General features: G+C 45.0%; 1 pseudogene; it reads left to right on the forward strand.

Moving 5' to 3' along the window:
- Positions 1 to 17,126: 17,126 nt before the first annotated feature.
- On the forward strand, positions 17,127 to 60,183 carry LOC147747590 (ADP-ribosylation factor-like protein 4C; annotated as a pseudogene).
- The last annotated feature ends 11,906 nt before the right edge of the window (positions 60,184 to 72,089 follow it).

Consider the following 72,089-nt stretch of genomic DNA (forward strand, 5'->3'; position numbering starts at 1 on the left):
TAGTTATTTACTCCTGTGAACATTTATGTATTTTCTTTGAAGGTCTTACAAAACTCTTTAATTAAATGAATTATAAAGAACATGGGCGAACTATTTTCCAGTGGTACAAATCTTTCCAATAGGGGGCAGCACAGTGAACTGAATCTTTAACTTGCTTGAAGCCTGTTTCCCAGAAATCTACAAATTATTAACAAAAGTTTGACTTTTGGAACAGTGGCGTGAAGAGTGCCGCAAGTTTACATGCCATACACAAATGCTTGAAGAGCAAAGGGTAATGATCTACATGGTTAGCAAAACATGTGTCGTGATTCCATAATGGGGACCATCTGCCTGCAGCAAATTCCCTCAAAAGGCTACATAACACCAAGATTAACACTAAATTAGATTACTGGTGACGATATTAACAGCAGCAGGCTCCTTCCACAGCGAGCAGTTAAAAGTACTTGTGTCCTAGCTTTGACCTTGAACTATGAAGATGTGAAAGGCTATTTCCAGCAATATTATGTAAGGTTGAAACAACTCTGAACATGCCTCAGAATTATTTCCTAAAACTCTCAGTCAGCAGATGGAGCCTCCTCCGTTCTTCCGGAAAGTGCCCGACATTTTTTTTTTGCTCAATATTTAAATATAGTTCTGAAGGTTTAGAGCTCAGAGGCGTGTTGATTTTGTCTCCAAAGCAATTGCTCTGGCAAAACAATTTAGAACAATCTTTGGTCATTTTGATGTTTGAGAGTAAAGCTGGCGATCACACAAAAAACCGAAACAATGACCTGTGTGTGAAAAGGTAATACGTGGTATTTCAGAGTGTGCATAATTTGAGGCAGCACCCCACGGGGCCGTATTTTACAGGCGCTTTTTACAAACAAACTTAATCTCGTCCTGTGTTAATTACAAAAACAGGAGTGCACGTTTTGTTCATTCTTTATCAGAGGAGCGTGCAGTTACTATTCCATTTTGGAAAATAAATCGAGAATGTTTGGCAAGGTACACTGCAGCGCACTCGAAAACAAATGACATTTTTCTGACTGCCAGCGTTGTCTATATAGCCTGGAGTGTTTTCTGCTTGTCACCACATAGAAAAGTCGGGCTTCACCCGTGGCACAATTTAATTCGTATTTAAGCCGACACGCTTTCAAGTGAAATTATAATGACCATGCAAACGGTTTTTAATTTTATGCGCTGCAGTACATGAGAAAACACGTGGGACAGATGTACTCATTTTTCACTCAGAGCAGTACACCAACCAACGGGGGGGCAAAGCGAAGCTATGTCTATTAAAATTGGCCTGCTCCTGCTGTCACCCAGGGATGGCGTTCTGAAAGGCTGCATTGCTTAACGCACAGTCAGTCTCACAGAGGTCAGTGTGCACTTTTATGCATAGGATTTGTACTGGAAGTATACCTCTCCAGTATAAATTCTTATGTCTACATTGGCATAGGGGCCTATGCCATAGACGTGTCCTGACAGGGCTGGATTGGGAATCAAAAGCAGCCCTGGCAAATTTTGCCAGACTAGCTCATGCACTTTTTATAGCAGGCATAAGCTGCAAGTGAGTCTGGTCACTGCAACGAGCATGTTGGGTGTTCTCGTCTCAAGAAGTCTTTGAACAAAATGTATATATAATGACTTTTACAACACGTTTTTCATTATAGAACCTTGTCCAGTACTAGGATGGGCGAGCAGTGGGTGTATGAATTAATTCAAGAAAGGATGATAATGAATGAATAACTTTAGCTACATGGATCAAATGGTCGCAACGCACTGACCAAGGTTAGTTGCCCGGTACAGCCTGTCTGGGCCTTTGTGCTGGGCACTTCAGACCACGTGCTTTATATGGGATTTTAGAAAAGTTAAGTCATCTCCCCTTGGTGAGCCTGCTTCAAGGAGGCATTCGTTTTTGATGCAAAGCCTGGTCTGGTTGTTTTAGTAGATCAGGCTTTGCATCAAAACCTATGAGTGTTTGCGATGAGTTGCCTAAGTAATGCCTCCTTGATTTCATTTGACAGAAAGCAGTGCGAAGTGTTTTTTGGGCTGAAAAAATGCATGTGTCGTAGGAAAGCAAATAACGTGCTACTTTGCATCTCTTTACACTTGCACAGGCATTTATTAAATCTGGGCCACATTTGCATTACATTTTTTCAAAAGTAGGTCACAGCGCAAGAACCCTTTTGCAAGTTCAAGGCAAAACATCCAGGACAAAAAAAACCTCCATATTATGTTTGTCTGTATGGAGGGTACTATATGCCACAATCATAGGTGGCAAGCAACAAGCTCAACAGAAGTGTGAGAGCCCAAGGTGTGATTTAGGAACATTGACAGAAAGGCACAGAGAGTATGGACACCTATGGGTGAGGGGAAAGTGTTCTGTGTTGAGGTGAGTCTTCAGTTTCTTTCTGATATGTAGGAGTAGTTTTGATGTCCAAAGAGATGATGGGTGGATAGATAAAAACTGTGTGTCTTCTGGTGTTTTATTTCATATACTGGCACATTCATGAAGCATAATTGCCCTTGCAAAATTAGCGAATCGGCAAAATAGCCCGTTAGCGACTGCAAAACAACACCTTCCAATGCATCAACCGAAATACCAAAAATACAAGAGATTCGCAAAAAAAGCTCTCGCAAATTTAGCGATTAGCAAAATAGCGAATACATAATAGCGAAAGATACAACAGCAACCGCAAATAGCGATTAGCAAATAAAGAATCGCAATCCATTGCATTCAAAATCGCAAATAGCGAATTCCATGAAATTCGTTATTTAGTAAGAGCAGAATAAGGGTCAGGTCAGGTCAGGTCATAAAATTTGTATAGCGCACTACATACCCAGAGGGTTTCAAGGCGCTTAGGAAGGGGAGGGGGATTATTTGTCAAATATCCACGTTTTAAGCTGCTTTCTGAACGCTAGGTGATTCTGGGTGAGGCGAAGGTAAGCGGGGAGTGAGTTCCATGTTTTGGCAGCCAGGTATGAAAAGGATCTGCCTCCCATGGTGGTCTTGTTGATGCGAGGTACAGTGGCGAAGGCTTGACTGGAGGAGCGAAGTTGGCGGGAGGGGGTGTAGAAGGACAGTCGAGAGTTGAGGCAATCTGGTCCGATGTCGTAGAGTGATTTGTGTGCGTGGGTAAGCAGTCGGAAAGTGATCCTCTTATTGACGGGTAGCCAGTGGAGGTCTTTAAGGTGACCAGAAATGTGTTCGTTGCGTGGGATGTCCAGTATGAGCCTGGCTGAGGCGTTTTGGATTCGTTGTAGTTTCTTCTGGAGTTTAGCGGTGGTGCCTGCGTATAGGGTGTTTCCGTAGTCCAGTCGGCTCGTGACTAGAGCGTGGGTGACTGTTTTTCTTGTTTCAGAGGGGATCCAGCGAAATGTTTTTCTGAGCATGCGAAGAATGTTAAAGCAGGAGGAGGATACGGCGTTGACTTGTCTGTTCATGGAGAGTGAGGAGTCTAGGATGACGCCAAGGTTCCGTGCGTGGTCTGTCGGGATGGGTGCTTTTCCGAGGGCTTCCGGCCACCAGGAGTCGTCCCATGCAGAGGGGGATGTACCTAAGATGAGGACTTCTGTTTTGTCTGAATTCAGTTTCAGACGGCTTTGTTTCATCCATTCGGCGACTTCTTTCATTCCTTCGTGTAGGTTAGTTTTGGCGGTGCTGGGGTCATTGGTGAGAGAGAGGATCAGTTGAGTGTCGTCCGCGTAGGAGATGATGTTCAGGTTGTGTTGGCGGGCGATGGTCGCGAGGGGGCTCATGTATACGTTGAAGAGGGTGGGACTGAGTGAGGATCCTTGAGGTACGCCACAAATGATTTCAGAGGCCTCGGACTTGAATGGTGGGAGGCGGACTCTCTGGGTTCTTCCGGTGAGGAACGAGGTGATCCATTCCAGTGCTTTTCCTTGGATTCCGATGTTTCTGAGGCGTTGTAAAAGGGTGCTGTGGCAGACAGTGTCGAAGGCTGCAGAGAGGTCGAGGAGGATGAGGGCGACTGTGTCTCCATTGTCCAGTAGAGTTCGAATGTCGTCTGTTGCTGCGATGAGGGCGGTCTCAGTGCTGTGTTTGGCTCGGAAGCCAGATTGTGAGGGGTCGAGGGATTTGTTGGCTTCGAGGAAGGCGGCGAGCTGGTTGTTGACGGCTTTCTCGATGACTTTGGCCGGGAATGGAAGAATCGAGATGGGGCGGTAGTTTTTGAGTTCGGTGGGGTCTGCTGTTGGTTTTTTCAGAAGGGTGGTGAGTTCAGCGTGTTTCCAGTCTTCTGGGAAGGTAGCGGAGTTGAAGGAGCAGTTGATGACGTCTCGGAGGTGCGGGGCTATGACGGAGTCTGCTTTGTTGAAGATGTGGTGAGGGCATGGGTTTGTGGGGGATCCGGAGTGGATGGAATTCATCAGGCGGATGGTGTCCTCAGTGGAGATTAGGTTCCAGGCGTTAAGGGTGTTTACGGGGGGAAGATGGTCAGCAGATGGTAGGGTGGGTTGGCTTCCGGGTTGGTTGTCAAAGCTGTTGTGGATGTCAGCAATCTTGTTGTGGAAAAAAGAGGCTAGGGAGTCGCAGAGGGTTTGAGATGGGGTGATGTCGTTGGAGTTGGCCGCGGGGTTGGAAAATTCCTTGACGATGTTGAATAGTTCCTTGCTGTTGTGGGCGTTGTTGTCAAGTCGATCCTTGAATGCTGTTTTCTTGGCTTTTCGGATCAGTTGGTGGTGAGTGCGGGTGGCGCTTTTGAAGGCGTCCTTGGTGCTGGTGGATGGGTCTTTTTTCCAGGCCTTTTCAAGGGAGCGGCACAGTTTCTTGGACTTCTTGAGATCATCGTTGAACCATGAGGCCTTCTTGTTGCCAAGTTTGTGTTGACGTTTTTTCAGTGGTGCTAAGGTGTCGGCGGTGTTGGATAACCAAAGGGTGAGGTTGGAGGCGGCTTCGTTGGCGTTAGAAGAGAGGGCTGGGGAGGTTTGAAGGAGTGATGTGGAGATCTGCTCTGTGGTGATTTTGTTCCAGTTTCTTTGTAGAGTTGGTTGGGGGTGGTTGATGGGTTTCGGCTTGTTGTAGGTGAAGTGAACGCAGCTGTGGTCAGTCCAGAGGAGATCCGTAGTGTGGCTGAAGGAGACATGGTTGCTGGAGGTGAAGATGGGGTCGAGAGTGTGACCTGCGATGTGGGTGGGGGAAGTGACCAGTTGTTTAAGTCCGAGGTTGGTGAGGTTGTCCAAGAGGGTGGCGGTGTTGCGGTCGTTGATCTTTTCAAGGTGGAAGTTGAGGTCTCCCAGAAGGATGTAGTCTTTGGAGGGGAGTGCGTGTGGGGTGATGAAGTCCGTGATGTCTTCACTGAATTTTGCGCGTGGTCCTGGTGGTCTGTAGAGGAGGGTGCCTCTGAGTGTGGTCTTGGGGTCGATGTGGATCTGGAAGTGAAGGTGTTCGGAGTTGGCGAGGTTGGCATCAGAGCTGGTTGAGATGCGGATTGTTTTCTTATGGACGATAGCGATTCCACCTCCTGTATGGTCGGTGCGGTCCTTGCGTGTGATCTTATAGTCATCAGGGATAGCGATGGCGATGTCAGGGGCGGAGGAAGCGTTCATCCAAGTTTCCGTTAGGAAGGCGACGTCAGGAGAGATGGTGTCTAGTAGGTTCCAAAGGTCAATGGCGTGCCTGTGGACCGAGCGGGTGTTGAGAAGGATGCATTCTAGGTGGTTGGGGTCGGGAATCTGTGGTGTGGTCGTAGCGGAGATGTTGTCGGTGCCGCTGAATTTGCAGGAGAAGCAGGAGAACGGTCCATGGGTGCGTCCAGGAGCGGCTTGGACGCAGTTGGGGGCGCGACCAGGGTTAAGGGCTAGGAGGGTGGCGGCATCGTAGGTAATGCGGGAGGGCTGGGAAATGCGAGGGCCAGGGGGTATGGCGCTGGGCGCGGTCCAGGCGCGGACGGGCGTAGACGGGCTTACCTTTGGCGCACCTTCGGCGCGAATGGGGCGCGGTCGCTGCGCGTGGACGCTGCACGCGGGAACAGCTGTCATATATGGAAGGTGGAGGGGGAGGGGCGAGGGCTGCTCAGCTGGGAGGCGGGGCGGGCTCTAGGGATCACAACAACAACAAAATGGAGGCGGGGGGGGGGAGCACAGCGTCGCGCTAGTCAGAGCGCTTAAATAAAGTGAAAAGCGGCACTAAGAATTAATTAAATAGCGAGAGAGCAACTCGGCAGGCAGGCACACAGCAGGCAAATGTAATAGGCACAAAAACAATGGCAGAGGCAGCACAACGATACCGAGTGCGGTGAAAGCGGCACGCTTAATTAATTAAATAATTTATATAGCAGCTCGGCAGGCAGGCACACAGCAGGCAAATGTAATGAGGCACAAAAACAATGGCAGAAGCAGCACAACGATACCGAGTGTCACGAGGGGACACTGGGGAGCGACCACTCAGCCTGAGGGACAGGAGCGAGTCACGGCGCTCTAAGGTTCTGCGGCGCTGATGAGGTCTGTGGGAGGGCTGCTCAGCTAGGAGGCGGGGCGGGCTCTAGGGATCACAACAACAACAAAATGGAGGCGGGGGGGAGCACAGCGTCGCGCTAGTCAGAGCGCTTAAATAAAGTGAAAAGCGGCACTAAGAATTAATTAAATAGCGAGAGAGCAACTCGGCAGGCAGGCACACAGCAGGCAAATGTAATAGGCACAAAAACAATGGCAGAGGCAGCACAACGATACCGAGTGCGGTGAAAGCGGCACGCTTATTTAATTAAATAATTTATATAGCAGCTCGGCAGGCAGGCACACAGCAGGCAAATGTAATGAGGCACAAAAACAATGGCAGAAGCAGCACAACGATACCGAGTGTCACGAGGGGACACTGGGGAGCGACCACTCAGCCTGAGGGACAGGAGCGAGTCACGGCGCTCTAAGGTTCTGCGGCGCTGATGAGGTCTGTGTGAGGGCTGCTCAACTGGGAGGCGGGGCGGGCTCTAGGGATCACAACAACAACAAAATGGAGGCGGGGGGGGAGCACAGCGTCGCACTAGTCAGAGCGCTTAAATAAAGTGAAAAGCGGCACTAAGAATCAATTAAATAGCGAGAGAGCAACTCGGCAGGCAGGCACACAGCAGGCAAATGTAATAGGCACAAAAACAATGGCAGAGGCAGCACAACGATACCGAGTGCGGTGAAAGCGGCACGCTTAATTAATTAAATAATTTATATAGCAGCTCGGCAGGCAGGCACACAGCAGGCAAATGTAATGAGGCACAAAAACAATGGCAGAAGCAGCACAACGATACCGAGTGTCACGAGGGGACCCTGTGGAACGACCACTCAGCCTGAGGGACAGGAGCGGTAGGTAAAGTAGGTAAAGTTTAAAAGAAAAAAAGAACAGGGGCAAACAACAGAAACCTTTTAAAAATGCCTCAGGAGACCCTGTAAGCATTCACAATGGCAGCCCTCTACGTGCTGGCAAAGAGGATGAAGATCAATGCAGCAGCCCAGCGCAGGAGGAGGATACAGGAGAGGGTATTCCAATTGCGCTTAACATTGCTGGGCCAAAATGATGACGAAATATATGATAAGTACCGGCTGAACCGTGCACTGATAATGCACCTAATTGCAGATTTTGAACCCCTATTGCATCACCAAACCCGTATAACCCATGCCATCCCTGCACACGTACAAGTCCTATGTAGCCTTCACCTACTAGCGTCAGGGGGTAGTGGCCGTAGCCAGCGGTGTATCCTAAAGCACACTCTCACACTTCTTCAGAAAATTCCTTGACACCATGATGACAAGGATCCACACCCACATCACCTTCCCCACAACCCCACAGGAGTTGAATCAGACAAAAGTGGTTTTCTAACAGGTGGCCCAATTTCCCCATGTCAACGGATGCATAGACTGCACGCATGTCCCCATCTGTCCATCAGCAGCCAACAAGTACATCTTCCAGAACAGGAAGTCATACCACTCCATCAATGTGCAGGTCAAGTGCATTACAAAGCGTATAATAATGGACATTGTGGCAGAATTTCCAGGGAGCACCCATGACTCATATATATTCCGCCACAGTGGCATGCAAAGGCATCTGCTCAGGGGTGAATTTGGCAAGGGACACCTACTTGGTACATACATATACCTAGTTGCTACATCATGAAACCAAATGTAATAGCATTACTGTGGCTAACCTTTTGCTCTCTACCCTGTAGGTGACAGCGCATACGCCTTGCGCAAATATATCTTGACACCGTACCTCAACCCAGCCAGGCAACAGGAACCGAGGTACAACGCAGCACACATAAGCACACAGAATGTGGTAGAACGGACCATCGGCATACTCAGTTATTTCCGCATCCTTCATAAAACTGGTGGAGCATTGCAATACAGCCCCGAGACATGCTGCAGGATTGTGGCTGTATGTGACATGCTGCACAACATTGCCACTCCTTAGCTCTGCAGTGAGTTACTTTAAATAAATAATGCTGCAATTAATATTTAGTGCATGCATAAGTACCTACGTATTCATTTGAATCACAAGGTTCATGTAGTGGGACCTAACTGTGCCCCATGGACTCGGAGGGGTTCAGTATCCCAGCAATTTGCTAACAGGATACCTCCCTCATGTAAACACCTACTAGCGTCTCTCCGGTCATTATTTAAAGTAACTCACTGCAGAGCTAAGGAGTGGCGAACACAGGGCTGGTCCCTGTGTAGTCCCGAAGAAGTGCTTGGGGTATAAACGAAACATGTTGACAGGAGTTGATAGGTTCACCTTAACACATTACGTTTAGGGACCCTATTTTTCCACCCCATTTTTAATGTTACCACCTGGAAGCAGGAATAAAGTTTATTGAAAACTTACTGGGCAGGTATTTTTAAACATATCACTTAGTCCACTCCACTATCACACCCGCACCACACATAGTCAATTATAAGTGCTCCTACGTAATTCGCAAGTCGTAGCACGCCCCAGCCCGTAGAGGACTGGGATGGCCCCATTGATGAAGCATGTCACCATGGGGCAACCCTGGTGAGTGAGGGGACACCAAGAAAAAGAGCAATTTTCTCTTTTTCTATCTACTATACCTTCCAGGCCAACCCCATTGAGCGTTGCAAATGGAATTATAGTGACCGGCTAGGCTCTCAGGTATCTGGTAACAGAGACCTTATGTTGATTGTAGTATTTGGAGGGTGAGCCTGAGCCTATTTTCCCTCCCTCTAACTCCCTTCTCTTTTGTATTACCACAGAAGTCTCAACATCCGTCTCTGCAGGTGTCTCTGAGATGACGAGCTGGTCACTATCCTTGGAGTCTGCCTCAGCTGCATCTGTGATGTGAAACAGTACAGTATAAGTCTTGTGTGATCCTAATTCTGTTTATCATTTGACATATTTAGTTTAAAATAAATCACTGATTTAAACACACTGGCTGGCATGTGGTGTTGGTATGTTTAATTAACCATTGTTGCATTTGAATACCCACTTGTCTGACATGACTACAACTCCCATGATGCATTTTGTGTATGACGGGAAACATGGCATGGAGTTTTACCTGTACACTGTGATTTGCATGGGGGAATGTGCACGATTATACAGTACGCAGAGCATTAGCGCTTGCATGCATCTTACCTTGTGGTGTTCTTGCTGCACTGGAAGTGTCCAATTGTGTCACTCCGACGACTGCCTCAGGATCGATTGTCCCCTCAACAAAGTTCTCCAGGGTTATGTGTGCGGGTGCATTCAATGGGCCCTCTCCTGTACCAGCTGCTTCCTTCACCCATTTGGCTATACGCTCCTTGGCACGTTCCCTCAGGTCGTACCACCTTTTCTTCAAATCATCAATGCTGCAGTGAGTGACTCCCGGAGCATTCACTTTTTCCTATATGCGCAGCCACATTCTTTGCTTTACAGCCTTTGGCACCTTCTGGGACAATTTGCCGAATAGTTTTTCATGGCTACTGCTGATCCCCTCAATCAGGTGTTCAAGTTCACTCTCAAATAACTTCAGCTTCTGCTTCCTGGGCGTGGCACTCTTCCCTGCATCAGTTTAGCCCATTCAGGGGTCTGGGAACAGGAGCTGGGTACCGAGTATGAGGTTTCTCAGCTCAGCTTCAGTACTTTGCCTCCTCCTCTGAGCTCCTCAGGGCACTGAATAAAGCATGGACTGGATGACCATGCCTCTGAGACATCTTCGCCCACGCAAACCACCCTGCCTCCTCTCTGAGAAGGAATCCCGTGCTCTAGCACTCTCCTACAACGCTCCTACTGCCTCCTCCAATCCTCTAGACCTCACAGGAAACAAAATCCTAGCCATCCTCCAAGACCACAACTCTGTCCCAGCCATCCCCCGATTTAGATACAAGTCCTGAACACCCCATCAGCACAGTCACCATCAACCCCAACAGGCCAGCCACCCTCCATAACAGAAGTGCTGTAGAAAAGCAACCTCGCGCCTATAGTTCTATGTGCCCAGACTCCTGTCACTCCTCCAGACACCCCACATCTGATCTATTAATCAACTGCTGTTCAGCAGTCAGATATGCCGCTGATATTGCTGAACTCGTCCTGGACAAAAACCTAGACCTAACCATACTAACTGAATCTTGGCTAAACAAATATTCTTCCCCCTGCCTGGACTTATTAGTCCATCCCAACTACAACATCGCCAGACTGGACAGACACTCCAACAAGAAAGGAGGAGGCATTGCCTGCATCTACCGATCCTCCCTGCTTGTCACAGAACTCTCAACGATCTCCACTGACTCCTGCGAATACCTTGAACTCTCCATCTGCAGCAACTTATCACACCTTTGTAACTTGCACATTTTTTGCCACCCCCCAGGTACCAACGACTCTTTCACTGATCACCTCAACAAGATTTCCTCCAATGCCACAAATGTTTTCTTGGGTGATTTCAACCTGCACTGGAATGACACTAAAGATCCCCATGTCAACGCCATCAAAGACCTCCTAAGCGACCTAGCCCTGACTCAAGCCTGCTTTCTGCCAACCCACTCAAACGGGGCCATCCTTGACTGGATCATTTCTAAGGACTCCGCAGTCAAGCTTATCTCCATAGACCCTTGTGACTGGTCTGACCATCACTCCATCTCCTTCATTTTAGCCGGGACCCGCAAGACAAAGTCGTCTCAACCGGTGATTCCCAAATGCTAGAACAGAGATACTAAGAACCTCGACCTGATAAAACTAGAGGTCTGCTGCAAATCTGACCTACCACCCCTTCGCACATAACCATGGTCAGCAACTTCAATGAGCATTACTCGTCATCCATCTAAAAAATTCTGGATGACCTTGCCCATCTTAAACTAAAAAGAACACAAATCAAAGACAGAAACCCTTGGTTCACTGGCTCCCTCAATATGGAGAGGAGATCCTTCAACTTCCTACGCATGCTACGGAAGATCTTCTGGTGGATCCCCACAGAGACCAGGAAGACCGTCACCCAGGCCCTCGTCACCAGCCGACTGGACTACGGCAACGCCCTCTACGCCGGGACCACCGCCAAGCTCCAGAAGAGACTCCAGCGGATCCAGAACGCCTCAGCCAGACTCATCCTCGACATCCCACGATCCAGCCACATCTCCGGACATCTGAGAGACCTTCACTGGCTCCCCATCAACAAGAGAATCACCTTCCGCCTCCTCACCCACGCACACAAATCCCTACACGACCAAGGCCCGAGCTACCTCAACAGCCGAGTCAACTTCTACGCTCCCAAACGCCACCTCCGATCAGCCAACCACGCCCTCGCCGCCGTCCCCCGCATCCGAAGAGCGACTACAGGAGGAAGATCCTTCTCCTACCTGGCCGCCAAGACCTGGAACTCCCTCCCGTCCGACCTGCGCCTGACCCAAGACCACCTCTCCTTCAGGAAGAAGCTGAAGACCTGGCTGTTCGAGCAGTAGCGGCACCACCCCTCCCCAGCGCCTTGAGACCCTACGGGTATGTAGCGCGCTTTATAAGTGTCACTGATTGATTGATTGAGATCCCTACCGCAATCTGAAAGAATCTGGAGACAACACCCCTCTGCAACGCATCTTAAGCTCCTCCGCCAGGTGAGAAATGCCTACAATAAGCACATCCTCAATTGCAAAAAAGAATATTTCAGATCGGAACTGGGAAACGCCAAGAATAGACCCCAAAAGCTCTTTGAACTGGTCAAACTCCAATCTAATAAACTGGCTAAAACACCGAAAGATTTCCCCAAATCACTAATATCGTCAGATTAATTCTCCTCCTTCTTCGCTGATAACATCTCGGCATTAGGAATTGAACTCAGTACCACCACCTACTCCCAACCCCTTCCTGTCCTGCCCCATTCTGCCGCACCAATCGTCCTGTCCTCTCCCAGAAACCAAGCCCACAGGACTGACTTCGAATACTACAGAAAAGACTCTATTTTAAAAATCCTCTCTACCTTAAAACTAAATATCCACTTCAATGACCCGCTACCTTCCAACTGCCTCGCTGCTGCAGCCCTATCCATTGTTCCTTGCTGGACTACAATGATCAAAACCTCTCTCCAGCACCCCAGACCGTTTGAAAGCCGGCCAAGTCCTCCCCATTTTGAAAAAATCTTCACTGAACACAGCCTCCCCTGACAATTTCAGAACTATTTCCAATATCCTGCTGTTAGCCAAAGTTTTGGAGAAGTATGTACAACAGCAACTAAGTCAGCGCTCAGCACATCAACAACTTCCACCTACTTGATGACTTTCAATATGGATTCAGACCAGGGCACAGCACTGAAACTGCTATGCTCCACATCGTGGACAGTGTCCTCCAAGCCCTAGACCAAGGCAAAACCTGCCTTCTAATCCTCCTTGATTTCTTCCTCTGCCTTCGATACGGTTAACCATGAAAAACTACTTGAATGCCTCAAATTCAGGATGGGTATGGATGGCGTGGTACTAGAATGGTTCAGGTCCTTCCTCCAACCGCTCTCAGAGATTCCTCATCAACGGCAACCTATCTGTTCCTACCTCGGTCATGGTCGGAGTCCCCCAAGGCTCAACCCTGTCCCCCACCCTCTTTAATCTTTACCTAGAGCCACTCACCGAAGTTCTCCGTGCTGCCAACATCTCCTACCATATGTATGCGGATGATACCCAAATATACATCAATATCTCTTCGCTCAAGAGATCCTCTGCCTGAAAAAGACCCTGAAACTGACTGGCCAATGGCTAGCCAATAACCAACTCAAACTTAATGCAAAGAAAACTGAATTTCTCCTATTCTCCCCTTCAAAAGCCAACCCGGAGATTCAAAGGTGGATCAAGGCCATCACAGCCCTGAACTGCCCACCGACCATTGTGGACTCTGCCAAATCCCTGGGCAAAATCCTCAACTGCAACCTGAACATTTGAGACCACATTAACTCAATGGCTAAAGCAGCCAGATTCCACTTGAGCTACCTTTGGAAGATGAAACCTTTCATCGATGCTCCTGACTTAAAAATGGCAGTTCAAGCACTAGTCATCTCTAGACTGGAATATGGCTGTTCCACTCTCACAGGACTACCCAAGATCTCCTTAGCGCCTCTAAAAGCCTGCCTCAACACGGCCGCCAGACTACTTACAGGCACCAGGAAGTTAGACCACATCTCGCCACTCATAAAAGCGCTGAACTGGCTCCCACTAGAGGCCAGAATTCAGCTGAAACTTGCATGCATTATACACAATGACCTATGCACAAACTCCCCTGCTTATCTGGCACAGAAATTAGTGATATCTGGAGGAAGCAGGAACTCCCGGTCCGCTAGAAACCTCCTACTCCAACCCGCCTCCTTTCAGAAAAAAAGAACGTACAACAGGGCATTCACCGGAGCAGCACAAAGAATTTGGAACTCTCTCCTACCTGCCATCAGAAGAATCCCTTCTCTAGCACATTTCAAAAACAAGGCCAAAACCTTCCTCATGGGTAAATTCCTCATCTAAGGCCTGCCTGCAACCACCACATCGTGCCTGACGAATCCAAGACTACCGCTTTCCCAGATCACCAACTCCTCACGCCAAGATCATATGGGTCCTTTGTTCTTACAGACTATCACGGTGATTGTAACCCTACATGTTGATCTTATATATTTCTGCACTTCATCACTGTATACCATGTAAAGCACTCTGATACCCTCACAGGTCAAGTTCGCGCTCTATAAAACACACAATAAATAAATAAATAAATGTCTTCCTGGTTGTGATGTCATCAGCCTGCTTTCAGTGCGACACTCTTTTTGCGATTTCGCTAATAGCAATTTTTCTAATACCGATACCGAAATCGCTATCAGCGAAGTCGCATTGTGTAGTTTCCTGGGATAGCGAGTCGCAATTGTGTCCTCTGTCTTCTTTTAGCGAATTTTCCGGAATCGCAATTTTTTAGCAATTCGCTTCATGCATTCCGGTTAGCGATTTTTTATTTGCGATTCCTTATTTTTCGCAAATAAGGAATCTCTTTTTCTTATTTTGATGCATGTGCCCAATAGTTCTTTGTTACTCTTTGGACAATATTTGGTGTGTCACTCCAAGGGTGATAGTTTTTTGATACAAATGTTAGACATTTGTGTCTGGCAGCCATTTAGCCACTGGTTTTAAATATGATGTGTTCTAAAGGGGGAATGAATGGATCTGGATGTCAAACGTGCAAAAGAGGACCTGTGGCAGTGTCTGACTAAACTTGAGTCTCCAGCATCAGCTCTCTTGATCTCTTTCTAAATTGGAATGTCCAGATTAAGAGTGATGTGAAACCTATAAATCCCTAGGATGTAAGATAAAGCTTTAGTGCATCAGAGGGTGCAAAGCCATACACAGTTTTGGCTCGTATGAGATCGCTCCATGCATAACCAGGGCAGCAGGTGTAAGAAAACAGAGCTAAGGGACTATGTATGAACTGGATAAATACCTAGCAGTGTTGCTGCAAGGTGTTGAACTGGCACACAGGAGATTTGATAATCCACCAGAGTAGTGCACAGGCCAAGATGATGTGAGTCACCAAGTTCCCCATGAGCAAGTTGCAGCAAAGATCATCCTTCCTCACATATACAGGCAGGATGGAAATGATGATGGTCATGCAGAGTGGCAGACACTAAGGTGGTTGGTCATTGGTAGAACTGGTACAGAAGTGTCCAGGGCTGAGACAGAAAAAACTGCTTTTACAGAATACATTGTTGTGACCATTTTACAAAGAAATTTAAGTTTGCCAATGAGTTCGATTTTCTTTAATTTATAAAACGGCATGAAGAAGAAATATCGAGCTTGTATTAAAGTCAGTTTACTAAATTGCAGTTTTAAATATGTTGCAATTTTAGTCTCTGTTACTACAAAAGATGCACATAACTTGTTTTCATGTTTCACATCTGAACAATAGGTAACTGGACATTGAGGGCCTCATTTATGAGACTCCTTGTTACTCCGGAACGTCAATTTCTGTGACGGATATTTATCCGGCAACACTAAGCCACTTTTTTGGGCTTATTGCTGCCTGATGGGAAACAAACTTTACAACACAGTCATTACATCGCACTACCTTTACAAAGCAGTCATTACAACGCAAGATCCTTTACATCGCATGCCAATACAGCGCCGCCATTACATCGCATGTCACTACAACACATGTCATTACAACGCAATATAAGGTAAGTAATAGAGAATAGTAATTTTTACCCCTACACTATCCAATATTTACCCTACTGTTGCACTCACTGGAGTGGGAATAGTAATTTTACCCCTATCCGACACTATCCTACTGTTGCACTCACTGGAGTGGGAATAGTCATTCTTACCCCTACACTATCCAACACTTACCCTACAGTACCCCTAAAAGTAATATGCGTGGTAATGGTATGCTTTGTAATGGTATGCATTTTAATGGAATGCGTTGTAGAGGTAGTTTCTAAAAATGCGTTGTGATGGCATGCAATGTAAAATCATGCATTGTAAAGGATGTTGCAATGTAAAAACTGCATAGTAAAGGCATGTGTTGGAAATGTTTGCGTTGTAACATCATACATTCTTGCCTGATAAATATCTGTCCCTTTAACGCAGTTTCTGCGTTAAAGGGTTGCGCCATGGGTGTTGCTGGGGGCGTTCCCACCAACATCCATGGCTTTTTGACACTGCCCCAGATTTACGACAAATCGTAAATCTGAGGGAGCGCCAAAAACGTACGCCTCCTAAGGGAAGGCATAAAGGAGGCACAACGAGGAGAAATACCTTTATTTCTCCTCGTTTTTCATTTTTCTATGTGTGCTGCAGAATGCCCCTTGTGCTTATTTTTGTATAGGATGGTTTCCCTTCCTGTACAAAAATATTCATCCCCACAACGCACGGCAGCCCATTGTGCGACGGCACAGGGCAAAAGGACAGGAATGTGCACTCATTCCTGTCCTTTTCTTTGGCCATAGGACAGCACAGCAGGAAGGCCTTCTGAGCTGCCTTTCGGCAAAACCTCATAAATGAGGCCCTGGGGCCTTTGGCGTCACACTTAACTGAATTGTGACTTGCATTAGATAATGTTACTGTTAGAATTAAACATGTATGATTGGCTTTACTCTAAAATGTTAACAATGTGGGTTATCCTGTACTGGTGAATTTGCAGCTGAGTAGCCCTACTGCCATGCTGTTGAAGTTTCTAATGAGGGTAGTGTAAGGCCGCACTTAAGCCAACATGGGATATTTGCCTGTACAATTTGCACATTCTTTGCCTATATATTTTTAACCAAGAAATTTACTTAAACATCAGATACAGCAATTGGTGTTTGCCAAATAAGTGCCATGTTTAGAGGTAGAGTATATGCACTGGGAAGTGTTTTGTAGTCACCCTGCTCCATACGGTTCAAATGCCAGCTATTCAAAAAAGAAAGAAAAACACGAGGCGCTCAAGTAAAAAGGCAAATTTCTACACAAGACGACACCTCCTAGAAGGCATTAGAATATATAATTCACTGGACTCCAACCAAGATAGGGAAACCAGGCAAGTCCAAAACGTACCATGCACACCTCAGGTTCACAACCAGCTGGTCACTTTTGCATCAGCAGATCGTTGTTACCAAACAGTGGTCATCATGAGTATTTGTCATTTTGTGCCACTTCCATTAGACATCCAGGAGATTCATGGGTTAGGGCAGAAGTAGAACTGGTAGAACACTTTTGTTTATGTTTTGGCAATTGCAATGCAGGCCATGCAGGAAAAGCTGAAAAACAGCACCTATATCATATCAAGAAAGATTGTTAACAAGCATGATCAACTAGGAGAGATGCTAAGGTAATGTGAGAGTTTTGGGCACTATGAGATAGTTCAGCAAGAGCAGGCACTGTTAGCATTGTAAGGAAATAGTATGAGACACATCAGCACCCTCCTAGTCTACAATTATTTAAAGTCAGTCATGGCCCAGGAGCAGACTGACAGAGTAGGACAACCTAAAATATACAAAAAAAGCGATAGATGGAATACTAGAATTTATCTGAGCCACTAGTACTTACTTGGGCCGCATCCCAATCTATTGTTATTTTGCACACCATGTCACTTCAATTTGGACAAAGCTATGTGCAAGTCAGTCTTGACCCTGCTCCAATCGGAACAGTACAGGACCTCCCTAAACTACAACACAAGCATCCCAGTACTGGTGTTGCCCTAGTTATGGGCTAATCAGCCAGGTACAGCTTGGTTCCAGCGACTCAGTGTGCACTGGACTTACATCTGGGCATACCATCCCACTTAGTGCAACACACTGAAGTATATAAAAAAAGGGATGCATGGAATGTTTGAAATAATCTTAGCCACAGGTAATAACTCGAAGGCACATCACAATCCATCTTTATTTTGCCCACCATGTCATCTAAGTTTGGACCCAAATTTAGATGACATGCAAATGCAAATATGCAAATCATTTTTGATCCTGCTCCACTTGGGACAGGACAGTCCTAACTGCCAATGTAGATCCTCCCTGAGCGGAACACAAACAATTCATGACCAGTTTGCCCTAGTTTAGGGTTCATTAACATGTACAGCTTGGTTCCAGTGATGCAGTGTGCATAGGATCCACATCTGGGCATACATAAAGTATACAAAAAATAATGGATGTAATGCTTGTACTAATCGGAGTCACTGTAAATTACTAAGGTCATATTCTAATCCATTATAATTTTGCACACCAATATCACCTCAGTTTGGATCCAGCTATATGCAGATCAGTCTTGACCCTGCTCCAATTCAGAACAGCTCAGCTGGAACTGCCAAGCCAGATCTTCCCTGAACCAAAACACAAGCAAATCATAACTGTAGCCAGGTGGTAGTTAAAAGAGAGTAAAGTTCTTATTTATTCAAAACTGCCGCTCAAGGTGCAATGCTCTATTGAATCAGCACGTCTAGAATCAGCAATTTTATTCTGGCCTCCACTCAGGTGAGCATAATTGTTGCTAACAATGTTCAAACAAAGCCATTAAATTAAATTGGGTTGTAACATAGTATCAATTAAGTCCCAAATCATGGGTGCTGAAGAGAAGATAATATGTTTGCCATTGGTCATTGGTGACAGTGGGTATACCTCATTCTAACCTAAAGCATTGTTGAACATCCAAATGACTTGCTCAAAAGTGCCTGCACAATCTTGTTGTGGTCGAGCCTGCAAATAGATATAAGAGTAAGTATAACATAGGGCTCAGAGACCAAGATGCCCTCATCTTACTTCATCGAGAAGATTTTTTTTCCAACCAGTTTCTCCCTCCACTGGACGTGCTCAGTGGCAGGAACCTGCCGTGCGACATATTAAAGCCAGTGAAGCTGGGACTGTTTGTGGTGGCATCTGTCATCACTCTTAACCAGATACGGTGAATTATGCTGATAAAGGTAGCAGGGAAATGTTGTTCCAGCACCCTTTATGCCGGGAGACAGCCATCACTCTGCAAAATTTAAATTGTTATGCAAATGAGGGCATCCATTTCCACCTGTTGCACATATATAAGAGGGTCAAGTGAAGCCAAACCAAAATTAAAACTAACACACAATGGTTGTTGCAATTGATGGAGTAACCTTATATTCTTGGTTTTTTAAGTGGCATTTTAGAATATAAACAATGTCACTTTGAGACAGTGGTTTGTTCTATTGGAGGATGCTTTCATAGTTTGTACTGTCTGTTATGTCTACAATACGTGTTAGAATTGAAACAATAGGGCAGTCATGCCTACTTCTGTATTTAGAAATCATCATCTTTTTATACACTCTTATCAGAATGAGGAATATTCACAGGCTCCCTGTTCCAATCTGGCCCCTGGTCAATCACGATGCTGCTATCAGCAGTGTTGTGATTTGCTAGAGGAATCTGGAAAGCGGCTGCCTGTAACGGAAGTTTAATGAATTTTCTTATGTTTCTGTGTTTCTTTTTTTTTAACTTCCCTTTCCGCCTCACCACTGCTGACCCATATTAGCCGCTACTGCAGGTCTCCCATGTGTGTATGAGAGCTACTCCCTCGTGGGAGTACTCATTGCTAAAGCTGAAGAACCTCAAAGACCATCAGAGTTGGTGTGATCCGTTCCAGGGAGATTTTTCTTTGTAAAGACTATTCCCTATAGGGAGATCAACTACCTTAACAGTTTGGAATTCTCACCCCTCATTTGAATTAGCCATCTGAGGGGTCTGTGATATTTTTAAAGCTGGAAATAGGTCCAAAACATGTATGACCTCAACTTCTTTAGTGCTCATACCACTGCAAAGTTACCCTCATGAATGCACTCCATTTCTGTTTCCTGGGAAGTAATCTCTGACTGATAAAGGCTACAGGTTGGACTGGGCCCTCTTCATTCACCTGTGAGAGGAAAACCCAAATGCTATGTACTGAGATGTCCACAGGAACAAGGAAATTCTTTGAGATGTTAGGGGCCTTGAGCAGTGGTGTTGTGCACATGGTCTCCTTTAAGGTGTCAAAAGTGTTGCTAATATTTTTTAAGTCAGCTCTGTCAAGGGAGAAACAGTAGTTCACAGTCCTTGACAAATCTTCTGTAGTAAACGATGAGGCCTAAAATGGCTCTCACCTCTGTCTGGTCTTGGAGGTTAACAAGCCAGGATGTTTGAAATTTGGCTGCACCTTGCCCGCACTGACAGAGGGCCAAATAAACCACAGATCCCTGCCCTATCTTCCAATTACTCACCTTAATAGTCAGGTCTGCCTTCTGCAGGGCCTGAAGCACTTCCTGAATGTGGAACAGGTAGCCTTACCAGATAGAGCAGAAGACCGCAGTGTTACCTAGATAGGAGCCATTGAAAGCCTCCATCCTAGCCAGGACCCGGTTGACCAACCAGAGTTGGCAGAAGCATTTTTTTAACCAAGAGGTCATCACTAGAAACTGGAGTGCAATGCAAAAAGAAGGGGGTTCCCCAGGGGATACACAATAAGAGGCAGGTAGGGGGGAAAAAACCAGTACAAGAGAGAAGAGACCCTGCCGTGAATAAAGAAGCCCTATACAAGGGTCCTGAGAGTTTAATTGACTTAATGGACCAGAAAGCGAGGCCAAGAGATATAATCACAACATAGAAGTAGAGTACATTTTTCTTTTTATTTTTTTCATTTCCTTTTATATCTTTATAGGTTTATACAGTGATAGAAAAATGTAGTCTTTGTCAAACATATACGACAATTAATTCCAACAAGGTAACAATTCATAAAATACTTTTTCCATAAGTCAATGTGAAGTCCCACACAGAACCACTCATACCTCATTAATCTTCACTCATGACACAGTCATACAACATCATTCATACTAGATAGCTCCAATTAAAAAATCAAATCATGGTATACAAATGCCTGAATAGAAGGTCAGATGGAAATACACTTTGAATATAGGCGAGCTATATTTGCTGGTGAAAAAGGGGCCGATCCAAGAGATGACTAAGGATCACTGTCATCAACACCATAGACGCCTACGCGTGTTTCGGTGAAGCGGCCAGGTCAGGCCACACCGTCGTCAGGGCCAAGAGGTACCGTGGGACAGGGGAACAACACTATGAGACCAAGAATCAGGGTCTCAGAAATAGACGAGTCGTTTTGAGTGGGCTATAGTTAATAACAATATCTTCGACCTTGGATCATTTATAGGTCAGTCCAGACGGGCTTACAGCGTTCTTTCACCATTCAAAGAAATTTCTGTTTTATATTTGATGGAAATGAGAAATTCTCAAGAATTCCGAAAAAAACAGGGTCCGTTGCCCCGGTATGTAGATGGGGGATAATATCCTATTTCTATATCTTAGTTAGTGCTGATAGATTCTCTCCGATAGAATATCCGGGCAGGTACGCGATATATCAACAAGGGTCTCCGATACATAACTCCGTGTCGGGTAGCGGGACGGATTCCGTTCTCATACGGTCATCATGCCGGGTCGTGCCTTCCTTCAACGAAGCCACTAGAAACTGGAACTGGCCCTCTGGTGTGGAGAATACAGACCTTTACTTAACCACCTCGGTTAAACATGCTCTGGAACTTGACAGCTCCTAACCTGTTGATGAGCACATCAGCTCATGGGATGGGGCAAATATCAGTCCTAATGATAAAGTGGAGCCTTCTGCAATCCACACAGAACTTGAGCTCTGGTGTAGCACCAGTTGGGGTGGACTTGGGTACCAAAACCACTACACTGAACCAAGGGCTATTGAAGTGCTAAATCACCCTGAACACCATAAATATGAATAACTTATCCTTAATCTAGCTCTCAATTAGAGAAAAGTGAAGTGAGCGGTCCCAGCAAGTGTTGACAATTCCTCTGTTGCTCACTGGTCAAGCTAGGTGAGAGGAAAACTCCTTCCACTAACCAGTCCTGCTCATTGAAATATAGGAGGTCGGGGAGAGGCTCACTCCCCTCTTCCACCCCGTCATCAGTTACTAGGAGCATGGCTTTCTTGGACCTCTCAAAGTGTGGTTTGAGGCAGTTGACATGGAGGACCCTCAGGGTGTTCCTGTGGTTCTTGAGATCTACCATGTAGGTGACCTTCCTCCTGTGCTCGCTCACCTTATAGGTGCCTGTAAGGCCTGGATCCCACTGGCTTCATCGAACAAACTTTATGACCAGACTGAAAATCAACTACAGTGGCCTTCTGATTATACTAGAGTTTAATAACTTCCATGCTGACTTCAAAGAGGTGGTTTCTAAACATGTTTAATCTGATTCCTGAAAGCGAACATGCATATGACTACATTCTGGGGTGGTTTCATGAGATCTTTCTCCAATCCCTCCTTCACAAGGCTGAGCGGCCCTCTGACAGGGACTGAACCCTTCTTTCTGAGGCACTTCCCTAAAAGCAAACAACAGGAATGGCAAGAGGATATCCCACTTCTGCCTCAAAGGCTCTGACAGGTCCATCATCAAGCAGTTAAGGGTCTTGTTGAACCTCTCAGCAAACCCATTGGTCTGGGGATAAAAGGGTGTGAAGAACTTGTATGTTACTCCACACACATGGGCTTCATATGCACTGACATGAAGTGGGAGTCCTTGTCTGAAACAACCTCCATGGGGAACGCCACTCTGGTAAAGATTTCCATCGGTGTCCTGGCTAATACAGGTGCAATCACTGTCCTTGGAAGTATTGCCTCTGGGTACCTTGTGGCATGTTCCACAGAGACTAGGATGAACCTATTGTCCAGGGCTGTCTTGTAGTCCTAGGGCCCCACAATGTTGATGCCCATGCACTCAAAGGCGTTACCTACAATGAGATATGGAACCATGGGGACATTTCACTTTACCCATGTCTTTCCACTGGCCTCGTATGTAGATCAATGTAATCTGGGGCCAATAGAAGTTGGTTAAAAGTCTCACAAAGGACTGGTCTTGCCCTAGATGCTCTGCAAGGTATACATTATGATTATAAAAAACTACAAAGGGTTCTGTCAGGACCAAATAGAACTGTTTGTAGTTTTTAAAAAGTGTATACCCTGGTTCTGCGGGGCACTGGGCAAGCCCATTATATTTAAGGGATACATTATGAGCCGGTCCCCATAGTAAGGCCCCGTAGCATTAGAGGACCACCAACACTCAGACTGCCCCATGTTCAGAAACCCTAGACTCGCTATAGAGGAGATCATTCTCCCAGTAAATCAGGTGATCATCAGAGGGTGTCACCACCTGCCTGGCATCAGCCTGCAGTCGTAGGCTCTCAAGAGTGGGGCACTTCTTCTGCTCTTGGCAGAAAACTTCCAGGGATTGCCCCTATTCAACAAGGCATCTGACCATCTCAGGTAGGTCCCCAAGAGCAGCAATGTCCAGGGTGTCACACTCATGTCCAGCCTCCTCCAGGACTGTGGGAGGTTTACAGACAGGATTCCCATGCCTCCAGTTTGTCCTCTTTTTGGCACACACCTGGACCATTTTCCAGGTCCTTTTGATTTCCCTATCAGGCTGCCATGGACCATGCAGGCAGGCACACACACTGGAGTGCCACCTCCTTCCAGATGGTGTGCTCCATGTTCTTACCAAGCAAACAATTCACAAAGATGGTGAGAATCACAACAACCCTTAAGAAACCTTAGACCTCTTCACTCAAAGGGAACCAGGGATCACTGCCTGCTCTTAAAAAGTATTTTTTTCAATATTCACAAAGAGGAAGTGGTTCCTTAGGGACCCCTTACCATTTACAAAGGGTAACCACCTCCTTTAAAGTGTCAGTGAAAAATACATTTTTGCTATTGTAATTCAGTCACAAAACCTTCAGATAGGTCACTGTAATTTTGCATTTGGAAGGAAAGACCTAAATACAGCCCTTCAAATACCAAGCTTGTTACTGAATCGCAAGTTGTGCTTTGCACATATGAAAAAACGTGTTTGTAGTTGGAAATGGCCCAATTCTTTGAATCAGACTGTTTACAGCTGTGAAAATGATTTGTACATATGGTCCTAAATTCTTTAACTGAGTAAGATCTGTGTCTTGTTCTTGTTCAGCTTATATCCAGATATCTTTCTAAGTTCTAGTGCCTCCTCCTTGATTATGGCAATATTGTAATGACATTAACTAACTATAAAGCCTATTTATCTTCATTGGCAGCCACATCCACCTTGAAACTGTAAACATCCAAAGGTGACAGCGACTTATGGTTAAGAATGCAGGATAAAAATGGCTCCAAATAGATTTGAAACAGTAACGGTGAAAGAGGGCAGCCCTGCTGGGTACCCCATTGCTTCTGCACCACCTCAGGTACTTCTCCACTAATAATTATCCTGGCACAAGGTGTCTGTTACATACTGCAGACACGGTGTAAGATTTTTTCACTGAATTCCATCCTTGTCACTACTGCCCAAAGATAGCCTGAGGAGACCATCTCATCATCTAGAAGGAACATGCGGGCCACTCTACACAGATTATTAGCTGCATCAAATAAGCCTATAGCTATGTTAGTAAGAATAGTAGTATCCTTACCTGGGACAAAACCATGAGGTCGCAAATTAATAATAGGTTTCATCACCCTGCCAATCCCGATAGGCAGGACCGTGGAGCAGATTAAAGCAGCAGCGCTAATAATTGAGATCGACTGATACTTTGCTTCACAGGGGGCTTTTTATTTCTTAAGAAAAACCACTATAATGGCAGAATCCCATGATTCTTGTATTCCTTGCCATTGATCGACTCTCTGAAATATTAGTGCAAGAAGAGGTACCACGACATCAGCAAAAAGTTTATAGAGCTCAAAGGGAATCCAATCTTGGCATTCCACTTTATAGGGTGGAAGTGAGAGAACTGCTTCTTTCATTTATTGGGGTGTTATTCCACCCTCAAGCATTTCAAATTGTGAGCGGTCAAGACATAGAACCGTAATAGACAATAGATACTTCATACTTAGGACGCTTTGATTATAGTAGTCCATAATCCACGCTAGGACTCTTTGATTATAGTAGTCCACCATCCACGCTATATAAAGACTACTAAAACAAATGCAATTGTTCAAGAATGTGAAGCGGATGGGCGAGACTCCTGGCTTAAATCATCTTTAATACAGTGGAAGCGGTTCTGGTTTTGCTTCTCCTTGATTTTGAAGGCTAAGATCTGACCAATTGATTCTCCATACTCATAAACCTTCCTCTTCTTTCTCATAAAAGTGCCTGTGGCTTTTCCATGCATTGCCCGCCGAATCTCCCTTCAACACTCAACCATCTGAAAAAAATATTTCCTTTCAGATTGATTTTTGGAGAGAATCATGACAGCATGTGTCCTTTCTAGCCGTGCTAATTTTGTTATAACTTGCTCCTTTCTATCCCACCATCTTTGATAACGATTGGCCACATACTTAATTGTAATTCCCCATAATATATGTTTCACAGAATCCCATACCACTGTAATAAAAGCAGAGCCCATATTGTTCCCAATATATTCAACCAGATTTATATGCATCATCCGAATGTACTGAGGATTAAGGGTGGGCAGAATTAGCAGAGTTTTCACTCCACTGAATTTCATGAAGTTACACGAAAAATCCCTGAAATGCCACAGAGATCTGCGAATGGGCAGAAAATGACACATCTCTCTGCTTGTGCTGATTTTTAGTGTCTGGAGCTTGTTCTGCACTACAAAATCAGCACAAATGGCACCAGACGGTGTGTCAGAGGATGCTGCTTCTTTGCTGCTGCTTGAGTAGATTTTCTATTCAAGCCACCTCTTTCTCACTGAGAACGGTTATGAGCGCCCGCGACTACACATGTTGAGAAATCCTGCTGTTTGCTCTCCTGGCACCTGAAAATCACACTAGGGGATACCAATTCTCACTCGGGCTTGCCAACTTACCATTGGTGAGTCGCACACAAAATAAACTCGGCCATGCAATGAATGGCCGAGTTTGCCCGGAACTTCTCGTCCTGCTAAATGAGTCACTGAATCCTCTCTCTCTGCAGCCCACTGGTTTAACTCTTTGATTTGTTCAGCAACCTATTATTGTGGGAAATTTAATGGACAGTTAATGGTGTCTTATTACCCATTTTAATTTCTGCAAATTGATTCTGGGATTCTGACTCATGTTCCTGTTATAGTGGGAGTGGTGACAGAAATTAAAGAAAGATGCTTCAGAGGGGAGGACTCCTGAATAATAGGCATGTGTTGTGAGCTAAACTTCGACATTAACTACAAATTATAGTGGGCTCTTCCTTTTGAAGTGGGGTAGGAGAGTTGGAAGTTGGCAGGTACTGTTATCAGGTCTCTGATCATTGCAGGCCATCTCAGATGGTTTTGGGCCCATCAAACATCAAGAGTCAAGGCCATCACCTCTCCTTGTATCCTGTTTATCCTTGCTACTGGCTTGGGGTGTCCTGCCTTAGGTGGATTATGTAATTTGTTTAGAATTCACTCACCAGTCTCCGAAGAGTCTGACAGAGTCAAAGTGGGAACAAATATGTCTGGGTCCTGGTCCGGTATGAACATGGGTGTAGCTTGTGGATCCATGCTTTCTGACTAGAGTGCACACTCGTACTGATGATATCGACCCTGCTTCATCCAGCAGTCCCCTTTTTCGAAGAAGCTGTGGAAACATACAATATGTGTGGCCTCTCAGTGTACAATTCACCGAAAGAGCTCACTGCTGCAAGACCCCCAGAATCCGGCCTGAGCATTCAGGTAGGTTTCTCAACAGGGGGCACAACAGGAGTCTGAACTGATGGCAGTAAAGACCGACCCTGTACTAAGGGAGCAACCGTCCAATCACCTGCGCCTCATCCTGTACTGCAGAGGAATCTGCCATCCTCACCAGGGACCCATCGCCTTCAGTGTGAGCCTGACTGCTGGTATGGGCTCTCCCGCCCTCGCTTGGATTCCCTATTCAGAGCAACTGAGGTGTCCGCAGCATCCTCCTTAGGAATGCCTTTTACCTTCCACGTACAAGCTGGTGAACAAGCAGGGGCATACGCAGCAGCAACAAGTTTGGGGATAAGTGCAGACTTTGAGTTAACCAAATGTCTACTCGCATAAAGTTGAGGTGCCTGCTCTGCAAATCCCAACTCCTCCACTCCCTGGGGAACCACCAGAATATCCTTTGTTGCACTCATGAGTGATGTTGGCTATTATGAGTACTCTACATGCTTTCTTGATTCTTGGCCTACCAGATGACTTGTGCTGGCGCTGCCTTCCTCCCAAAGTCAAACAGCAACTTGCTGGAGCAGGATGTGGTGGTAGTTGCAGATAGCTTCACAAACAATTTTGCCATGGAGAATACAAGAGGCCCAGCTTCATCCAACGAACATGCACCCAGGTTAGCAATACTCCCAGCCACACCCCGGTCACCAACCCTGTCATCCTCTCAAAGCTGCGTTGCTGCCTGCCATGCCTCAGCGTATTCACAGCCCACACTCCTGGCAGATAAGCGCCTTCGACACAGCAACAGATCCTCTCATGGAGCCTCGCACAGAGCTCCCAAGCACTACTGACTTGAAATCCTTCACCTGGATACCACATCGTAAGGCCATTGCATCACTATTTCGACCAATCTTTAAGATACCAGCTGGAGCACCAGGTGTGCGGCATGCCACCATCATAACACTGCCAAGCCTGCACTTCTGTGGCTCTTGGGTATTGGTGGTTCTAAAAAAGACAAAAAAGAAATGAATAGCTTGAAAGTGGGGTGCAGCCATTCCAGGGGTAGAGAATGCAGAGTTTCTCTGGTGAATTACTAATGCTTTGCTACAGCAACAGTAAGCAGCTCATGAACAAGGTGCCATCTTCCCCGGTGTGTGAGTCCTTTATTATCTTAATACCACTAACTACACTCACATCACTTGTTTAGCACCCTATCATGGCACTGAAAATTCATAACATGCAGGAAATTCTTAAACTTAATTGCGGTGCTCTTCTAGCTAAATCCATTGTTTCACTGAGACTCTGGCACCAACTACCTATTTCTATTATGGGAGGTGAAATATTATTAAAATAAATGTCCTTCCGAAGTTCTTATATATGTTTCTTGCTATACCATTCCACTTTCCTAATTCTTTCTTAAAGCAGTTAGATTCCACTATAAGTAGCTTTCTTTGGGGATACCCGTGAGCCCGACATGCCATTAAAGGGTTGAAAGTGTCACAAGAAGAGGGTGGATGATCTCTACAGGAATACCAAGTGTACCATTGAGCAGTCTTTGGGGAACTTATTTGCTGTCTGGGGCCATGTGACCCCAAAATCCTCTACATTCTTGAAATCGGCTTAGGAATAGCAGTTTGCACTTGTTTCTCCAGATTTGATCCCAGCTATTTTAAGATGGTTTGATTTAAGGTGATACTGCATGCTTGATCTATTTGGAAAGATTGGGGTAAAAAAAATGCACCTTTGGGCAAATTCACTCTTATGGATTGGTTTATAAAAGCACTATCTTTCCATCTTCATTTAACGACTCCGCCTACTGGCAATGACATAAACTAGGTGTAAAAACTATTGTTCAATTTTTTTCAATTGACGCAAACCACTCTTTTTCTGATTTGCAATGTGAATGCTCACTCCTGGGTAAAAGCTTTTTTAAATACCTCCATATAGGAGATTTTCTAAATCGAAGGCTATCTGTATGCCGGTGGAGAATCATTTATTGGATTTAATCTGCAAAGAGGTAGATCCATCAGTACCAAAAAACTATGCACCTGTGTTGGACTTGGCCCTTTTTGCAGGGTCATCCCTGAACTTTTTTCCTTCCTCCTAGCCTTTTTTCTTACACGGTGTAGGTGGTTCTAGGACTCTGGGCACTTTACTACTGCTGTCCAATGTAAAGTGCGTGTGCTCTCTGTGGTAAACATGGTAAGATTGGTCTACACCTGTTTGGCATATTTAATTAACCTGTCAGTCCCTTGTAATCTGGTATCTCAGATACCCGGGTAGGTGAATTAAATGCTACTGGAGGGTGTGTTGCTGCTGTGTGAGTATGTTGCGCAAACGCTTTGCACATTGCCTCTAGGATAAGCCTGACTGCTCGTGCCAAGCTACCAAGGTGGTGAGCAGGGGTTATCTTCAGCGTGTAACTCCTTTGCTCTGACTAGAGTGGTGGTTTCTGCCTGGCTTAGGCGCAAGCCCTAGCCAACCAGATATCCCACTTCTAACAACCTGCTTTAATCAATCAAGGCAGCACAATTTGTAGATATTGCCTACAAGACAATTTGTAGATATTGCCTACAAAATGGTCCAGTTTGCTGGAGCAAGTGGAAGATAACCCCATGATCACTTTTTCAATATCTTCTAATCATTTAACTTCTGCCTGGCTGAAAACTACAGCAATATAAGACAATTGCACTGCTTTATCATACATCTGACCAAGTGCAAAATGAGGGGGATGCAGGTGGGGGTATTAGCACTCCTAGGTGGGGGTTGCTGGCTGCAAATATTGTCCAGTTTGCCCTCGAATCCAAAGCTATTGGGAGGAAATTTGCAGATGGCTTTTTAATAAACTCAGGATTCAGATGGAATTTGTTACCTTGAATATTATAGTTTCTGTTAGAACTTTGGGTGGCTAGTTGGCTGAGGTAGGTACCTTAGGCCAAATAGGGATCCTTGCTTCCACGTCAGGGAAAGGAAGGACACCTTCTCAGATAGCCCTTGCTCACCCCCTTGGTAGCTTGGCATGAGCACCCAGGCTTATCCTCAGGGCAAGTGTGTAAAGTATTTGTAACCATGCTCTCAGTAACCCAATGATGACACCACAAATAAGCTCCACACGAGTTTTATCAGAACAAGTATATATTTATATAAAAAGATATACGATGAGACCACACAATATACATAAAAAATATGCGTATTTGTTATATTCCTCCTGGCTGACTATTAGGCCAGCCAACCCTAGTAGGTTCTGGCGATATTACTTAGCAATTCTAGACAATCCACTGCAGTCCTAATTCAATGCTATGGAGTTCATAATGCAAGAATCAGGCACTTTGCTATGTAAAAATAATGCAGTTCATTATGCAACAATCAAGCATTTTGTAATGCCAAAATAATTCAATGCGTAACACAACAATCAGGCAGTTCGTTGTGCAAACTAATGCCATGCGTAATGCAACAATCAGGTAGTTCATAATGCAGAACTAATGCAATGCGTAATGCAACAATCAGGTTGTTTGTAATGCAGAAATAATGCAATGCATAATACACTCCAGCACCGATCACTGTGCTTTAGGCTATCCCTCCGCAACTCATACTAACAAGCGGTCAGCTTCCGCCAAAAGATGCCCCCAACACAGGTATGGTGTAAACCAAAGTGCAGCTCTGCACTCCGGCCTCGGTCCTGTCACGCCTTGGCAAGTACGGGCCGTGACACGTGCTGAAGCAGAGGCTCGCACAGCAAGAATGGGAGAGACCGAAAGCGTCTCTCTAAGAGTCTGCACCCCGCCCCAGGTGGCGACACATGTTTCTTGGGGGGTGCGACCTCGCTCTCCTCTGCTCTTCTCACGACTTGGGCCTCCGATGCGACTTTGTGTATTCCGGGAAGTGGGATTAGGGCCCTCCCCCGACGGGGTTGGTTTCAGGTCCCGCTCTGGCAACGGCTAGCTCAGGCCAGGCGGCACATCTCCTCTAGGGATGCCGGTCCAGGCTGCTGGCGATAATGAAGATCTTAGGCTGCAACAGGGCACATGCACACGCGGTCGCTGAGACTCACTTGAGCTTTGGGTGTGCACGATCACAGGGCAATCCTCACGAAGGTCTCAGTCTGCACAAAGCACACGCAAACAGCATCGCTGAGATTCACTTGAGTTCCAGGTGCACAACAATCACAGGGCAATCCTCACGAAGGTTTCAGGCTTCAAGAAGCACACGCACTAAGCGTCGCTGAGACTCACTTGAGTTCCAGGTGCACACAATCACAGGGCAATCCTCACAAAGGTCTCAGGCTGCAAGAAGCACACGCACACAGCATCTTAAGACTCACTTGGACTCCGGGGTGTGCACAATCAGAGGGCAATCCTCACGAAGGTCTCAGTCTACACAAAGCACACACACACAGCATCACTGAGATTCACTTGAGTTCCAGGTGCACACGATCACAGGGCAATCATCACGAAGGTCTCAGGCTGCAAGAAGCACACACATTCAGCGTCGCTGAGACTCACTTGAGTTCCGGGTGCACACAATCACAGGGCAATCCTCACGGAGGGCTCAGGCTGTACGAAGCACATGCACACAGCATTGCTGAGACACGCTTGGACTCCAGGTGCCCACAATCACAGGGCAATTCTTACGAGGGTCTCAGGTTGCAAAAAGCAAACACACACAGCGTTGCTGAGACTCTCCTGGAAACCTTTGTGTCCCTGAGTTTCTGCAACAGGGAGCCAGCTCACCTTCGGGATAAGTTTCTTCAGGACACAGCAGACAGCAGAGTCCTTTCAAGCAGGAGGACACAGCACACAGCAAAGTCCCTTAGCTTCTCCTTTGTTAAATCAGCAAATTGCAGGCCAGCCACAGAACACACAGCAAGGGTCAGTCCTTTCCTTCAGTTTCTTCAGCTGTTTCTTCCTTGGCAGAGGTTCCTCTTGACCACAAAGTAGTTTTAATCCTTTTCAGTCTTGATCAAACCAACGTTCAGGGCTTTAAGCTCTCATAGTTATACCCCTCAAAGTGTTTGCAGTCTTCGTGTTCAGGGGAGAACTGACCCCTGTCCAAACCAGTTCTGGGTGTCTCCCTGCCAGTGACACCTTTTTCCTTTAATACTGGGGGATCGATCTGGATCCTTTATCACTCAGCAGGAGATGGAGCCATTGTTTTATGGCAGCAACCCAGGCCTCTTTACCTCCATGAGCTACTCCTCCCCCTAGATGCCAGATGCAGGTCAGGCTGTTGCTGTCTCACCGCCTCCCCTGGGTCAAGACATTCCCCAGATCCTATCACTTTCAGATCCAGACAGTCAATCCACAACTAGGCAGAGACACACCGAAATGTTAGAGCACAAAAACCCAGCCACTTCTAAAAGAGTGGTTTCTAAACACACAATACAAAAACCACCTTCACAAAAAGATGTGTTATTGAATTGTGAGTTTGGGCAAACTAAACTTCACCTCACCATCTCAAGCCTATGAGGAGATAGGCTGGAAACATATTACACAGCCTCCCCGTTCTGTCCTATAGGCAGGATGGCCTTTCAACAGCGAAAAACGAAATGGAGAGTATTTCACTGTCAGGACATGGTACACACTTCAGTATATGTCCTACCTTTCACATACACTGCACGCTGCCCAGTGGTACCTTGGACCTACCATAGGGGTGTCTGATGTACATGGAAAGGGAAGGATAAGGCCTGCAGGGCAACATGGTAGTTTAACAAACTGGGCGCAGGTACTGCAGTGGCAGGCCAGAGTTCTCTCTTTAAGGCTACTTATGTGGGAGGCACAATTAGTGCTGCAGGCCCACTAGTAGCATTTTCATTACCAGCCCTGGAACACCTAGTGCACTTTACTATGGACTTTACTAGTAAGGCAAACATACCAATCATGGAATGCCAATTACCATTATACTTTACACAGGGAGCACTTGCACTTTGACACTGATCAGCAGAGGCAAAGTGCCCAAAGCATTTAAGTTGGTCAAACGAAATCCACCACAGCATCAAAAATAGAGGAGGTAGAGGCAAAATGTGAGGGGTAATCACGCCAAGAAATGCCAGGTCTTACATATCTATAGAGTTCAAGACATCCTGGAGAAATGTGCTGGCTCTTCCCTTTACTCCCTTTATTGCCAGGATTTGTCTGACATGTGAACGGAGAAATGAGCTTCTGCCCACTTTTTACTCCTGGCTAGTTACAATGTGGCATTCATTTGATCTAAAGTCTTCTACATTAAAAACGAAAGAGAATAGGGATACTTGAGGCTGCTTAAAATCTGGGACCAGTTAGTTCAAGGTGTCTAGTCCACCTATTCGGGCCATCCTGGGATGTGGTAGCTGATTATTGTGTTTTCCCCTCTTCTTCCATCTCCTTTTTTTTCGTTCTTTCTTTCTTACTTTTTTCTTTTTTTCCTTTCCTTTTCTTTTCTTTTCTTCTCAACTCTTTTCTTGTCTTCCCTCTTCTTATTGTTAAATAAATCCAATGTTTGTTTTCATTTAGAAGTGAAGCACATTGTTATGCGCGGATACATGCATTTTATTTACCTATTTTTTGTGTTGATCCTTCCTTACAAAAACCATTAAAAAAAATTGTTCTGAGAAAAAAAAACATCTTTACTTGGGTAGGTTTTAACTTCAATCAAGCAGTGTTTTCCTGGCTGCAGTCACATTGTGTCACTGGGACCTCTGTTAGTGCGACTTGGAGATATTCTCTTTTGAAAGGATTTTCACTTTCTCCCTTGACTCACAACGAGAGACCACACCCGCAAAGTTGTCATCGGCCTGGGCAGCAAACTCACCAATGAACGTCAGATCAATGCAGTTGCCCCCATCTGCTTCCACACCCTGTGCATGCTCTGAAAGATCTTCAAAAGGTTCCCCACAGCACCAGGAAAGCCATCAGTCAAGCCCTAGTCACAAGCTGGCTGGACTTCGGCAACACACTTTCTGCAGGACTCACCACCAAACTTCTAAAGAGACTCCAGACAATACAGATCTCAGCTACCAGTCTCATCCTCGAACTCCACAAATGGAGCCACATAACCCGCACATCTGGAACCTCCACTGGCTCCCCATCCAGAAAGATGGCAGTTCAAGATGCCGATACATGCATACAAGACGCTTCATGACTAACGACCAGCATACATTAAACGAATCCTGAACTTCAACCAACCACTCAGACCTCTGTGCTCCTGCTCCCTCGCCCTGATCCCTGCATCGGCCGAAACAACAGCGGAGGACATTACTTTTCTTATCTTTACACCAAGGCCTGGTACAACCTTCCCCAGCACATCTGAACAGCATCCTCTTTTCCGGATTTCAGAAAGGACCAAGGCCTGACTTTTCGACTGACCACAGCAAGAGCCCACAGTCTGATTAGTTGGACTATACAAATTGAAGTTGATTGATTGATTGACTTGAGGAAAATTGCCATTGTGTACAGAGCAGTTTGTTTTTTCTCAAATGATGTCTGAGCCCCTTAATTCTTTACTTTTTGGGGGGCTTCAGTTATTATAAGTGTATTCAAACCTTGTTTTTTGCTTCCTTGCATTGTTACACCACATATACAAATACATCTCAGAAATGTATCCTTGATGGCCATGCCAGTCTATAAAAAGTGAGCGCCACATACCTCAAAGCAGCCGCTTTGCCTTGTAGTGTGCGTGTATTGTGCTTACAGCTCCAGAATGTGGTCTTTGGTCTTCAGTGCCTGCCAGCCAGATACAAGCCTGTGCTGGAGTGAGTGTCCTTCCAGCAAGACACTGCCAGAATGGGAGGAGCTTACGACCCCAGTGACGGAATGACACACCGAGCTTCTCTCCATGATACTACCTTGATCCATTGCACCTCCAGGCCACGACAAACATATCATTAATAGAGGAACACCACCACCAAGCTGGATGTCTCCAAAACACAGACCGCACGTGCTCTAGAGTCTGCCATTCATTCTCTAGGTAAATCCATTTCTGCATCAATAACACAGTTTGAATTCATCCCGCAGAGAAAGGTATCAATTACCGGCCTCTCTTATGCGCAGCTCTCTGCAGGCCCCCTAATTACACTTTTCGGATTCTCAGGTCTTACCGTAGCGTTTTCCATTTGGCGTTTTAATTCGATGAAACTTTGCAATTGCATGATTCATGGTGTTGGAAAAAGATGAATAAGGGAAGACTTCTGTTTCCCTGCTACCTTTCTCCAAAAGGACCTATTCAGATATTCATGTATGCTCTGTGCTTCTGCTAACATGCTGACGTTTGAACTACCTTGATCGGGTCCCGCGAGAAGGGGGAGCGCCGCTTCTGCTCTACAGCTGAAAGGGCAATTGTTATCTTTGTTCCTGGTATGAAAAATAGATGCAGTGTCCATCCCATCCATACTTTATATACGAGGGACTATTCTGGTCTGAACGGGGAGTGCATCCTGGGCTGAAGATTACAGAGGCCTCAAGCATGTCATTTGCCAAGTCAAAAAACACCTGCAAGGAGGGACTGCGCCAATGAATCACCCGCATCTGTGTTTTCCAGAGGGAGGGACGAGGGAGAGCGGAAAGGAGAGAGACCATGAGAATATCGAATTCTGTCCTGCGCAATAACTTTCATTTTGATTAACTATTCTGTAGACAGGATATAATAATGTGCTAGATTGTACATTTTTTACAGTTCTCAGTTCTGTTTTCACTGTGGTGCATACAAATGTTTTGTGTTGTAGCTTAAAATGTGCAAAGGAAATTATTAGAATTTTACGGTGGTGATTTTTTTTCATTATATAATAACATCGCATGCATCTCGGGCATACACACATACTAAAATATACGTGTTCTAAAATGTTAGCTATTTATTGACCTACCTATTCCACTTCTTTGAAAATTATACTCTGCATGGTTTGAAATGGGAGACGAGTTTCGATGCTTACCCTAATGAATATGTAGAATTATGAAATGAGGAATGGGAAAAAAAAATCTGATTTGCTTGAAGATAGTTGCTTATGCAACATGTTGAAACTTCCTTACTTAATCTACTTGAAAATGTTTTTAGCTTCTCGAGTTTAAAAATACACAGTGTGGCGTTTCTGATACGTCATTTATTATAAGCTTTCATTGCAGTTAGTTGTGTGCTTGCAAACAAGAGGTCTTCATCTCAGCCAGGTTTTCCAACGTCCTCCGTTAGCCATAGATGCGGAAGCTAAACAAAGAACACTTTCATATTACACAAAAATGGGTTTATCTTACACAACTGTCGCAGCTAGAAGCCAACTGCAATATTACAGTGACCATTACATGACCATGATATAAGTAGTTTGGATAACCCTCTGTTTTTTTTTCTTCAGATGGGGTGTTCTGTCCACTTGCGGCTGGTGACAGCTGAAACTGATGTGGCACTTTCCCACAGTTTTCCGTAGGCTCCACCTTCCCTGCCATACACCATCCTCACACGTAGGCACACACACATAAACACACAATTAGCCAAAAAGCCAAAGACCTCCACATCACATACTTCCTGGGGACTTGGCACCTCCTTGTCTGCTGCCACCTTGCCAATGTTGTCCTGTGATGGTCTAATGAAGTGTGCATGACTTCAATGCCCTGCTGCTCTTCCACTGTCTGGCTAAGCAGTGAGGGTACAGCATGCCAGGCTGTCACTCCTTTCTCCAAATCTAATGCCCCTATTGACAAGCTGCTAGTTGTTCTGTTCGCTGTTTTAAAAACATGTTTATCTGATATTACCTGGCCACAGAGCACAGGGCAGTGTTAAGCAGGGAGCAGTTTATAAGAATTGGTGGTCACTCAGGGAGAAAGAACACCAGAAACTGTAGATCCAAATGTAAGGTGCAAGAGAAGATGTTGTGTCCTAAATCGTATTAAATAGTAGCAGAAGCCTTTGGGCTCGGGTTCACGCAAACCAGCAGAAGCCATTTAGCAGGGAGCATGGCACAAAAGTGTAAGGTGGTTCTCTGCTGCTCATGCCTCCATAGGACATAGGACAATGCTCATATATATTTTACTTTTTAGACAACACCTCATAGTTCCTGCATGTGACTAGAAAATAGCTCGAAGGAAATCCAGCTGCTTCTTGGGGATGTCATGTTCTTCTGGAGTGGTGTCACTTGAACTCTGAACAAGCCTCACTTAAAAGACAGTATAATTGGGAGTGACCTCAGAGTTTCGGTAAATGAGGCCCCTAGCTACAAACCTCCATATTCATGAAAAACGGCATTTGCGATTCTGTAATAGCGAAAAAAAGCGAATCGCTATTCAGAAATCGCAAATCCGAATTCATGAAGAATTGCGATTAAAAAAAGCGATTCGCACGCGATCGCAAATTCCGTTAGCGATTACCGATAATCGCAAAAAAATCGCTATTTTCGGCTACCCGCGCCGGGATTGCGAACTCGCAAATAGCGATATCGCTATTTGCGATATCGCTATTTGCGAGATCGCCAACTCGCGAGATCGGGAAAACGGGAAGTCACATTTCGAGCCCAGTGATGACATCACAACCAGGAAGCTGCCAGTTCCCACCCCCATTCTCCACAGTGAGGCTGACTGAGAGGGAGCAAGTTGGAGAGCTGCTGCAATACAGGAGAGTACTACACATCCACTACTTTGCTACAATGTCTGAGGATCCTTTACCTGGCACCAGCAGCTCCTCTGGGCGCAAAAGGAAGCTCAAATTTTCCGAGCAGGAGCTAGAACACTTGATTGAGCGGGTGGTGGCCAACCATGAGAAACTCTTCGGAAAAGATTCCAGGAGGGTCCCTGAACAAGAGAAACGTAGGATATGGCAGGGGATTGCCTCCACTGTTAACTCCGTGGGAGTGGCGGACAGGTCCCTAGAGGAAGAAAAGAAACGGTGGTATGACCTCCGAGGCCGTGCCAAGGAGAAGGTGGCGGCGCGCCTTGGAGAGTCGTCGGGCACGGTAGGTGGTGGACCAACAGTCCCTCCCAATACTGCCATGGAGGACCAGGTGGAGGACACCCTAGAGAGGGAGGCCTGTATAGGATTCACACGACTCGACTCATCCCGCACCACCCAAGACACCCAAGATAAGTGGCATGCGACTGCGACCCTGCCCCCAATGAATGTCCATGACCAAATAGGCTCCCCTAATGTCCCATAGGCATGCCATAATTGCACATCAAGGAATGTCCTGATGCATTGTGGGAGATGTAGTGTGGCCACAATGTTGTAGTACCACAATGCAGCCAGACAGGTCCCAAAGCACACAAAGCCACAGCCATTCAGGGAATGTCACCCAGCATTCATGTAGCAACTGCACGTCTGCCAGATACATGCAACTAATGATCCTCCACTTACCCCCACAGGTGGCGAAAGCAGTGATAGTGAAAGGCTGCAAATTGATGAGGAGGTCCAGGAGGAGGAGGTGCCACCACCAACCCAGGCACCAGCCCCTGCCGCTGCTACAACACCAGCAGCCAGATCCACCTGCAGTGTTCCCCTTGCGACTGGTGCAGCACCTACAGCCGCTGCCAGGCCAGCTACCATTGTGCCCCCTGCTACTGCTGCACCACCTAGAGCCGCAGCCAGGCCAGCTACCATTGTGCCCCCTGCATCTGGCACACCAGCAACGCCAGCTGTCACACCCCCTACATCTGGCACACCAGCAACGCCATCTGTCACACCCCCTGCATCTGGCGCACCAGCAACACCAGCGGTCACACCCCCAGCAGCTGTCGCCACAACATCTGGGCCCGCGCCAGTTGCGACACTGCGGCCAGCCACAGACTCAGGCCAGCAGGGCAGGCGTGGCCGGTCTCGCCAGCACTCCACTCCAGCAAGCAGGAGGGGCAATGGACAGGGACTTGCGCGTCTCAGCGTTGAAAGACTCATGTTGCGGATACACCAGCGCCAGGCACGACAGCAAGGAGCCATTCAGCTGCAGTTCCATAAGATAGGGCGCAATGTGGCCACAGTTGCAGACCACATGGACGGCATGAGGGCGGCCAGGGCAGGTGTGGGGGAGTGCTTAGACAACATGACTGCAGCCATGGCAGGTGTGGGTGAGGGAATGGCCCGCATGGCTGCAGCCATGGAGGCCAACACCGCTGCGATGTCCACACAGCGCAGTGCAGCACGCCGCCGCCACCGTCAACTCATGAGCCGGCTGGCCTCATACAGCAGGGTGAATTATGTTGCTGCAAATGCAACTTCTCTGTTGGCGCGGCGCTCCCTAACACAGCAGCACCAACTAGTCCAGTGCAGTAAGGACATGACCAGGGTCCTTGAGCACCTCAGCACGGCCGTTATGGCACTACACCCTCCAGCAATACCATCCACTGTGGGGGGTGATGATGCTAGTGAGGGGGCGTCCAGCGTCAGCAGCCACTCAGCCTCACAAATCCCACCACACAGCCGCAGCACCAGGCCCACGCCAGGTCCTGAAGCCCCGGAGGAGGATGCCCCTCAGAGGCGCTTGGGCGCAAAGCGCAGTAGGCGCACTTGATAACATTTGACTTTCATTGGCACAGGCTGACGTTAAGCCTGCCATGTACTATGACACAGCAGTATGCTGTAATACTGTTAGTGGGAAATATTTGTACTGAAACCTTATTTTTTTTATGAATTGAACAAATACATTTATTTTGCTACACACATTAGCGTTGTGTCATCATTACATTTTGCATGCATTGTTGCATTGTGGGGTGATGGAAGAGGTTGTACTAGAAACTGTTCACTGTGATGTGGGTGCGACGTCTGTGCCCTTCTGCTGGGTTCTCCCCACGTGCATGGCGCGCATGTGCAGGTGGCCGGTTGTCCCCTTCAGATTCACTGCCAGAGATGTCAACAGGTATCCGGCGCTTGGTTGCAATGTTATGTAGTACTGCGCAGACAGCCACAATGTAAATCGATTTTGGCCACTATAGGTGTGGCAGGGTATACTCAGACATGAGTCCCTTTCTCACTGCTCCATCAGGATTCAAGCAAGCCGGGCCGAAGACGGCTGAAATGCCAGAAACCGGTCCCCGGTAGCTTGTCTCCTTTCTGGTAAAGAATTGGCTTGGTAGTTTAGTCTGCCCTGTTCCCATGATGCACTGGGCCAGGGACAGACTGATTTGCATATAGCCAGGTTCTGAGCTGGGATGGGGCAGTGAGATAAATAACGGTGATGGATCAAGCCTTGATCTTTGGACTGGGTAAGAGTGGTCTGCTCAATTCAGACACTCTGTTCATCACCACCCCCTTTTGTAAAGCCACAATGCGGCAGCACACTGCAGGACTGTAATACATGGCCCCACCTGTCTTGTGCAGTATGCGGAACCTGCTCTTGAGCAGGCCAAATGTCCTTTCTATGCAACTCCTTGTCCGTATGTGTGCAATATTGTAGTGCCGTTGCTGGGGTGTAGCAGGGTTGAGGTATGGGGTCAGGAGGTATTCACGGAGGGCGTAGCCACTGTCACCTGAATGAGAGGAGCAGATGGTGATTGCCTGTGATGCGCTGTTACATCTTAGCAATGTGACATTTTCAAGAAAGTGTACTTACCAAGTAGGTGTCTTTCCCCAAACTCTCCCCTGACCAGTCGTGTGTGGAGGCCGCTGTGCCGGAATATGAAGGAGTCATGGGTACTCCCTGGGTACTGTGCGACAATGTCAGTGATGTATGTCTTAGCATTGCAGACCATCTGGATGTTGAGGGAGTGGTAGGACTTTCTATTGCGGAACATATACTCCATGGCAGCTGGTGGGCAGATGGCGACGTGGGTACAGTCTATGCATCCGAGCACATGTGGAAAATGGGCTACATTGTAGAATTGTAGCTTGGTCATATCCAATTCCTGTTGGCTGGCGGGGAATTTGATGTGACGGTGTAGCTGGGTGAGCATGGCGTCAACAAAAGTGTGGAGGCAGCGTGACATGGTGGGCTGGGATATCCCCCCAGCAGCCGCTACTATCCCCTGGAAACTCCCGGAGGCCAGGAGGTGCAGGCTACACAATACCTGCACATGTGTAGGCACCGCATTGGTACGGCTTGTTGGGTGCTGCATCAGGGGGTCAAGGTCCTGTATTAGCTGCATTATCATTTCCCCATTCAGCCTGTATTTAGCATATATCTGCTCTCTGGTTTGGCCCAGCAAGGTGACCCGCTGGCGGAATATCCTGCGTCTCCTCCGTGCTAATCGCTGTAGCCTTCGACGCCTCACCACCATGTACATTCCTGGCATTGTGGGACTCCTAATGCTGCTGATGATGATTGTCCTTATGTGTGATTGGTCAGGCCAGAACCTGTTGGTGATTGGACAACGGTTTTTTAAAAGTTTTTTTTGCATGGCTTTTATGGTTACCACCTGCTTTGAGTTGTCCTTATTTTGCGCGGCGCAAAATGCGATTTTTGGGTTTTTCGCTATTAGCGATTTTTCTTGAATACCGATTGCGATTCTATAGCGAATTCGCTATTTATTTTGCAGAATCCGTGGTTTCTCGCATTTTCCGAATCGCTAATGCTCACCTGCCGGGATTCTGCAAATATAATAGCGAATTCGCTATTCTGTGTTTGCGAATTCACTATTTTGATGTTGAATGCCGATTACGGAAATTGCGCCCGCAATTGCATTTTTGCAGCGATTGCGGGAGCAATTTTACTTCATGAATCAGGCTGAAAGTTCCTAACAACTTTGAAACTACCAGTGGAGATCTGTGCAATGCCTGAAAGTGAGCACATTACACCACACCTGTGTCAGAAGCATTGCAAGCCCTGAATGCAGATTACAACCACTTACCCCATACAGTGGTGTCTCTGGGTTTTTGATGAAAGTGTTTCCTTTACTTTACCTGCTTATACTCATACTCGTCCGTACCTTCTTCACTTGTCTCCATTTCTCTGTGACGGAGATTGTATTAGGCAATTTCAACATTGAAGTACCTGCCATCTCTGTCTTAAAAAGCTTAAAGAACTGAAGCCTATCCCCCACCCTGCACTTCCTGACGGGCGCATGCGCTACCTTACCTTCTGCATCAGACTCCATCCTGAATCATATGCTTCACAATCCTGCACAATCTCACGGTGCACATTGTGCATGGCTTCATATCCCCACTGTAAGGTATTATATTTTTTCCTGCAAATGGGCGCATTTGTCATCATTATCATCATAATTATAATTTATTTTGTAAAGTTCTGGCTTATTGGGGGTATACTCTGGCCCCCAGATGACATCGCCGACTCAGAGCTAAGCTCGATCAGAGCATGGGGAGAAACCTTGCATTGATGCCAGCTTCCGTGTGCCCACTAAACTATCCTGGATACTCACGCCTGTGGTGAAGTGGGTGGTATAGACCCTGCTTTTGGCCAGATGTGGAGCTCCTCCCCTACTTGCCAAACAGGAGAACATGGATAAAGTGTCGACCGGGACCATCGGATGGCCAGATGCATTACTACTCCCTCCATCCAGGGGGCCTTTCGCATCTTACTGCTTCACCTTAGTCGATGCCTGGCTGCCCTTAAACTCAATGCTCAGTCACAGAGGAGGATACCTGCAGACAGAGGAAGTGCTCTTCCTCCCCCACGCTTCCACCCACCAAAGTATCTGGGGAATAGGATGTGAGGCCGGGTCTGTTAACCTCCCTACCCATCGCTATTTCTTTGGTCTCTTCTTTTAGTTAGTGCCTTGCCTCACCTCACTGAGAATACTGGAGAGCACTGTGTCACAGGCGTACACTTACTGGTACTGGACCCAAAAGGCTTCAGCAAGTTTCCCTGTATTGCTGAGCCCTCAAGGGACCTTGACTGAATAATTCCGGGATCGCTGCCAACCCATCAGCTCAGTAGTACATTTTATCAGCGCCCATGAGAACTTCTTTCTGATCTACCTCTCCATGCTGGTAGGCACCTATTCGCACAAACTAGGTGCGGGCACGAATTGTGAGCATTGGCCATTAATCTATATTACCCTCTTCCTAGTGTGTATAATAGCCAGGGCAACCGAGTTTTCTGTCCCACTAACTATGGAACAGAACCAAAACTATTACCAGTGGCAAAGTGACACGCTCATCACAGTGGTGGTGGAAGACTTCAGGCCACCACCGGAGGCTGTGTCCACTGGAGGCCTCCATGGAACTTATTCTGAAAGAGAACTTGGTGGTGGATGACAACTCGGGTCCATGGATGCAAAGATCTTATATCTCACTGCAGAAATGAAAGATTTGCGGGCAGATGTGGGGTCTTTCCAGTCTAATGAGGACAACATGAACAATTGGATGACTTTCCTAGAGGAATGACTAGACAGCACCAACTCCTGTCGTCACAACATCTAGCATCTTCAGCAAAAATTGATTAACTTGGAGGACAGGAAAAAGTGAATTAACATTTGGTTCTATGGCATCCCAGAAAAAAATGGAAACGTATAATGATATCAAGAGCCTAATGATGGATATGCTGCTGCACCTGCTTGGCATGACCTTCATCCATCCCCTTGAAATATAGAAGAATCATAAAATACACTCGAAGGCCCCACTCAAAGATAACTTGGTGAGGCCGCTCCCGATCATAGCTCACTTACCCCACCGTGACCAGGTCTGCCTGATCTTGTCATCTGCTAGGAGTCTCGGCCCTTATGTCCTGGACGGTTACAAAGTGCTGATAACTGCAGACTTCTCCACAGAAACCAATACTAAATGGAAAGCCTTACTACAACTCAGGCCAAGACTTTGCAAATTAGATAACAAATATGGACTTCTGGAACCAGCTACAACTTTGATAACAATGGACAGTAAATCAAGGGACTCTATTGAGCTGACGACGTGGCCCGCTTTCTGCATTGTTTGGAAGACCAACACATGAAGCTCATTCCACCCAAAACCCCACCTTTGACTGATGACCCCTCTCTACAGGAGAGACAGATAATGCAAAGCACTTGAAGACTATTCGAAAGGATCTTCAGACCACCACCAAATAGGGAAAGGGCTGTCTGGTGTGTGGAATAAGGCATGCAAGACAAAACCAGAAACAAGTCAAGATCACTTTGGAAGCCATCGTAGCTAGGCAGTAATGGGTCTGATGACCACACTTCTGGGCAAACTGATGGACACAGATGAGTATTCCCAGAGGACGCCTCAATATTTAGACTACCTTTGAACATTCATTCTGCTTTTATATATAGGGATTTGTACTTCTCCCCTGTGTTCCATTTCAGCGTAGTCCATACAGCCCCTGTGTGGGATCCCAGATTCCCCAGCGTGGTTGCCCCCACCACCAAAGGAGCTCTCTTCCCATTTAAACCCTGCCTTTACCCATTGGTGCCTGCCCACTTGCAGTGTCCTTGTCTCTGCCATATTCAATTACCCCCTTCCAATCCACACCCGAACCAGCTCCATTACAAATATTCTATGTCAATTGCACATCTGTGTTTTTCTACCTGTCCCTGCAGTGCCTGGCCCTGAGCTAGAGGTTTAGACCCACTGATGAAAGATCCCCAATGTATATTTCAGTCTCAGATTACTGAGTGTACGAGACATGTCCAATATTATAGCCTTTCCCTTACTCCCACTACACCAGGGGGAACATCATTTCTTCAATTCCCCTTTCCTTAGTTTTAAGGGTAGGACTAATATTTCCTTTTCCATTCCCTACTACCTCCTATATCCAACAACAGATGTTAAGTACTTACTGCACCACATTTGGTCATTCCCAGAATGACAACCTAACCTTTACAGATTTGTCTCTTTAAATGTAAATGTTTTGACGTGCTGTCAGAATGGGTGAGGCAGGTTTTGTTCAACTGCCTACCCTTCCCACAGCTAAAGGAGGAGCTGACTGATCACTCAAGCTTTTGGCAGTGCGGGGTGGCCATACCAGTGAAGAAGTCAATTCCATGTCAGGTTTTGCACTCCTAGATGGATGATGATGGTCGCTTTGTGGTGGCCAAGCTTAAGATTGGTGGTAGTGTTTGTGGGGTGGGCTCAAATTATGCATTCATAGGGAACAAATAACTTATCCTCCTCTGTCTCAGTTGAATACTGACGGAATTTGGAACCACTCAGGTGTTCAGAGTGGGTGACAGAACCTTAGCCCCCGAAGGGATTCTAAATAGGATAGGCTCGATGGACATTACACAGGGCATGGATTGGGCTATACCTCAAGATCTACAAGACAGACATGGCCTGACTGACGTACGGTGATTGCTACACCAAGTGAATAGGGATTTTCTATGTCACTCACATGTACACGACACCCAATCCAGAATAGTGTATTTCCTGGTGACACAGGTGATAGTTTGCATACATGCAAGATAGCACCATCCTTGAACTCCCCCTCTCCACTCAGACTCCTATAGGCATTAGCTTCAACTGGTATTTTAGCCACATCTACAGGAAGCCATGTCATCTTAAGAATGCTCGGTATAAGATGCCTGTAGAATGGGCATGGCTGAAATTGCACATGTCCACTTACTTGACAAATAATAGATCCTCTGTTGCATCACCCCAAATACTTTGAGCCACTGAGAAAACCACAAATAGGGTCACATAATGAGAGGCTCTGCCATCTCGGCAATGCCTAACAGATCCAGTGCAGAGCAACAGGTGGCCTTGGAGAGGGATGTTGCATCTACGATGTGAAACACCACTGCTCAACCTACAAAGAACTCTAGGTGATGTTTAGAAAAATCTGTTGCTTTTCATGGACTCTCAGGAGGACAGAGTCGCCCTTCCCTTGGATGTCGAGAGCACATTTAATCAGATCTAATGGACTTATATGTTTTGAAATTAATTGTTCACAGACGGGGTGGAGGAATGAGGAATGAGCCTTCCATTTGTGGTGCATTATTAAACAGTGTTTCACTTATTCCAACTTGTTTACCTCTGGCCAACTAGAGACCAAGTCCCTCTCTGGGTCCATATCATACTGAAAATCACGGGTGTCGGTTAGTCCTCCGTGTGCTGCATAATCTCAGCCTGTCATCCTTAAGCACCACTAACTCTATTATCTAGACCATGTGCAATGTATGGTCTCATGCACTTAGACTCCTCAAAAGCAGTGCTTGGATACACAAGCGAGCACACATATGGCATAATATCAGCTCCTTTGGAAATGGGCTGTTATCCTTACTATTGACCACTTACCGGATGATAAACTGTTAAAATCCTTTACGAACTTGCAAGAGGAATCCCATTTACCCATTCCCATAAATATTTGCAACTGAAACACTCCCTCTGCATCCACCTTGACTCCTTCTCATGGGAGTTTGAGGAATCTCGATACTGCAATATTTGACCCACTGTTGGCGTTTCAAATGGGTAGTCTCTGGATTCTATGATCTCATAGCACCCCATCTCCCTTCCCAACCTCTCCCACTTCAGTTGCGAGCCCCTTGGCAATGCTTGCTTAACGCTGAATACTCTGAAGATGATTGGACTGAAGTATTCAAACAATTGGACAGGGGTGTTGGACAATCTAGGATATACTTTACCTTTTCAAGGCACTCTAGGACTGGTACTGGTCTCCCATAAACTTTAAAAATGCTGGGTAATTACACCACAAGTCCTGCTGGAGATCTGCCCATGACCGGTGTGACAAGCACCATACACTTTTTCAATGTTCTGAGTTGTTTGAGTACTGATCCTACATACAATCTTCTATTGGTGAGATCTTACAAAGACCTAGAATAAAGATGGGAAAGTTAGTCCTACCCCATGATATGGCTAACCCAGGGGTGGCTCTTCCATTAGATCGGAGGAGCGTCGCCCTCCAGGTAAAATGCCCCCAAAAGCTAGAGATGAAAAATAAAATGTAAATAAAGTTAATTTATTAACATTTTGTTTCTCATCCTCCCTGTCCTGAACCGAATGTCACCCTGGGGTGGGACTTGTTGCATGGTAAAAGTGGGGTGAAGGGTGGGCTGCCTGGACACTTTTCAAAGTGCGCAAGTCCCTTTGATCGTCCGTCTTCCGATGGACAGCCAGGCACACACACTTTGAAAGCTCTAACCCAGCTGTCTTAAGACAATAGAGCCTTTCAAAAACAGAGCCCTGCACTAACCCAGCTGTTTTAAGACAGCTAGGTTAGAGCAAGTGCAGGGCACTATTGTCCTCGGAAGTGGCAAGAGAGGCTGCACCCTCTAATCCTGGAGCTTCTCTCATGCTGGTGAGAGCAGAGCCTGGATTGGTTAAGGCAGCTGGCACTGAACATCGGACTGCAGCTGGAGGAGGAAGTGCTGCAAGGTGAAACTGTGTTGTTTGTCTAAGGTAAGTGGATTTCATTTTTTATTATTTCATTTGTGGCACATGCGTGATAGTGCACAACTACCAACAACGCATTTGCCCACCACTCCCATAGATGCCAGCTGCTACTGGGCTGACCTCCTGTCCTTAACTCATACCAAACACTAACCACAGGCCTCACTATGGTGAAAATCTGCATTTTGCAGCACTGAAGGGCATAGCACAACCAGACACATGATGAATGGTTGTCCAAAATGTATAAGATGACCATGTATGAACAACTTTTAACAGGGTACAAGACAAAATGAACACCTTTGCACCCATTTGGGAACCGTTTCGGACAAACTCAGCTCCTGATCCATAGCTGCATTGGAGATCCTTGTAGGGGCGTCATAGATCCTTTTGTTTTTATGCCTTCCCCACACATTTATTGTTGTTGTATAGGGCAAGAATGGCGTCATATGGGTCATCCACTGACACTCTTGCTGTCATGCCTAAGCAGAGCAGGAACATTGGATGGACGGAGAAAGGAACGCCTTTCTCTCCTAAGGCTCTCCTCGCCTGATCCCCTAACCATGGAACCCTCCGTCTACTACTTTTAATATTATCATTATCACTACTACTATTGTTCTTAGTACTGTTATTATCATTACCACGATTGTTTCCGTTGAAATTTACCTCTCACTTTCCTTATGGAACCCCCCTCACACGCAGAACTAATTGGTGCTCTAGGGTGCTCTTGGGTAAGCCATTATCTTTTATCACCCAGTTCTCTTCCCCAGACCCTACTTACAAGACTACAAGGCAGGTGTTAGAAGGAAGGTGACCTAGTGCTACTTTAGCTAGCTACTGATGGTGATAACTATTTCTCTGCATTAGATAGGATGAAACCCCCCTCTTCTGTCCTTCCCCACACCCTCCCTCCACCCAGCCACTGTTCTTAACTAGTGGAAGTGACCAGGGGATTTTTGGTGGCACCCCTTGTTGTTGATGTTTTCTTTGTTACTGACAATCTTCTGCCCGACTTAACTGTAATTTTGACGGGGTAGTAGTGTTTGTATTTATATAGCGCCTTCTACCCAGAGGTCTTGTAGCGCTGTATTCATACCGCTGTAGAACCCTTCCTGGCTTTCCTGTGAGATGTCCACTCCTGTGCACCCCCAAGGTGAAGCCAGACATCCAAGAGATTAAGCAAGCTATTTCCCAGAGTCACAGAGTGGGACCCATGATTAGACTAGGCACCGAAGCATGAATTATCAGGTCCGGGGAGATTGATTCCAAGAGCCGCCGAGGCGGGAATTATACCCTGGTCCCGGGCCAGACATCTGCATCAGGGTCTGCCGCTCAAACCATTGAGCCACGCTTGTCCGCGATCTCCCGTGCTGCTATTCCAACTTGTAGATCATGTTTCCCTTTTCTTGCAGAAGTATTCTACTACTGTTATGCTAATGGAAAATGCACCTTCATTCCTTGTAATCGTAATGTTACTAACTGTACCCTGTACTCCTTATGGCAGAGGCATTTGTATTAACAAGGTGTGTCTTAATAAACAACTAAAACAAAAAGAAAAGTTCTGGCTTACAATGGCTATACAGACATGCTACAGTGGCACTCGAGGGTATAATGAAGACAAAGAAGCATAGTATTAATCTGTAACATTACCAAGAGAATGTGATTCACATTTAAAAAATCTCTCTGTCTCTGAGTTCCACAACTTCGAGTCTGTGTTTCAAAGGCACTGCTTCCTATTTGTGTCCTGTTTATTTTAGTTGTTACTAGAAGTAGCACATTTTGAGTCAGAGATTTCAGACAGAACTACACAATTGTAATATTTCTGATAGAAGAAGTGATCCTTTTTATGTACACCACAGCCATGCACAAGCAAGTCTCATACTCTCTCACTGAAAAATTCTCCATACTGTCTTGGATGTTGCATCTGTCTTGTGTTCTTCAACCCACACTGTATAACTGTCTATGAACTATGCTATGCATATCACAATAGTGGAAGTTCACATTTGGAATTAAAAGTCACTAGTCAAGTGTATCAGCCACTTGGATTGGCAAGAGAACTAGTTGATCTTGATGCTCACTGCAAACGGTCCAAAATGTTCTCTAAATTTAGTTTTGTTAAATAACTAAGTAAGCTGCATGAGTCAGTCATAAACTTTCCTTCCTTTTCTCCTCAAGCCTTCTTACAGAAAGCCTCATCTCCATCCAACAGTATGCACTTTTATATGCTTGAAAATCAAATGGACAGCTTTATTTTTGTATCTACTTAGTGGTTTGAGGAATTGGCTCTGAACATCTACTGGGTCAGCGGATGACTGGTGGGGATGTGATGAGGGTAATAGACTAGGCATGGCCCGTCATTAAGGGTGGAGGGGCCCTGTCCCCCACCCTTTTGCCAAGCATGAAGAATGTTAGCCTGACTGACACTCATTAGGCATGTGTCAAGCAGCAAGGCACTCTTCATGCTCAAAATGCACAGACTGAGACAAACCTTGCCAGGCTGAAGGTTTCACAGTCATAAGATTGTGACCTCCTCGGCGTAGCAGAGGCAGTGAGGTCCACCCTCCTATGATAAAGGGGCACAACTCCAATACACGTTGACGTGGACTGACTTTCAGTCACTGACTCCTTATGCCAGATTGGGATAGGGTCAGCAACTCTCACTGACCCCATTCCACTCTGTGACGAGTTGGGGAAGGTTCTCCTCATCTTGGCTGCCCCACGACAAGGACTGTCAATGAAAATAGGTGACAGGATCCTCTAATCTGGAAACGTCCAGCTCCTATTGATGCTTTCTGCCTTCTCTCCGAGTGGGCCTACCTTCACCACTGTGCCCCAGTAAGTACCTTTTGTACTGTTTGGGTGCATGTGTACACATGTGAATACACGTGTATCTGCGAGTGCATACTCTGAATGGTTCTGTGAGTCTGCATGTGATTGTGAATGGTGGGTGTATGTGTGTGCGCTTGTAAATGGATGGATGTGACTGAGGGTGAAAGTGGGATGGATGTGTGCTAGTGTATGTGTGCGTGTCCCACCCCTCTGCTCAGTCACATTACAGGCCACCACTAGAATCAAGCTATTTATTTTCAGTTTGAGGCTCTTACAAGCCTTCTCACAAAGGCACTTTAGACTATGTAAAAACATACTTCAGTACTACTCTTTTACTTACATTTACATGACTTTGAAACAGCCACATAATGTTTAATGATCATAAAAAGGGAACATTCAGAGAATATTCATATAGAATTAATATAAAAAGTAAGGGCTATGCACTTTTTGCACTTTAACTTAAAGGGAGTTGGACATTTTGAGATTGATTCATAACATTAGCGAGAGTATGCAAAATATGACTACAGCAATACGTTTTATGACTTAGTGAACTGGCTCTAAAGTCTTACATTCCGAGGGTAAATTCTAATACTTGTAGTCCTGGACTTACATTTGAGGAAACAACATTACAAACACCTTAATGAAAAGTGCAGCAGTTATCTACAAAGGCGCTCACAACTTTCCCTGCATACATATACAGTTTGAAATTGGTTAACGTGCATGATCTGTGCTTTACATTTGACTTATGTACAAAACACAAATGCACAGAGCCCACCAATCCCTTTTTTAGGTCGGTCACGCACATCTAGCTGTCTGTTGGAGGCCATAACACCATTTCCTTATATGAAGTGTTTCATATTTTCTTTTTATGAAATAGTTGTTAATAGATATATCTTAATTACATTTCCTAACAGACTGTCAGTTCCATAGGGTCAATAATATTAGTGAAAAAGAGCTTAACAGGGTCAGTTGTTTTGCAAGACTTGTAGAGTATATTATTCAGATATAGATAAGATGCAAAACGATTAAAATATGACATGATGGATGTGCATATAGTATTTGGTAACATTAAAACATAAATTCTTAGCACAACTTTAACCAGCACAAGTAAGCAAATGTTTAAAGAAACGAGAATTGATTGGTGGAATGTTTGCCAAATCTTAGCAACTTGCAATAACATATTTTTTTGTCCATTGTACTACTTCAGACAGGAAGAAACCATATGCAAATTACTCTTGATCCCACTCAATTCGTAATGATCCAGTCTTCCCTTCCATAGTGTGTCGTCTAACAATGGGAACACAGCACCACTGAAGACCACCTTTTTAGAAAACGTGCAAATTAGTCATAAGTGAATAGAGAGAAACGGCAAATTAACCCCAAGAGCTAAACAGTGGAGTTAAATGCATGAATTTTAGCTATGGAAATGTTGATGAGGACGTACTCTATTCATGTGTGGAATTCATGGGTGTTCTATAAGATGATCTGGACATTAAATTAAAATGGGGAATATCGCAGAGACATAATTAATTACTATTATTGTTTCAAAGTCATTCTGTACCCTGGGAACCCCCATTACCTGCTGACTGATACTGGTGGTGACTGACCTTGATTGTCCCTTGGCCCTGACCAACCAGGCCCAGGGCCAGTGCTATGGTGAAAACAAATTAGAACACAGTGAAAACACCTACATACACTAGGGTACACTATGGGTTAGGGTACCCCTATGATTGGCATGACCTCTCCTATGTGGTCCTAGTACATAATAGGGCAGTGGGTTCAAATCTACCTTTAAGTCCATAGTGTATAATGGGGCATGTCAGTTTAGAGGCCAGCAGCCCTTTCTGCACATGCATGTTTATGCTGCTGAGTCCTGAGGTGAGTTTGAAAGCAGCCCTGTGGTGCAGAACTGCTTTTAACATGTAACTTGTGCCCCAAACAACTTTGGTGTTTGTACAACTTAAAAATGAATAAACTACAATAGTGTGGCATGTTAGGTACCCCTAGGGTCTCACTTAGGTGTCCCTGTGGTGGAGGGTCAGGTACTTATGAGGAGGGCCTGTATACATTAGGTTGTATATGCACTGTGGATACTGAAATTCAGCCTTCCAGTGATCTGCCCTGATTAGTCAAGTGGATTTACCATGCTGCTTTGATCAGGTGATAAGTGGCCCTGGGCAAAGAGCTACTCTGGGAGGAGAGGGTTCTGCTGTATAGGAATGTCATAGTAAGGGGGAGGGATTGTAATCCATGATCTCCAGAAGAAGGAGGTGACAGGCATAAGAAACAAGTTTCATTTACACCCTGACCCTCCGACTTCCAGAGTTCATCCAAGATCTGGTCAAAACCTAAGCCGGTGAACCCTCACCTAATCCGGCCTGTTAAAGAACATTAAGGGACCCAGGGCGAAAAAGCTCTGTAAAAGTTTCTAAGTCCAAACATAGAAAAGGTGACCGGATCAACCGCTAGAGTCAAGCCGCTCACCTTCAACCGCTGGCCGACCTGCATCTCTGTTTTTTCCTGCTGGAAATCTCCGAAGGTCTGACTTCCTTAGGTTTGAGTGAGAGCTCATTACAAGGCAAGCCGGCGAACCCTCACCAAATCTGGACTGGCTGATGGCTTTGAGTGACTGCTGGAAGGAAAGCTCCAGAAATGTTTCTAAGTCAGAAGGTAAAATCTGTGACCGAGACCTACAGCGAGTAGTACCTGCGCAGGGCTCCATCGCGGTCTGCCTGAACCTTTCACTTTGCCTCGGTCTAGCACAACCATATATCTCAATGGGCACTATACATTTTTATGTGCTATATAGTGCTAAAACTTTAAGAATTCATGGGCCAGATGTATCAAGATTCCGTTTTGCGAATCCTAAATAGCGATTTTTTGCGAATCGCTATTTAGAATTCGCAAAACGGAATGTATGTACAAAATCGCTATTTTTTAGCGACTCCTTATTATTCTTTATTTGCGAATTCGCATTTTGCGAATTCGCAAATAAAGAATAATTTCCAATGCATTCTTATGGGCCAGGAGGCCCATAGGAATAATAGTGCAATAAATCTCAAATTGCGAATTCGCAATTTGCTAATCGCAATTTGAGAATTATTTCAAGGGTGCAGGGGTGTCTCAAATACACCATGCTGCACCCCTGAAACGTACATGTGTGTGCATGGGGCACACATACATGCCCTATGGGCATGTATGTGTGTCACATGCCACCCGCACAATTTCCAAATAGGGCATTTTTAAAAGAAATCGCAAATTACCACCAACTACAAGTTGGTGGTAATTTGCGATTTCTTAACACAAAATCGCAATTTCAAAATGTTTCATACATATCATTTAAGGAATCGCAAAATTTGCGATTCCTTAAATGCTATGGCAAAATAAGGAATCGCAAATTATTGCGATTCCTTAAATTGCGATTTTTTCATACATAGGAAAAAATGCAAAAAGGCCGTTTGCGAGTCACAAAGGCCGAAATTCTGCGAATTTTGGCCTTTGCGAGTCGCAAAAGCCTTGATACATCTGGCCCCATATCTCCGGGTCCCTGCATTGGATTTATTTTTTGTTTTGGTGTCATTTTAAAGATAAAATATTTCATAATATTATAAATAGATGTTCACTTTTTATTGTGTGTTGTGTTTTAATTATGTACAGAATTGGTGTTTTTACATACCTGTCTCTGAAGTTAAGCCTGTCTGCTCGCAGCCTAGCTACATGGGTTTAAGCATTGGAATTATTTTCTGACACCTATTCTGAGCCCTTTATTGTGTTAGTTGCCCTGTTGCCAGTGGTAGATGCATATTAGCCACTACTAAGAATCCACTTTCCAACAATTATTTTCCTAAATTAAACACGTTCATAAAGTTAGTTTGTCTGTTGAAACAAATATTTTTTTTGTCTCTTTGCTTTTTATACCAGCGTAAACTTTCTAATGCTTAAGACGGAGACAATATTGATTTTCAACTAAATAATGTTTTGATAATCTGAGTACCTAACAATCCCCCAAAAATATCCATCAAAGGAAATTTGAAAGGTCCAAAACATTGCCTTGAGTAATATCAAGTTTATTTAATTTTTGGCTTGCTATAGGTAAGAACTCCTAAAATAGGGAGAAGCCTACATAGATGTTGATTGATTTTTAAATGTTAATGCTTTGCTAGCACATATGTGATAAAATGTATTTCTTTTGGGAAATGCCTAAATAATGTAGAGTTAAATATGCCTAACTGATATCCAGCCCTAGATCGTCATGGGGAGTTTATAGGGAAAATCCAAAGAGAACAGCCTTAAAGAACAAAGGTTCGGTTTCTGATTTTTTTATAACTAAGTTTGCAAAAACGAAAATGTATTTATATATCCACACTAAAGTGTCATATAAAAGTATTTTCAACAAATAAAAAAGTAAGAGCATATGCAGATTTTGTCTGGTAACTGCTATTTTTTTGTGCTTCTAAAGTCCAAACACTAATTTCAAAATGTCAAACCATGGTTTTGTGTCATATTGTGCATTCTAGATCTAGAACAGTTTTAATTACCGAAGGCGAAGGAATGCCTGTTAGACAAATTTAAATCGCATTAAAATAACTAAACTCAAAGGAAATTCCATCCTGACCGCATATCTAACAGGTATCCATAGATGTCCAGGAGAAATCAAATTAGGACTGGATGGTTATGGTTGGGAATGTTTTACATTGTTTCCTGTTTGTCTCTGACATAAACGTGCTGCCCTTTTCTACTTTTCTTTCCGATCCTCTCTCCGTTATTTGCTGTCTTTCCCTCTGTTTTTTTGCTTTCAATAAATACCATGCCCTGCTTGGGACCCATTTTGAGACATTTTCTGTCTTCAGTCCCACTTCTTTTCCTGCTCTATCCTCAAACTTTGCTGATCTGTTACTGATGTGTCAAATCAATCTTCCAGCTTACCCTCTATCTAATGAGTCTAATATCCGGATAACAAGATAAATACACTTTAAGCTTCATTATAAGTATGGTTCACTGGGGCGGCTCCTCCGCTTAGGGGGAGAAGCTTTGCCCCACTGCTCTCTAAGCAGTTGAAAAACGAAAAATAATATTATAATAACAAACGTTATTATCATTTTTATTTTTCTGTCCTGGCTCAGCTGATTAGGTGCAGGGCTGGACATTACATGAGCAGTGGGAGGAGTGGTGGCATTCTCTTAAGTGCGTATGAGGGTTTGGCTGTCCGTCTTGGGCCAGCCAAACAATCAGTCTCACCTAGCATGTTCTCATTCGGCTGTAATGGACAGCCTGGGTGACGAAAATGCCTAGGTCCCCTGTCTCTGTCTTTAATGCAGCGTTGTGATTGGCCAGAAGTGTCTGAGTGCTTCCTGGTTCCTTCCTGCTCCTGGAGTGACGAAGAGGGTCGAGAAGCATCAGCCGGCGTGCAGGTAAGGGGTATTTTTTTCATTTACCCCATCAGAAACTCCCACCCCACCCCTCTACCAGCCCTGTTAAGTAGCGGTTGCCACTGATGGTTCAGCCGCTTTCTTTTATCTGGCAGCAGGAGTCATGAAAAGCAAATCCAGACATTGGGGCACAGCTGCTATGTAACAAGGTTCGAGCTCCTCCCCACAACCCACTAATATCAACCCATGAACAAATGCAATGTGTCTGCCCCCTTTGAAATACGGGGCATAGCTATTAAAAAAATCACACAGCGCAGTAAATGACCTTGCTGTGCTGCATGATAGTGAAAGGGCAGGAATGCACCACATCTAACATTAAACAGCACATTCCAGTCTGTTTCCTGCGCTGGTGCACAATGTGCTTACTAGTGCCAATGCATGCACCCTTGCACTCTGCTGCAGGGTGCCTGCGCAGTAAGTAGGATTGTTTTTGTACACAAAGGACATTTTCCTCTCTTTATGTGTGCTGCATTCTGCAGCACACATAGAAAGGGGAAGCACCAAGGAGAAATAAAGACATTTCTCATTGTTACGCCTCACCTGGGAGGCGTAGCATTTTCCAACATCCCCTAGGACTACCAGTAATGGTAAATCTGTGAATATACCAAAATCCATGGGTGGATGCGTGGGAACACCCACGCTCTGCCCATAGAACACCTCCTAGTGGGCAAGTAACAGAACACATCTATTTCAGCTGCGTTGCTTTACTCTAGAGTTATCAAACCACGCAAGCTGGCCTTTCATGGCTTGATCAATATAACAAGAGTTGTGTCACTGTTGCGCCCCATTGCTTGGTGCATGGGCAACACAACTCTTTTACATTTGGACCCACATTATTTAGCAGCAATCATACATGAATGCATCATATACCCCTAGTTTTATGGTACCTGCCTCTGCCTGGCCCTAATATGCTTATGCCTGCTTCTCAATGCTGAATTGCTATTTTTGTCCTACCATGGCCTGAACCTGACTTACTTGTTATTGGTGTCTGATCTGAGACTTGACTAGACTGGTTGTTTTCCTGCCTTTGATCCCACATATTTTGGATTACGAATTCATCTGAGTAGACTTCCTCCTTGGATAAAATCTATATCAGTTGAAAAATTCCTACATCCTAATATCTGTCCTCTTCTATTGTCATTAGAGCTCACATTGATAGCCGTTTCAAGATAGTGAAATATTGACTAATATGTGAATTCATATTGGGGCATGGAAACTTTCCAGTTCACAGAAGACATTCTGAGCCTCTGCATTGTTACCTTAAGAATATCATGGTCTCTAGAGGAAGTACTTTAGCAAAAGTACGTCTCCTTCCAATTTACCATCTAGGTACGAGTTGTGATAACCAAGCTATCCATTGCTTGCCTATCTCTTTAAGCATCAGGGCCCTTATTTATGAGGCCTTGCGTCAGTTTTGTGCCGCCAGTGGGTCACTTCTTGTGACACACCAGCTGCGTACAAAATGCGCCTTCTTGCGCCATATTTAAAAAGTGACGCATCTAGGTAGATGCGTCACTTTTTAAACCCCTGCGCCACATTATACCTGCGTCAGGTATAATGTATGCAGAGGGGGCGTTCCCCCACAAAAAGCCTTGTAATAGTGACGCAGTGAAATCTATGAGATTTCACTGCGTCACTTTTAGGATGCTGTTGCGTCAAAATCTTGCGCCTGCATCCTGAAGTAAGCCCTTTCACATGGGGCTTTCCCCATGTGAAAGGACGCATTGCTGGAGTTGCGTCACTTTTGTGACACACTCCAGCAATGCATCACTTTTGCGCTTACAGATGCGTCAGAAATACTGACGTATCTGTAAGTCCTTGCGACATGATGCGTCATACATTAAATATGACGCATCATTGGTGTCGCAAGGAGTGCGCAGTGAAAAGTGACGCATCGCTGTTTTCACGCAGCAATGCGTCACTTTTCATAAATGAGGCCCCAGGATCTTTTAGGTTCTAGATGCCACCCTCCGTTTTTTCAGTTGGAGGTTCCACTGGTCTCCATCTGTTAATGCCCAGTTACCTCTTTTGTCGGATGGTGAGTGGTAATTGCTTGTAGATACCAACATACCTGATATGCATGTATCAATAAGAGGCTCCCATTCTAACCAAAAGATTCAAAGCAAAAGTTGACAAAAACCTCTTCTGGGCATTTGCACTGATAATAGGCAAAGAAATATTACCAATGTTAGTCATTCATGTGTATGTGTTCATTGAACCTTGAACTTTTTGGGCAGGAACTCTTTTTAGTCAATATTTACTAGAATAACTACTCATTTTATATGGCTGAAGTTTGAAGGATTCCGAGACAAAATTGCTATGCTTCTTATCATGTTTTTTGTGCTTCAGTATATGTAAATGGAAAAAGCTATTGGAAATTCAGTTCACAGAACCACCTTTTCCAAAGGCATTTGTGGGCCTGGGCGGGCCTGGGAGGGTGTGATGGATTGAGCTGCGGCTGCATACATTGAGAGGCGGCGGGAGGCAGCGGCTGGGCGCTACGGAATGATCAGACCTCGGAGCGACCATGGGGCCCCTCTGAAGATGCCGCCGGGCTCTGCCTTAAACTCCCTCAGCCTGGGGTAGAGACACACAGTTGGGACCGCCAAGCCTGAGCCCCAGCAAGGACAGCACTGGGGAGCAGCCGGTGTCCGGCTCTGATCCGCTGCAGGTGCCACCACTGCAGTCCACTGGAAGAGACATACACTGATCACCGGAGGACCCTGGAGACACCCAGAGGAACCGAGAGAGGCAAGGCGGTGTCTGGAGCAGTGACCTTCCAGGAAGCATAGGAGGAATATAAAGAGGCTGGCAACATTTTCAGCTGGGGTCTGGGAAGAACAACATTTTCAGCTGGGGTCTGGGAAGGACCCCCCTCCCGCACATCTGCCTGTCTTCTTGCTGACCTTGTCTTCCTCATTCCCGGCTAAGAGGAATACTGACTGCATCCTGGACCCCAGGACGGGCTGCATTTTTCACACCTGTCGCGCCTGCTGCTCCGCCAGCCCTGGGTGGGCGTCAGCCGGTTGAACCGTAGGACCATCGCCCCGGGCAGCTGCACCAAGTCAGTGGCTGCACCGTGGCCAGGGCAGGAAGGGGTTAATGATTGCTGAGCGTTGCCGAACCCAGCAGCGCCTGGCGAGGGAGACCAATCGATTTTCTGGTCGCTGCATTTTTCAGATGGTGGCGGGGGAGCGGTGTCTCTGTCCCTGATTGATCATGCTGGCCCTCGCCTGTTCTTGCCGGGGCTTCTGATGTCGGACGGCCACCAGTAATGCCGCAGCGCTTCTGTGCCTGGTTCTGCTGCGGAGAGCTGAGGTCTCCTCCTTGGCTTCCTGCCACCCCCCCCTTACTACTGGGTGCTTTGGAGGAGCGTGGCTGCCCCCTGTGAGGAGCAAGGGACATCCAAGGATAGCTGCAGGGCCCGCTGGTCAGCCTTCCAGTCCTTGCACATCGTCATGCTTGGCCTAGACTCGGCTGGGAAGACCACTGTGCTCTACAGACTCAAATTCAACGAATTCGTCAACACTGTGCCCACCATTGGCTTCAACACTGAGAAGATCTAGTTGAGCAATGGCATCACCAAGGGCATTAGTTGCCACTTCTGGGACGTGGGGGGACAGGAGAAGTTGTGCCCCCTCTGGAAGTCCTACAGCCGCTGCACAGATGGCATCATCTATGTGGTGGACTTGGTGGACGCACACCGGCTGGAGGAGGCCAGGACAGAGCTGCACAAGGTGACCAAATTTGCTGAGAACCAGGGCACACCGTTGCTGGTCATTGCAAACAAACAGGGTCTGCCCCGCTCGTTGCCCGTGCCGGAGATCGAGAGACAGCTGGCCTTGCAGGAGCTGGCAGCCTCCACTGCTTACCACGATCAGCCAGCCTGCGCCATCATCGGCGAGGGCCTGACCGAAGGAATGGACAAACTCTACGAGATGATCCTCAAGAGAAGGAAGTCGCTAAAACAGAAGAAGAAGCGGTAGCGACTTAGGTGCTTAAAAGACCTGAGAGAACTGTGACACAAACAAGCCCACCAGCCAACCCAATTTAGGGCCCTTCTTCCATATTCTTCTTTCTGTTGGACCTGCACAAGTGGTGGTTTGAGCATGGCAGGACTGAATGCATGCCTGGGGGTTTTTATTGTGGACCTGTTATATTCCCCATATGAGGACTACAACTGAAACCACACGTCAATGGAAGTGTCTGTCCATTGGGCCATACCTCAATGGAAGACTCTCTCTAAACATGTCTACCCTTTTACCATCCGGTTGGGAATATTATGTTGGTCACTGCTATCTTCCATAGTTTGGACTCAAGGTACAGATGAACTGCTTTTGGTGAGGCTACCCAGTGGAAGTTGTTTGTTGGGGGGCAGAAGGGTTGGTAGATGTCATTATCAGCACCAGCTCCTTTTGTGGATCAACGTTCGGGAAGAGAAGAACTAATGGTTGGTGGTGGGTGGTCTTTACCAGTTTTGTTAGCCCCAAACCTCCATTATGTGGGCAACTAAAACAGATTGCAAATAATGAGGTTTCGGGCCATAACTTTATTTAAGTGTATTGAGCTTTCGGGCCATAACTTTATTTAAGTGTATGGGTTGGAGCTCAGTGTAGGGGATTTGGGCATATCCCCAAGGATTGGTCTATGTGTTGGGAGATGGTGAGAATTGAACGCTCCGAATCTACAAGTCTGTTTTGCTGGGAGTCAGCCACAGTACATGTTGTTAAACCTCGTCAGTGATTGCAGATTGTCTAAAGCCCATCCATCCACATTTCTGAAGGCAGCAGTGCCCTCCTCCCCTTGGGCCAAGACTGGAAGCTTGGAGCTGCTCTTGCAGGGCAGGACCCTGCAGGGCTGCTTTTAGGGAACTGGCAGGGGTAAATAACTAGCAAAGCTGGGGAGGACCAACAAAGTGAAGACTGGTAACATCATTTGTTGCCTCTTTGGCGTGGGTTTAAACCCTTCTCGCTGAACCAGAGATGGGGATCCATATATCTCTTAGAGGGACTACTACTTAAGCTTCACCATCAAACCACTCTTAATTTGGACTATTCCGTGCTGCGTGACGTAGCAGATTTTAGTACTTTTTCCCCCACCAGGAAGGAGACTGGCTTTGGGTGGGAAGTTAAAGTACTGCGAAGAGTATGTGGAAGGGGCAGTGCCCCCCATTTTTCCCAGCTTTAAAACAAACAGGGAATCCCTGTGCGGAGTAGTAATATGATTCAAACGTTGTGTACTGGCGACGAGGATAAGAAATGTGTGTATGGGGGGGATTAACATATAGATTTTATGTGTTACAAGTAGGCCAATTTGGGTGATTCCAGTGGAAAATAAAACACAAATCTGATATTCACAAGAAATCCCACCTGTGTTCATTATTGTAGCATCGATTGGTTTCTTGATCACCATTATCAATTCTCCTTTGTGGTCATAATAATCTAGGCTTTAATCCTTTGTTTTATTTAAAAATGGAATCTGTGTCTATTGTCATTTAGCTTCTTGGTCTAATAGTTGTCCTGTTCATATGCTTTAGACTTGATTGGGTTATAGTATCATTGAGGTTTTGAGTGTACATTTCTTTGTCCTGGTCAGAGAGAAGTCAAGTCTTTATGTTGATTATGACTGAGATTCCTCACTGAGCAAAGAGGAGTATGCTCAGAGTTAAAACACTGATTTATCAGTGAACTTGGTCACCTATTGTCACACATGTTTCAACAACTGTCCAATCTGTGACCAAGGTATGGGTGGAACACTCCTGGTCGATGGACCTTGAGGGTGGAAGTTTGGAGCTTGGGAACATTGGACTTGCTTTTTAATCTATTGAGTATCATTGTAGAATGAGCATGTGAGCTCTTGCAAAGTTGCTGAGCAATTCGATTTATGCCTGCAACTGGCATAATTCAGGAAGGAAACTCTCTTCAGCAAAATTCTTCTTGAAAATGATGTTAGAGTTTGCGAGACAATGAACCAGACTTCAGTTAGTCAACATCGCTCCAGGAAAATTGAATCATTAGTGATTCTTCTTAGACAGCTGCCTCACCTGCCTTCAGTCTTCATGGGTACCTAAGGAAAACACAATTATCAAAAGTGACACATAATTCAGTCGATTTGTAGAAAACATTCTTGCAAACGTACATTGGACTTTATATTTTAGTTTTTTTTAAAGAAGATCAGAGAACACCACAAGTATGATGGGTGTTGAAACATCAACATTTTAAATTGTTTTGAAAAATGCTATTATAAAGGAGTGACTTGTGCAAATAGCGGGTCAAAGTAAAAACCTTATTTGAACAGACTGTACTACCAAGTGTGTAGAAAGATCAACTTGTGAGCCTTTTAGCAGTCATCCTAGTACTTTTAACAAATGTGTTTCACCAAAGTTTCATGCTAATATTTGTAACCGGAATGTAATGTCTTTTTGCTGCACTTTTGATTTAGTGTGTATTGTCCGTTTCTCCTCTTAGTATCCTACTAACATTTGAACACCTTTCATCTCAAACATATCACAGTACTGTTTTGATTGTGTCTCCATGAAGACATCGCCTTGGAAGCCAAGATGTAGAGTGCACCTCTACCAGGTTGATAGGAGTAGTGATTGTAAACCTGGCCACTCCAACGACTTGGGCCTCAAATGTAATCTCTTTCTACTTTCTGATCAAGGAAAATTCAGAGCACTTCAAGTAGAGTTTTGAGTAAAAAAAACTTATCTCCATTGAAAGAAATGTTTCATATTAGTTATTAATACATTTCTACTATAGCAAGACATGATAGGATGAAAAACAGATGTGGCTAATCTTTGTGCCTATCTGATTGCCACAGGCTGCTGTACCTGGTTGCATCTATATTGTTGCCACACAAGCACAGTTCCTGTTTCTGTTGTTAAATGGATGCTGGTCATACAGTGCAGCCTGACAAATGCTTCGAGACAAATTATCAATAACATGTCTCTTCACAAATTGTCTGGTACTTCAATAAAATAAATACATTCTGTCACTCCAGGGTCAGTGAGGTTCCATTGGGAGTTGGAGATAGGCAGGCAAAAAACAAATCGATTATATAAGTTAAAAACAACAACTACGTACTACAAACTACTGTACTTTGCCACAAGAACAAATTAACATGACAGGGAACATATTAAAGAAAGAAAAACTAAAACATAAAATGAACTCCTAAAGAACCATGACAATATCTCCAAGCAAACAACATCTAAAAGTGGCATAAATGGTAAATACTCAGTCACACACATTGGCACCACAAAAGGGTTGTCATCCGCATAGCAAGCAAAGAAGGAGACATGAGAACAAAGACAAATTAACTACATATGACTCACACACAAAAACACTGACTGATCAATCACAAGATAAGCAAAGAAGGAAGCATAGAAAACAAAGACAAAATGAATACCTATGACACACATATGAGCACACTGGCTCTATAAAAAGATGGCACATGGCAAGCAAAAAGGGAGACATTGAAAAGAAAGAACACATGGCTGCCCTACCCTAGCTCGAGCTTCCCCCTTCTTATGAAGACAAACTTACAGCTTTGCCGTGAAAGGATTTCCAAAAGGTATTCATACCCAAAATGTGAGTGATTTCAAATGTGTATTTTTGCACACGCAAGTAAAGATGGAACATATGACAAAAAATAATATAACAGCACAGCAAAACGGAAACAGTCAGAAAGTATTCAAATGAACTTTAAAAATGTCCCAAACACCAACAGCCCTAGTTAACAGTTACCCACGCAAAATCAAATTACAGAAAACATAGTAATCCAGCATATCACACACACACAATGAGACACACACTCAAAGGGAAGTAAGAACACGAGGAAGAAGGTGGCTGGGAACAAAGGAAAATGTCTGGCTCTATTGACCTGTACTTCTTACCCCCCCCCCTCATTACAAACAGGTATATACAGACAAAACAATAACTACAATTGCAAACACAAGCTGTTAAAATAATATTAAGAAACTACTAATTTAAAATAAAATAAAAATGCATGCAAGGCCTAATGCTGATTAGACCCTAACCAGAAAAACATTTTACTGTAATGAGACATCTGGAAGGAATTCACATAACGCAACAAAAAGGAATAAACATATATAATTCAACACCTTCACCTTCCCAACATGTCAATTTATTTACGTGTTTAATCTAATTCCATATGATCTTGTCTGTATCCTCTACTCCACACTCCATACGACCTGGAAACAAAGAAAATGCAAAAAATAAAAAGGAACAAAAGTAGTGGGGCCTGCCTTCACTCAACCTACATATTTCACAAAGTACTGCACTGAACATGCTTGGTTTATTAAAAAAAAAAACAGGTAATAATTCCCAGGCTGGATGACACAGCAGAGATTGGAAACAAAGGAGGAGCAACATTTGCCCTTCAGAATCCAAATTCAAGAAGACCAATGGCTGAACAAAAACCATGGAGGAGTCTTCAGAATAGGAAGATGAAGAAAGAAGAAGTTGATCCTTAATGTACAGTAGCCTCACTCTGTATGGATGGCACATCGTCTGATAAACAAAGAAAAAATGCATTAAAAAAATTACTGGAATGGGCAGCTCGAGTAAAAAAAAATACTTACTCTGATTTTCAAGTTCGTTTTATTGGTCACTACATTAAACACCTTCTGTTCACTTTCTGCCCGAGGATAATATGGCTGCTCAAATGTCCCAAAAATTATGGTGCATGCATGCTTTTCTGTACACATATATTTTTGTTTAAACCTCCTTAATTTAGCTCCCAAGTAACCCTGAGCCCTCCTCTCACAACTGCCAAGGACCCTAAAGTTTTATTGGGTGAACCCCACGACATTCACCTACATTTTGTGAGCTGCAGCTTCTCGGTGCCCAACATTGCAGTAAACCAAGGACCAGAAGGTGGTAAGGAGGCAGACTTTGTGCTGTGTATTTCCTGAAACTTTAAAAGCGATTTTCCTATACCCATGAATGCCTCATTTTCACCTGTGTACTTCCCTGAGACAACCTGCCACGGGGACCACCTGTTCCACCACCATGGGCCTGAGTTCTGGGCTGAGCCCCCCACCACTTTTCACTAGCCTGTGAGATTGCGAAGTCTTTGAGGCCGCTTGTCAGAAAAGCGAGCGACACAGAAGTATTTGGTGTTGCCATGCATCCAGTCGCCGAAGTAGAGACGAGGATGGAAGAAGCAGCCATGCTTATCACAGCACTGCTCTGAGCAGGACAGTGTGCCGAGGGACCCAGCATATCTTTAGTGAAGGCCAACTGCAGTGGAGAGCGGGAATGCTTGCAGAAGAAAAGAGGAGCAGGAGCAATAGGGACGGTGCACTTCAGCCAGCAGAGGGGCAAACTCTGGTGCCCCATGCTCCGTGCAGCTGGAGAGGCCTCGCTGTAAGTTGCCAGCTGGTCCAAGTAAGTGCCCTCTCCCACCTCTTTCTTGAAGCCACTCACCGCTGTGCCACCCAAGCACGGACAGCTTTGATTTTACCTACTGAGTGGAGGTTTTTGTTTAAGTATTGCAACACAACTGGTGGTAGTGTGCAGATGTTCCTACAGACTGGGCCACCTTATCGAATTGATTTGCTTACTGTCAATGTCTGCAATTTTAAGGTCAGGATATTTCCTAACTTTTTTTGACATAGATGACCTAAGAGAATTGATGCAATCTAGAAACGTAGTAACTGCCTTGCCCTAAATGGTATGTTGATGACAATTGCCTAGTGGCAAAGTAATTTATGTGATATTTTTATATAATCTTGTGTCGAATCTCTTTTTGTGGTATATTTTGTGAGTCATTGGTGTGTATTTGTGTTGACCAAATGCTTTACACATTGCCTTTGGGATAAACCTGACTGCTCTGCCATGCTACAAAGGGTGTTAGCAGGGGTTCTCTTTGGCGTGTAACTCCCTTATCCTAACTAGAGTGGTGGGTTCTGCCTGGCTGAGGTGCAGACCTTAACCATTCATAAACCCCATTTCTAAAATTGCAGAACATGCAGAGCTCCAGAGTGTGGATTGAGCCTGTCTATCGCCAAGGAGAGGCTCAATTGAGGGGAAGCTCCCAACTCCCTGCCCAGCAGCCTGCGCTTGTTGATTGGCTCTCCAGCTCCAAGCGACCCTGAGCCTTCCTCTCACATGTGCCCAGGCCCCTTAAGGTTTGTGGGGTGAACCTCAAGAAATTCACCTTTATTTTGTGAGATGCAGTTTTCCTGTGCCCAACATTGCAGTGAACCAAGGACCAGAAGGTGTAAGAAGACGGACCTGAAACTTTAACTGGCGTTTATTTTAAAAATGGAGGTTTTCCACCTGCCAGTGACTGCTTCAATTTCACTTGTGTGTGGACTCTTGTAGTTCAAAATGAGTTGTTCTCCACTTTGCTATGAATATCTGATTTTCCCTCAAAGCTTCTCCGGTAATCTGTGCTCAAACCTGTGTGTAAGCAATCCACCCCAGTTCCCTTTGGTTGTAGCAAATGAGTGAAACAAGATTAACACCTCCCCACGAAACAGACATATTATACCTCAGAGGCTAAGAAGAGTGTGTTCTGAGACCACAGTAATCTGCTCTTAGTGTTTAAAATGGGTTTGAAAAGTGATTGTAGCACTCGTTTTGTTGGCTTGGAGAGTCAGTTGCTTAAATGTTGAAAAGCAGTGCTGTTAGATGCCTAGTTTAGTCCCTTACCTGCAGAACTCCAGAGTGTGGATTGAGCCAGTTTATCTCCAAGGAAATTCTAAATTGAGGAGCAGCTCCCAGCTCCCTGCCCAGCAGCCTGTGTTTGAGGTAACACACACCTTATGTAAACTATTCTTGGACATTACATCTGTGCGCTGATTGGTGGTTGTATCTGGTGTTTCTATTGCTCTTAGGGTTAGTGTTCTGATTGGATGATAAGTCTAGCTTTCTGATTGGTCCGTGGGTCACTGATTCTACTGTATGTAGGCTTTAGGGTAAGAGGCATTATTGGTGAATAGGTTTAGGTTTTTTTTTTCTTTGGCTTCTGGAGCTTCTATTCAACCTAGGAATTATTGTTTAATTTCTGATGGGCTTTTAGGATTAGGGCTGTGATTGGCTGTAAAGGCCTGGTCTCCTATTGGTTCTAGGGCTTAGAGGTAGTGTTGTGATTGGCTAGGTATAGGGCTAGGGTTCCCATTGACCTAACGGGTCACCTTAGCACTAGGGCTATTTGAGGTCAGGGTTCAGGGCATTTAGCTCAGGCGTCGAGGCTAAGGGTAGAGAGGGCTTCGACAGCTGTCTGTTTGGGTCTGTTTGGGACTGGTTGGTGTTATGGCCAGAGATGATGCCCATTAAGACCTTCACCAGAACCCACCCTACCTCATTCACATTAAAAACTCGATTAACACACTCTCAGCAAATGTACTCTACTCATTTACTACAAACTGACCCCACACACATTTTAATGTCTCAGCACCCACTACAAAACTCCACAAAGCACACCTTTCTACCCCAAATACCAGACATTCGCACCTCCACTTAAACACCACTCTATCCTATACCAATAACCAACCTACTCATCACGAACACAACCCAAATCACACCATACCTAACTATATCCCTTCCAGACACACACTCCCTGCTCTAATTACTCCTCAGAGATCCTTTTTTGTCACCAACGATCCTATACTAACCCTTCCATCTTTTCATCCACCAACACCCTCCTCTTCTTTTTACCTCAATAAAACAACCACGCAACACTGACACTCCGATGCACCACACATATTACCTCTTTTAACAATCAAAATCTAACATAAACATTCTTAACACTTGTTGATCACTTCTCACACACCACATACACTCTTTTATCCACTAATCAAATTTGGATTCTGCAGTAGTGTGCTACCTACAGAAAAGTGCATCAACTCATCATCAGGGGTAGCAGTCACTATATAAATGCAAACCCTTCACCCTTCTATCCCTCCACTATCCTTTTCAATCCAAATAACTGACTAACATGTCCACCGCTCAAATTAATATTCATTTTTCACTATACTAAATCACCACTAATCCTTTTTTGGGTTCAGAAGAAGCGTGCTACTTACCGAAAATGCACTTTGATGCCTCATCAGGGGTAGTAAGCACTATATAAATGCAATTACAATTACAATTACAAATAATTTCTCAGCCCACTTGTTTATGTTCCTATTAAGCAAAGATTGCTTCTTTAGCAGTTTGTTGATCTAATCATAGGTGTAACTAACCTTAAATGATTCATATATTATTATAAAAGGGAGTTCAACAGATGTAGAGGAAGGGATAAGTTATGTTTGTAAAACCAAAATGCAACACAAAAAAGAGTTATTAAGTACTTTCATATCCTAAACACTAAAGGCAGTGCAATTAAGATGAAGGCACTACTTTGCAAAGTCAAAATCACATGCTGGCCTGTGCATTTCCTCACACCCAATGTCATTATAACTGATTTATCATTTTAGGAGATTGCGAGAAACATGGAAATTTGTTTATTTTGGCTGGCAGGAATCGAAATCATGTATGTGCTAAGCACATGTTGCTCTTTTTTCAAACATTCGTCTGTGGTATTCACAATCTGTGATGCACACATGTTTTCAAATGCCAGGTATAATATGTAATTAAAACATTGAAAGATATTAAATGTATCAATTCATTACAATTGACTGTGTTTACGTTACTGTGAAGGTTGACCTTATTCATACCAATGTGTGGCCTATTGAGAAACGTACACCCAGCGTGGCAGGACTGTAGAAAACATCCTTTATCTCGATCTGTTTTTACAACACACACTGACTGCTACATTAACAACTTTTCCTTTACCACGCAAATCGTTACAACGACTTGCTTTAGGGGGCACGTTGATGGACTGCTGCTGAATTTTAAGCGCAACACCTTCCCTTCTGTTGCTTAGGATGGAATAGCTGGTTACACTATTCTAATGTCCAGCACACCCCACTCGCCAATGCAAGTAATTCATTGTAACAACTTGCTTGCAAAAGGAATGTGGCAATATTGCAACCTGGTTAGAGACTGCATTGTAATGACATGCATCGTAAATGCACGCAAGGTTCCTTCCTGCATCCATCATGGGTATATAAATAATAATGGAAAAAATGAATCTTGTTAGGCTAGTCTACATAAATGCGAACACAGAGATGGATGCTAAGCAAAGAAACCAAACACCGCTGAGCTACAAATGTAGCTTCCATGTAGCATTCTAGAAACACCTTTAGTCTGCCAAATGTGTAAACTTGTTGTCGTATGTACAGTAAACATGTGTATATCTCTACTGATCATTATTTTGATGCGCATTGTTTGTAAAACATAGGGATATATTTCAACCACTACAGAAGGAGTTTCATTAACATTTCTTTGCTATGGCTGCTCCTCTCAGAATAAAAATGCAGCTCATATAGGAGCAGATCCTGGAATGATTTAAACAAAGGAATATCAGAGGTGCAAAGCTAGAGCAAATATTAGTATCCATCAGAAGAAAACATAGAGGCACACCAACAAAGACTTCTACAACAAGGGAATACCTAACTGCACTATTCCAAAGCCAAAGACTTTAAATATATTATTATTTATATATTAAAAGATTCCTAAACAGGAAAAATAAAAAGACATATGGGCATGATATACTTACGACTCCATTTGAAAAACTGTCTTTTTGCGATTGAAATAGTATTTTGCATACCAACCTAGCTCCTAAAATGTCTTTCACAAACTACTAAATCACAGGGCTTTTCAGATTGACCTGAATGATTTTCTTTGTTCACAAGGATAGTGGCTGACAAGGAACATAAACGCACCATTTAGAAGACTGTGGGGCATATTACCAAGCAATAGCGATAATTATCGCTATTGCTTGGTTAGAGACAAAAATTTACCGCTGAGCTGCGGCGATTTGTACCGCAAATAAACCTTGGTATTACCAAGGTTTATCGCAAATGCGATAAAAAGCGCCGCAAAGTCAGCGATATTCATGCTTTACCGAGCTAATGCTCTTAGCCATGTTATCCACCTCCCATTGGATAACATGGCTAAGAACTGCTCAGGGCAGGTGTTAGCTTTTGGAGATATTCGGGCTTAGCGCGAATATCTCCAAAAGTTGGTAATAGGAGATAGCGATGTTAGCGACTGTTTTCAGTCGCTAACATCTTGGCACACCCACTTTGCATGTCATTAGTGATAAATATCACTGACATGCAAAGTGGGACCCAAGATGGTCGCTATCTCCTACTAGCTGTCGCTAACTGGTGTTAGCAACAGCTAGGTAATAGGGAGATAATTTTATCTCCGCTTTCTTGGCTTTTAAAGCCAAAAAAGCGGAGATAAACCCCCTTGATAATATGCCCCTGTATTCCAAAATGGAAAATGTTTTTTCTTTTTCAATCAAGTCGTCTTCCTTAAAGGAACCAGTACTGTTTTTAAAAAAAAAAACTGTTTTGCAAACCACTGCCTTCTCCCCTGTGGCCCTGAGCTGTTTTATTTATTATTGTCTCATTGAACAGAAAAAATGATTACAATATTTATCCCATATAGGATATAAGTCCATTGAATATTTGTATCAACAAAAAGAAAAAAGAGGAATACATCACCAATCAAGTGCTAACACATAACGGATCATATTGTACATATACAATTCAAACAATATATATACAAGTTAAAATCATTATGTGTAATAACTCAAATTATTTTTTGCTTTCTAAATATTGCAATTCATCTGTTGCATAATGCATCAAAAACTGAAGAACGATTACAGCTTTTGGTCACCTCGCTCTGGAGGAGCACAGCAGTGACCTTGATGACAATGCAGCCCTGATCTCACCGACGCAGCCACGTCTTGCTTACATCAATGCCGCTGAATACAGCATGGCCAAGGACACCGACTTCGACAACACCGCAGCCCTGCTCTCACCGACAACACTTCTCGCTGACATCAATTCCGCTACCTGCATTGTGTCTGTGGACACTGACTTCGAACACCACATCCCTGGTCCCACTGACGCCACTTCTGGCTGACATCGATGCCGCTGCTTACACCATGGCCGTGGACACTGAATTCGACAACACTGCAGAACTGATCTCACTGACGATGACACTTCATGCCACCGCCACCTCCACGGCCTGCACTGTAGCTGTGGTCATCACCCTGGATGACACTGCAGCCCCTTGTCTGCCGATAACAGCACCAATAACTCTCAAGCCAGCCCTCCGCACCAATGCCACAATGCTGACTGCACTGAGGCCACGAATATTGCTTCATGAAGAGCACAACGTACATCCTATGACAACACCGCAGCCCTGACACTGCAGACATCAGAGCACCTGACTTGAATCTCATGGAGGTTGCTTTGCAATGCATGTGACTTCAAGGACTCTGAAGTTCTGCACCAACATGCAGCCCTGACGCCTTGTGACTCCAGTGAAGCCTAACTGCTGCACTTTGCTGCAAGGTCCTCAAGGTCCTTTCAACTCCAGGGTACCATTTGTGGGTCTTCCCCGACACTGTAGCCAGCCCTCAACCCCATCAAGGTTGGACTGAACTGTTGGATTTGTTGGTCATGATACTGTGATAGCTTTAGTTGGCCCTATTGACTTTTTATAAAAATTCAAATCTTTGCTTGTGTATGATGTTTTTTTTGTTTTAGTCTTGTTACAGTAGATAAATATTAGCTATTTTTTTTAACTGGTGTGGTGTCCATTTTTAAGTGTTTTCACTGTGCTACTATTTTTGTTTTGTACAAACACAGTATACAATGCACCTGAGATAAGCCTGACTGCTCGTGCCAAGCTACACCAGGGTTGAGCAGGGGTTATCATAGCTGTGTAACCCCCCTTAACCTGCCTAGAAGAAAGGATCCCTACTTGGACAAGGTGTATACCACTGCCAACTAGAGACCCCCATTTCTAGCAAGGACAATTAGGCCAGTGCTCAATAATCCCCTCATGTATCTTTTGTGAACATTATCTCATATCATGTAAAGTGCTCTAATACCTTCGGGTCTAGCTAGCACTAGATAAAACTCAAAATAACAATAATAATATCTATTATTATTATTATAATTATAATAAAAATCCTCAATGATTTGTCCTTGTTTAACTTCCTTCAAGCAGATCAGAGAAATAGATGTGCTTTTTTATATTCATTGTACAAGTGTTGTGCACACTAAATTGTATCTTTTTTAGTTTAAAATGTTTACAATTTGCTAAAGTTAAGTACAGTTGTATGACCAGAAGACACAGTTTTATATTTCTGAAGTATATCATTATTGAACAACAACTTTGGGATGGATTTAGTGTTTAGTGGATGGGTTACTCTATCGCTGAGGAGATGGGCACCTTGTCTACCATATCAGAAGTGCATTATATTCAGTGGCACTTGTAATACAGCTGAAGGGATTTTCAGCATGTCTGTGACAGAGTAGCCCAGCTGACAAACTATAAATTAAGCCCTAAATCTAAAACTTTGCATCATCTTTGCCTTTGCTTAAAATAATAGTTTACATATTGTCTGAAATAGCAGATTTAATGGGTTTTGTTAAAACATTGGTTTACATGCATATTCTTTATTTCAAAGGGGATGGTCCACTTGTGTTGCTGTTATATTTATGTTTGTATAGCACACATGTGTCAGTATGACTCTTTGCCCTCATAATTCCCCTCTATAAAGATTTGACCCCAATAGGGAGCACACATGCTGGGCTGCTAAGCAGATTGAATCCTTTGCAAGGTAGTATTTATTTATTTATTTATTTATTTATGGGTTTCTATAGCGCTGGAATCGACTCCAACCGGAGTATCTCTGCGCTGTGATACCAAATAGAGTCCAAACAATATGCAGATGAGGTATAAGGTCTAGATTTTATCAGTGAATAGCAGAGTTTTCAATTGCTTCCTGAACTTTAAATGATCTGTGCAGAGCCTGAGGGCCAGAGGCAGTTTGTTCCACAGTGTGGGCCCCGCAACAGATAGCGCTTTCCCTCCATGTCTGGTTTTTTTAGCACGAGGTACAGCCAACAAAAAATTCTCACCAGATCTCAGCGATCTGGAGGGAACGTAGAGGGTAAATTTCTGCTCCAGATATGTAGGGCCATTTCCATTTAGGCTGTATTCAGAGCTGTACACAGTGCATATCATTCTACACTTTAAACAGGCAAGGTGAATCAAACCAATTATCCAATTT

The sequence above is a fragment of the Lissotriton vulgaris genome, chromosome 1_1 (genome assembly GCF_964263255.1).
Source record: "Lissotriton vulgaris chromosome 1_1, aLisVul1.2, whole genome shotgun sequence".
NCBI classification, from domain to species: domain Eukaryota; kingdom Metazoa; phylum Chordata; class Amphibia; order Caudata; family Salamandridae; genus Lissotriton; species Lissotriton vulgaris.